Source organism: Physcomitrium patens, chromosome 24 (genome assembly GCF_059467195.1).
Source record: "Physcomitrium patens ecotype Gransden chromosome 24, ASM5946719v1, whole genome shotgun sequence".
Taxonomy (NCBI): Eukaryota; Viridiplantae; Streptophyta; class Bryopsida; order Funariales; family Funariaceae; genus Physcomitrium; species Physcomitrium patens.
Window position 1 is genome coordinate 11,489,146 of NC_143433.1, and position 72,089 is coordinate 11,561,234.

Sequence of the window (72,089 nt, forward strand, 5' to 3'; positions counted from 1 at the left end):
ACTATGCAACTCTTACTTAGATAGTATATATGGAGGCAAAAGTAAAGCTTTCTTCATTCTTGTCAATGTCTTTCTAGTCCTTAGTCTTATTTTAAGACTTTTTAGTCTTCTTGTCTTTAGTAATAGCTATTCTAACTTAATATTATACCATCTTTGAGTGATTTTTTAGTCTTTTTCACTAATAGAAGAAATTATTAATCTTTTAGTTCTTTGAAATTCATATCCTTAACATTTCACGTAAATAATTCCTTGGGAGTTGCTTATTTGTGAAACTTTTCTAATTGATATGATGTGTATGTCTATTTTTTTCTAGACATTTGTGAAATGCTAACTATTAGATTTTGTAATAATAATGTATAAAAATTAACAAAGTTCAAGGAGCCCATGAATTGGTGCCATAATTGCTTAATATTACTAGTTATTTTTTTAATAGATAATTCTTAATTAAATATCTTTATTTTTTATATCTTTATTTTTTATATCTTTTGTAGTATCCTTCTTTAAAAGTATTTTGTTTGTAGAAACTTGAATTTTGAATTTTAAATTATTTTGATTTAAGAATATTAGTAGTCTCTTCTTGGAAAAACATATAGATTAATCTTATCCATTTTTACAAATAAATCTTTAAAATCAAGCCATTAGTACCTATTTGATGTTATTATTGTTTGTGGAATTGACATTATCATTTTCTTCTAGTTGAAGTTGACTTGCTAGACTTGTGATAAAAGATAAGGCGACTTTTGTTGATATAATCTTATGAATGGTACATAAATTAGAAATGGGGCATTAATAATCTACTTTACAATAATATTATTGGAGGATTTTATTTAAGTTTAATAATTTAATTTAATATATCTCATAAGTTTGACTTAAAACTTTCCACACTTTGATCTTTATCCATTTTGAGATCAAAGAATAATTTTCAAAAACTTATATGAGATGTATGGATTTCTACTAAAAATATGTCTTTCAAAATATTCTAGAATTCTTAAGCAATTCAAGCATACAAGATGTAAGGAATGACAAAAAAATTGATAGAATTTTTGAAAATGCATAATACTCTCTTTTCTTTTCTCTTATGTTTTTTAATATTGGAAAGCTCAATTGTTAGAATAGAATTTGAAACAAATACTTCATCATTATTATTGGTCTAAATTAACAACTTTTATTGGAGATTCTAGAATAATCAAGGATTAAACTTTAAGATCTTCTAGAATTGCTTAAACTCAAAAGATCCAAAGATTGCATTTATTCTCTCTTTCCAATTTTTTAGACTTATGCATCTAAGTATCATCAAAAAACATGATGACAAATAGTAAAAACAAGAAGGAAGATTGCATAAGAATGGAGTTTATAATGAAATTGTAGCAATTAATTTACTTCTTAAGATTTAGTCAAGAAACTAGTTAGGAATATTCATTTGCAAGTACATAGATAATTGAATAATAGAAGATACTTTTTTAAGACAAAAAATCAATAAAAATAAAAATTCTATAGTAGATAAAGTCTCCTGTGTAGATAATAAGAATAATAAAACAATAATGTCAAGATTTGAGTGACAAAGCATAGAATGTTTAATGCTCTAATACTATGATATAAGTTGTAATAATGTATTACACACTTTATTGAATATAGAATAAATCTATATATCTTTTGATGTTCAATGTTTATTGAGGTTTGGTAGAACCTACAAGGCTATGAAGTAATACTTGTGGTTTTTTGGCACCACTAATCCCTAATAAGTAGGAACAAATAATCATAGCTATATGGATTTTACTAGGCTACCTAACTTATGACTAATTGCATCATTATGGAATCATTTTTCCAACATTAAACACTACTGATTTTTGTAAACGCATTTTAAGTCTGCATATCAGATGGGACTGCTGCATGAAACATAGTTTTTGCTTATTGATATTATATTTTTTTTTTAAGTCATTACAAAGGATCGTTCAACATGACATTGCAACACAAGTTTTTGTGGGAGGTTCAGATAATACTTTTTGGTATGCGTAGAATGAAACATGCGACCTAGGAAAAAAAACAAGTAAAAATAACTAATATGGCAGCTGCAATTGGAACTCAGCGGCCTGGCTAGTGAGTGCTGCTCGACCTGCAAACGTTTCACCCACCTGAGGATTTTTGAAAAAACCAACTTTCATTTGATCTTCATTTTTGCCCGAAATTCCATCCACAACCAAATACTGTAAAGAACAACAGAATTTTGATTGATCACTCAAACGTCTTGCAAGAGCTTCAGTGGTTGAAATTGCCACAGTAAACAAATGGTCCACATCCTTGGAGCCACTGCATACAACTCAAAACTCTTTCAATGTAGTACAGAAGCATGAAAACACATCTATTACTTGTTTTACTTAGAGCATCATCTTTTACCGAAAATTAATTGAAACCTAAAATCACAAGCCTAACAATGTACAGAAGGTGCGGCTTCGGTGATGTTCAAACAGACGCCATCCATGGATGCCCTCGCACAAATGCTGCTCTCCTAGAGCGACCTCTTCAACAACAACAATCTGGTTGCTATAAATCAACACACAACGTCACGAAACGATTTCATTTCCAACCGTTCTTCGCTAGAGTGACTTTCAGGATTATGCACCAGACAATTAATTCACATCGTCGATAGAAGAACAGAATATTTTAGATCTAGAAACATGATGTAACCTCATTGCCAGCATCACGAGAATTTGGATATAGGTGGTTCCACCTGCTCTATATATCGGCGAAAACATCTTTGCATCGTCACCAAGCAAACAGCTGCGAGTCAATCAAAAACCCTATCTAAGTTATGTTATCATTGATACACAATTCTAAATCCTGCAACGAAGGTACCACAAGCCTATTACGAGAATGTGTGAAATGATGCGAATTCGGGGTTCATGAGAAGTCTTTTGAAGAGGAAAAGAACAATTCAGCGACGGCATCGCTTGAGCCTCTTGCGCTCAAAGCTTCGGAATGCAAGAACATTTTGCATGGATGAGAAGATCTATAGATATTCTTACATAAACACATATATGTGGGTGATGCTGCGGTGGGTACACCGACACACCGATAATGGCGACGGCCAGGAATGCTGGAAATGGCACAAAGCATATGACGCTTTTAGTTTCTGGTTACAATGCAACAAAAGACATTGAAAGCCATTAAATCAAGGACATGAGATTTTATTTTTATTTATTTTTGTTCTGTTATTTACATGTGAAGGATATACCACTGCAATGGTTAATGTTTTGGAGCACATGTAGTATTCTAAATTCTAAAATTTCATGATAAAAAATATCTCCCAATAATATTCATATTTGTAGAATTGCTTGTTAAGCCCTCCACCTTCAAGAATGTATTACAAGTTTGTTCACAAGTACTGTTGCGTAGTTCCATATTAGGCATATTTGTGAACACTTTAACAATATATGTAAATCAATTTAAGCATTGAAGGTAAACACATAACAATTGACAAATTACTTGGATGTACTTTTGTCAATAATTTATTTGCAAAACTATAATGCCACATCTTTTAATTTAATATTGTTTCTTTTTTAGCACATTACATCATCTATATTTTCTACCATTTTAAGATGTAGTTATGATCTAATGTATCTATCTATTTACATAAAATTATGTTATTTTTTTCTAAATTAAAGTAGATTTGATTTTATTAAATACAACATTATTTGATATCCTAAAAATAAATCATATAAATTAGAATTATATTGAAGTCTATTAGTTGGTCTACAAAAGATTTTAAGATTCATTAATGATAATAATTATTATTTTATTTTATTTTATCAATACCAACAAGTAGTATTTCTTATTCTTTTCACAATTCCCACCATTAAAAATTACAAACACTAGATGTTATTTATTCTTAAGAATTGATATGTTGACCATGGTTATTATTGAATTGACCGGATTATAGTGTGATCATAGTGTGATCATAGTGTGATCATAGTATTGTTATTATTGTTATTGTCTTCTTCTTCTTTCCTTTGTTCCTTCCTTCCTTTAAGATAAATAAACAAACAAGCACTATGACAAAGATTTTATATGGAAGAATTATTATCATCTATTTGTTTGTTTGGATGTTAGATGTGTGCAATTTGGTATGAGAAGGGAGGAGGGGGGGGGGGAGATTTGAGGGCATCGACTAATATGGAGTAGATGTAGCAATTACTATTCTTGCACATTTGGCAATAGAAATTACCACATTTGCTCACAATATGCTACTATTGAGATGCAACGGGTTGAGATAGCCGAGCTAAGATAGAACAAGGCTAAAAGCAACAAAGGGAGGCAAAAGAAGATGAATCACTGGCTCACTCTTCTTTAAGTACTTCATCTAGCCTTTCCAACTCTCTTTCCATGTTCAACTTCTTCAATGCTCTCATTCCTTGCATTGCCTTGTCTTATCCAATGCAACTTAATAATAATCAAGTTTGATTTTTTTAAAAAAATTGCTTAATTTATTAGAAAAACCTCAGTCAATATATCAATTTCTTTTAATGTCTAGTTATATATTAAATTTATTTGGTCTTTTTCTTAATTTAAAATTTTGGATTGATAACTTATTTAATAAACATTAATAATATTTGATATTAGTAATATAAGTAATATATATATATATGTATATATATAAACTTAAAAACTAATTATAAATTATAAATATGTTTAATTTCATATATGTATATATATATATATATATATATATATATGTATATATATTGGTGCCCTTTTAAAAATCAATAGATACATAGAATAATTCTTTTATAAATATAAAAATAATCTATTCTTAAAATTTTAATAGCTTATTTTCAAATGATTAAGCAATTATCATTGATTTCTTTTTCAACTAATATAATTTTTTTCAGTAGCAAAAGCTATCATAACTGTGTTAAAAGCCTTTTTATTAATTTACTTAAATTTTGTTACTTTTTCAAATACAAAAACTATATATATATATATATATCTAAAAATTAATATTTCTCCACAAAGAGTTTTTTTTAGACATCTATATTCATTGAAATTTAACATTTTCACTATTTTTTTTTTGTGTCCTTTATATTTTTGATTGTTATTTTGAACATTGGATAAACTTGTAATCTATTGTAAGAGTAAAAAAAATTAGGCTATCATTTATTTTTAGTAAATTTAGGAAATTGCTAGATAGATATTTTTCCATGCTACACTAATAATACACCAGTACTACAAGTTTTTAAACAAATTGGACACAAATGATACTAAAAGGTATAAAACATAAATATATAAATAAACAACAACAAAAACAATAACAACAATCCAAAACATATGAAAATCGGTTATACAAAAGCTTAGCAAAGCAAATAAATAAAGAAGGGTATCCATCTATTTGTTTCGTTAGGTGGACATCTCTCTTTTGATGTTTTTTTTTTTTTTTTTTTTTTTTTTTTGCTTTTATTAACTTCTATGTTACTAATATTCTTGTATTGGAGGTTATTATTATTATTATTATTATTATTATTACTACTACTACTACTACTGCTACTATAGTTGTTGTTGTTATTGTTGTTGTTATATATATATATATATATATATATGTTTTGATTTTTTTTTTTTTTATGGGTTTTAGCCTCATTAGTGTCCAACTTATTGAAGAACTTGTACCAATGTTTGTTGTTGTTGTTGTGACACTAAGAGGGGGATGTCCATGCAATAAAAGAGGGGTATGTACATATTAAAAAGAAGATATCCACCCAATAGTTCCTTAAATTTATAAGGAAATTTTTTTGGCTAAAAATATCTTTGATGCTGGATTCACATGGTTGCAAGGTTTTAATGATCCATTTGGACTTGAGTGCTGCCTTTACTTCTCCAAGGTTAATTGTATATAAACTTCTTTCTAACCTTTTATGTGCATTATGTTTTTTATGCTACTTTTGGTTTAATTAAAAATAATATAATATCACATTAAAAAATTAAAGGTTTTAAACCCAATCATAAAAATGCTTTTAAGAAATTTAATCTATATGAATATAAAAAAAATTAAGTTAATAAAAGAAAATTGTTGACTATTGTAGTATGCCTAGCTGTATTAATAAGAATATGGTAGGGCACATTCTAATGAAATTTTTATATGTCATAAAGATATTATTATTACATTACTCTTTAAAAAAAAAATCAATTTAGGTTAGTTCATAGAAGAATCTTTAAAAAAAATTCAAAACTTAAAAACTCATTAAATTATGTACATAACTCATTAAATTATAAATTATGTACATAGTTTAATGGTCGTGAATGTAATTTAATTTGTGCCAGCTAACTTTGATACGAATTTTTATCTTTGGAAAGTATTAGTTTTATGGATAAGAGTTTTTAAATATATATATATTTATTTATTTGAATACCATTCAATAGTTTTAATTTAATAGAAGGAAACATAAAAAAAAATATATAGTTAAATTTGATGATGGTTTGGGCTTAATTACTGTATGTAATATATATCTGCTTGTTGAATAGCTTTGATGGTTAAAGCAAGTAGCCATATTATATTTGCAAAAAATAACTAAAAGTAATAATTGAAAAAAATAATTGAATTGTTTATAGGAAACATATTCTATTACACAGACATTTTAAAAATGGTCAAATACACATTTAAAGATCCAATGACACCTAAATCATATAACTGAATCATTCAAATATTATTGAAAAATAAATAAACAGTTACATGAGAAGTATTTGAGTTTCTTATTTTAAAAATCCCAATTCATTCAAAAGAAATTCGGTTGCTTGGATGTCAGACACCAATTCGGAAGCGTGAAGTAGAGGAAACCCAAGGCCTGGATTGGTGTTATCACCAATTAAATACCAGCATTAACATCTGTACACAGTTACTTACATTCACGGCCACAAAGTCAACCGAAATCTGTATACCACGCCATGGTGTACAATTATTATGCGATACGCCCGGATATTATTGCCGAGATTGATACTCGTGATTAAAGTTGATACCCTTTAGAAGCCAGTCGTCATGTCCTGCATGTAGCCACCAGTAACTCGAAGGCCGCAGTTCGTGCACGACTCGCAGCAAAAAACCTGCTGAGCTCCAAGGGCGCAACCATAGCCTAGAGACAAGTTTGAATTCGCAGTCACGGGGCTTTCGCAACGTCGCGGGACCACTCTGCGAGCTTCGACAGGTGAACACACTGGCGATGGAGATGGGAGCTCGTTTCGTTTGCTTGGCAACGCCCCCGAGGTGCGGGCTATGTTTCGGTGCTTTAAGCCCCGGCGCTGCCACCACGGGTATTCCATTCACCGCTTCGCCATTTTCTCAGGGAGATTGTTTGAAAATGGACGAGAGTCTCTCGGGTAATCAATCGTGTTCGCATTGTTAAGAGGAGTAGTACTTTATGGAAGGGGTGGACTGATTTGTCAATTAGGGTAAAGAATTGTAAGAGTGTACGTGCATAGTGAATTGGTGGTTAGAATGAGGCTGGCTATGGTCTTGTTGCGATTGTAAATTTAGGGGCAAGTGTGTGTTAGGCAGATGAACGAGCTTGCTGATTTTGGATTGTAATGCTACGAATTGTAGCCAATTTCGAAAGCAAGAGGAATTTGTCCGGGTTTTTCTATTGGAATGTATAGCACTCTGATATTGGATTAATTGGTGTAGTCATGGATTGTGATTTGGATGAATTCGTGACTGAGATAGGGTTGGTTTCTTCGTGAGGCATTGCTGAGGGGAATTTCGAATTTTATTTTGTTTTATTTTATTAATTTTTTTCAAAACAGGCAAGAAGATAGCTTCTAGTTATAGATCGTCGAAGGTGCGTCCATTCTTAGGTACGAGCCTCTGGAAGCTTCTGCCGCAGGTATTCTTCAGCTCGTTATTGACTTCTGAATTTGTTATGGGTATACACTTAATAACCAATTCTGACCTTGCCTTCTGGATGCGATTTTCTCCTGATTTTTGGTGTAATGTCAACATCCTGGGCAGTGCCTTAATTTCGTAGGTGCGTAGGGAGGCTTTTATAGTACACTATGATATACTCGTATTGATATTGTAGTCGTTTGGATTCAGGATTCTTTCGTATCACGGCGTCCACCACTCATAAATGCAGCAAAACAATCTGGGAATCAAGGAAAGAATTCGAAAACACCACCTTCCGCAGGTTGGACCAGGTGCAAAAGGAGATAAAATCTTCTATACTTTTTTATTTCATCTCTCAGAATATTTTCCCTCAATCCCAGAGTTGTATTCAGAGGTATCATATCTTCACCATATAAGTTCGCAACAAGTTGGACGAAACTGTTGAGGTTGAAGGTGAGGTTCATTAGATGAAGGATAACATAAGAATTTACAGAATTTTGTTGCAAATTCAAAGTTACATTTGTTTCTCCTCTTCCATACTTGCATTTCTCTTGCATTTTTTCTAATTGTATATCTGATTGATTTGACTGATGTAGATAAACTGGATGACGAAAAACTCACAGAATCATCACGTCTGGAAGGACAAGCTGTTGAGGAAAAAGTTAACAAAAAAAATTCTGACATCAAAACAGCTCCAGCTGCCAGAGAGGAAGTCTTAAAAGCATGCGTGAACACATCAGCCGCTTTAGCTATAGCCGGAATTGCCATTCGGCAGGTATTCTTTCCATCTCTCAGTTTTTAATATGGATAGATATAATTTGTTATTTTCAGTAATTGTTAAGTGATCAAGTAGCTCTTTTTTCAAGAAGAGATAGCTTAAGTTAACATGGAAAAGTTTTCATGGTGAAAATTTTAGAACGATGTCAACTCATGCGCAGGGTACACACTGGGCAGCAGAAGCGAATTGGTCTGTTCCAGACTGTTATTTAGGAATGACGTGTAAGTGGGAGCCTCTATCTTGTCAATTTCTGTAATCCTAGCGAGTAGGAGTTCAGCTTAGATGTCAGTATCAAGGTATATTATTGGATTATATAAAACTTGTATTGCCTATGGGGACGGTGTATGTACATAGGGTAATATTGTTGGTTACAAGCTGCTAGATTGATGCAATTCATGCTCAATCCCGATTCTTTCCAAGCAGCTTTGGTGCAAGGATAGTATGGGTTTACGGTTGTGACAACTTGGACCTTACGGACGTGGGGAAGTCAGTAGACATCGTCCATTTTTTTGTGTGTGATATCCTCATAGAATTCCCACTTGTAATTTTTTCCTCTACTTTTTTCAATGTATCATTTTTTCATGTTTGGAACGAAGTACTTGTTTATTCCTCAAATTTGTTGATTGATTGACGACGACTTGTTCGTTACAATCATTATCAGCATGAATGTAATATACAGAAGATTCATTATTTGTTTATACGAGGAGTAAATCACAAGTCTCTGAATTCAGTTGATGTGTATTGGTATATTCCAGATAACTTTCAGGCTTGGCACTTGGGAGTAACTCTTGGAACGGTGACGCTCATAGCGTCTTTGCGACAAATTCTTCTCTCAACTTGGCCTGAATTCTCTCAGTCAAGTCGACAATCTAATAAGCAGGTCTTAACTTGTTTTCTCGGTTTCAGCTTCTCAAATTTTTGGAAGTGCAGATTCGGTGTCATCTTAGGAGGTCCTGCACCTTGTAATCGTTATTGAATTCGGGTTTCCCTATAAAGTTATTGTAAGCTTATCTACATGCTGGCGGTAGTTGTAGTTACATGTGCTCACCGAGAACAGTTTGTTGTGTATTTTGCAGGTCCTGAGCTCTTTGGAGTTAAATGATTATCTCTTGGTGTCATTCTTGCCTGGCATTTCCGAGGTACAATTTGCATATTAACTCAATATTTTCTTACCCGCTTCAGTCTTCTTTGGGGTCTATGTTTTGTTATGTTGGTTGTTCTAGCGGCAGTTGGTTTTCTGGTACCCAGAATATTTGCCCAGTAAATCGACGTTTGGCAATATATGAAGGGATCTTGAAGTGTGAAAGGTCTACTTATGATTATATTTTCTGGTTTCCTTTAGGAACTATTGTTTCGAGGCGCTATCTTGCCACTAATCGGTGTGGATTGGCGTGGAGTTGTTTTTTCTGGTCTTGTATTTGGAATCCTTCATATATCAGGTGGACGCAACGCTGCTTTCGCTGCTTGGTAAAATCTCGAGCCCAGTGTCAAAACTGTCAGTCTCATGAGATGTGCTGTTTTTCTGGTTTCAGGCGCATCAGTGCCTTGAGCAGTCCTCATGAGGGTCAAGTTGTTGCGATTATGTGCCTTAATCGATTACCCTATGGGATTTTGCAGGGCTTCTTTTGTGGGATGTGTGTATGGATTGGCAGCTATAATCACGAATGATCTGGCGGTTCCAATGGTGGCTCACTCCGTTGCTAACTTAGTAGCTGCGTACGTTTGGCGAATCGAATCGAACAACGATACGAAGATATAAATCAATCTCTTTTACTGCTACATCTATCATCAGGAGATGGTTCCACGAGCACAAAATTTTGTGCATGCTCACATTGAAAATTTAACTGGTTAAACAAACCAGTTTTGTAATGCCTTGATTATACGGTTTATCTGTATCTTATTTTGTATATTAAAATTGCTCTTTATTCACATAACCGATGCAGGAGATTTTCAGCAACAGTCCATTTGTACGACAAATTTTCACGAAGTTGTGGAAGCTGTTAAAGATCACCTAACATATTGTGACCTACCAATATTAAAACCATGTGTTAAGCCATGTCAACCTCTCGTCATGCCTCGTGAAGTTATCGCTCTATTGAGCAGCTCCACATTTGTTTTTTATGATAATGACTAATCAGCCCAGTTTAGGGCTATCTCCTGCAAAACTGAGTGCTTCCTAAGGTAATCCGTGAAATGCCATGTGCGTGTAGTCTAAACTTGTTGACATCCAAAAAATTTACGTCGTCAGTGTTCCTCAGCTCCGCATGGTATGTAATGAATGCTATCCCAGTTCTGGAAACGAATGAATTTGCAATGTCAAAATACGCAATTTAAACCACTTTTCGCCACTCAAAAGTTTATGACATTTTTGAATTGACATAATTGTTTCGAACCTTCTGGACGTGGTGATAAGACTTTGGATCCATCTTTTTCTGCCCACCTGTGTCAGATGGCATGCACTTAATATCTAGTACAGCAACAGAGCTGAATTTCCTATTTAGGAGGGAGCCCATTTAATTCCAAGTGACTCGGTATGGAGAATCGGCCAAATTTTTGTTGGCAAGAAAATGGCAAATGAATTCCCGTCTTTGTATTGGGCCTTGACAGCGAGGAGGGCACAGGCGCCTGTTTAAAGCCTCCCAGCCTCACCGAATTCAAAAAGCTGAATGGCTCATGGTGGAATATTTCTTTAAGAAAAGAAAAACAGTCTCAATGAGAACGCGGTGCCAACTGTGTTGTAGCCTGGGCCCAAACCTCCTCATAGCTTTCAGCTTTGAAGCTCTGGATTCTGGCCATTTGCAAAGCTTCATCATCAGGATGGTTCTCTCACATGAGGGAGGAGGTGGAGGTGGTGGTGGAGTGGATATGGGGCTTCATTGAAAGTTTCGTACAATCCAGGTATGCACGATGGGTAATGATGTTTTGGAGATTAAGCCTGTGGGCTTACAAAACCATAATGTTGTCTGATTTTTCAGCATCTTGATGCGGAGTTTTGAGGAAATGGAGGTTGGAAAATGACAGGATAGGTAGCGAGTGTTCGATATTGCCGAGTTAGATTGCCGTAGTTTCCAGCAGTGGTCCTAATGCGAGTAATGGATACGAAGTTGTCTGACGAGTTTGAAGGCCTACTTTCCTTGCTATTTTGACCAGCGATCACTCTTTATTCAAGTAGGTTAAGCAGTTTGTCGTTGTGGTTGTGTGGGATAGAGCGGAGAAGGTTTGTGATCCCATAGGGCAAAGGCCAGCAGCTGTGGCGAATGAAATGATTGGTCAGTCGATTGAGGGGCGGAGACTGAAAGGTTGATTGGAAGTTGGTATAGTTTGGGGGCTTGTGTAGTTGAGAGATCTGCTTGAAGGAGAGAGACAAGATCGTTTAGGTCCCAGGTGATCGGCGAGGTAGGTGATCTAGTTGTTAATTACTGCGAGGACAATGTGGTAGGAAGATCTGACTGGGATATACAAACTTTCCGAGGGTCTGCCTCGATCCTTAGAACTCACTCCGGGGGTAATTTGTCCTGTATGTACCGCGCCTGGTTTTTATCTTTTCTTTTCTCCTTTCTTGCACCGAACATAGTTATTTTAGTGTTCAGTAATCAACTAATATCAGTCGTGGCACCAGGTGCGGAAATCTGTTCTGGAGCGGAAGATCTAAATATAGCTGTTTAAACTTTTAGCATATACTGAGGTCTCTGCATGCATGCTCATTAGCAGGCATTCTGTTAGAGCTTAGCAAGTTTACAGTAGTGTTTATAGTAGTGTGTGACTCTCACTACGCCCATACGTCAACATTCAATTGCAGAGTCGCAGCTCACACTTCAAGACACCGTGTAATATTTGGTCGCGCATGTCCTTACGGAATTACTTTCTCATGCATGGTCTGTTTCTGTGTTTGTAGGGAGATTAGATGGGAGATACACAAGAAGCCTACACGGAAAATGAGGCTGCCTCGGAGGCGAGGATTTTTGTTTCCTTGACGCATGATTTAAAGCACAAGGATGCTGTATCCTTGCTTCGAGTGGCGGTTGATGATGATGGAAGTGACACAGCAGATAGCCCTTCTGATCATGAGACAAGAACACCGCTGCGGGTGGTGGTTGACGACGACGACGACTTCGACAACTACAACGGGGAGGATATTTCGGATCAGGAGCGAGCGAATTCGGAAGAGGAGCATAAAGGAGATTACCAGCATGAGGAGGTAGAGGGCAAGGACTGTGGAGAAAATCCTATGGAAGAGCCAGTGGTTGAAGAGCCCGCTACGCTGTCTGGATCACGCGTTGTCGCCCATGTTACAGATAGCATGGCGGATTCTGATGCAGGGGAACAGTTAGCTTTTCCCGAAGAGCGCTATGACGAGGAGAGCGATGAGGAGTATGAGGTAAGTAATGAAGATGACCTCAAGAAGTACGAAGAGAACAATGGCGGAATCTGTGAAGAGGTCTATCGCGTAACCAACGCAGAGATCCATGAAGATTTAGATGATGATCGACAAGTGGATTCATATAAGTCAAACGCGGAGAATCAAGCAACGTTTCATGTGCTGGGTGATGGAGAATCTCATCAAGAGACCTATGAAGATCAACAGCGTAAGAGTAATATGGGTCAGCAGGAAGATAATCTAGAGATAAATCAACACCTCGAAGTGGATGAGCCTCAAAACCCCTTCAATCTTGCCAAGGAAGAACTTGAAGGTGAGAAGACCGAAGACGAAAAAGAGGTAATCAGTATGTATGGGGTATCACAGATGGAAGGGAATGGTGAGCAGCCAGCTTACCATGATGAGGCTCACGTGTCAGGGGAGGTGCGGCACGCAGCACATTCGAATGGTAAAATTGCCAAGAAGAAAGGACATGCTAAACCAATCAACCCGGCACGAGGAATTGTAACCGGAAAGAAGGCTCCTTCAGTTGCGGAACTGGGTAAACCAGCTAAACCATCAACTACCTCTGTTCAACCTGCATTGGATGGATCTTTGAAAACAAAACTTGCTGCGATGGAGGAGGGAGAGACCTCGGATAGTGTTCCCAAATCATCTGTCAGGGGCTCGCGTGCTAAGCTGACAATTCCACAGCCTTTCCGTCTGGCAACGGAGAAGAGAGCGTCCTTGGGAGTACGTCCTGCGGATGCAGAGACGACCAGGCCGCGTGCCACCAGTAACGTGGTCAAGAAGTCCCATCCAGTGCCTACTACAAAGACCGCCGGGGCAACTGGCAGAATCATGGCTTTTCCTACGGAGATCTCGAAAGAGGATCAAGAGGCGCTAGATACGTCGGAAAAAGACAAGGAGGCGAAATTTGAAGAGGAACTCACTGTTCTCAGGATAAAGTCCGGCAATCCATCCGGGTTTAGCTTCAAGAGTGACGAGCGGGCAGAGAAGCGACGAGAGTTTTACTCTAAATTGGAAGAGAAGATGAAAGCTAAGGAAGAAGAGATGAGCCAGTCTCAGGCCAAGAGCCAGGAAGAGCTGGAGAATAAGATGAAGCAACTACGGAAGAGTCTTACTTTCAAGGCTACACCCCTTCCAAGCTTTTATCAAGAGTCAGGACCACCGAAAGTTGAAGTGAAGAAAATCCCCCCAACTCGGCCGAAATCTCCTAAGCTCACAACTGCAAGAAGAGGCAGCCCGAGGGGAGAGCACGATGGCTCAAAATCTCCAGTGGCCAGGCTTAAGAGCGACCTAAAAAATAGCTCTTTAGTTCTACATCAGAATTCTATTGATTTAGCAGACGAGAAGAAGGCATCTAGAGTGAAAAAACCAGCGGCTAAAGCTTCGTCCATGGACAAGAATACAATTTGCTTCAAGTCCAATGGTGATGTCAAGAATGAAAAAAAAGCTAAAGCAGCGAATGTTCTGCTCTCTTCTAAGAAAACACCTACACCAAAGAGTACAGAACTTCGTGCGAACAGAGTCGAGAGGCAGGAGCAGATAGTTGACAAAGGAAGGAGCATAAGTTCTAGACGTCTACGGACTAGGTTACCTTCTACCGATCGTGCTACGAGTACTGCAGAAGATAAAATCAAAAGCCCCAAACCGTCTGGCGGAGTGGAGAAGGCAGCTTCAAAGGGCGGGGCTAGGAAACCAACGCAAGGACGATCAAAACCCAACGACTCGACGACGCCTGTTTCCACACCCAAGCGCAGAAGAGGAGAAACTGAGGATGTTGAGCTTGCAACTACTCTATCAAGCAAAGACGAGCTGCTTCCAGTTTTGCCAGATGTGGCAGTTGCATAGGGGAAGCTTATATATTGGTGTGAAGCTCATGTTGAAGTTGTGATGTATACTTAGAGAGGTAGAAAGGTTGTTTAACTCATTTTTGGTAAGTTTGAACAATATGGCTCAAACAACAGTTGATTGAGTGGTGTTTTTGGTAACATCGACGAAATTAATTTCTTTGTCTGTGCCAGCGATTGCTCCTGTATAGATTTAATTTACGTAGGCATGCCAGGTGTGATTGTGTAAATGGGTATTAAAGCCATGTGATACGTATTACTATTGAAAGATATGTGTTGCTTGTGACATGCACTCTAAGTTGACGAGCAGATTTGAGTTGAGATATCATCACAAGTTGGTGTAACATGAAATGGCAATATTAACGATGGTGCAGTTGTTGTAAACGTGGTGAATGTAATACGAATGAATCTGTGATTTTGATTATGTTGAGTCCTGGTATCTATTCTCTGAAGTACCTCAAGAGTTCCATGTGCTGTAAAGTTTTAGTCGGTAGCGGGTAATGGACCCTATACCGTCGGTCTGACAGTTATTGCCGCATGAAACTGATAACGTTTCAGAACCGGCATGATCTCAAGGGCTATGTTTGATTTCAACATTTGGGTCTCCATTTCTGGTTTTGGTTATTTTTAATTTTTTTATTTATAAAAATAAAATATATGTTGTGACTATTTTTACATGTGTAACAAGTATATTCTTAATTGCATAATATAAATTTGTGTGCATTAATTCCTATCACCAAGGTTTATACCTTGTTTCAAAATTTGCATCAATTTGATTTTATTTGAGGTGTAGAGTTGCTTTTAAAATGGTTTTGTTATTGTTGTCTTCTTTCATTTTAATTTTATCAATAAAAGACATTCTTAAAGTAAAGAATCCTTCTAAATTCTTTATTTTTATTTTTGTTAATTGTAGAAATGCTTGAATTTTGCTCTCTCCTACAAGGTTTAGAAAATAGACTTTAACTCCTAACAAATATTTTTGTACTTCCAAACAAACTATTCTTGAGTGACTACTCTATATTTTCCAAATGAAGGGTAGTTAGTTTTCATGTAGATGTTGATTTTTTTTGGTATAGATACTTATGTTTGTACAATGTGGTTGTAAAGTGGTAGATGAATTTGTGAGAATGAACTTTTGGAAGCTATCTGAAAAATCTGGTCTAGTTGGTGGCTAAAATTCTAGAATCAATAGTAATACAAGTTTTCTTATTGATAATTTTGCAAACTTCATGAGCATCCAAAGCTTTTTTAGAGGTAGGATGTGTGTTACACTTAAAACACTAAGTTAAACAAGAGGGTTTGTAGATACGTTACTCATTTCAAGTATGTGTATATTGATGCTCACTTATACTAAGGTTTTCAAAATGTTTTGAAGATATTCACTAATGTATTATCATATATATTGCAGGATAGGAACTATGTGGAGGGACATATATTTGTGCCATCAAGCTTAGCTTAAAGCAATTAAAGCTATGAATAAGCTCAATAATTCTAATACCTAAAAACCAACTAGAAGCTTTTATTGCTAGTTATAACACAATTCCAATTGACACTTAATATGTAGACCTTGTTTGTTATTGTATAATAATTTTGGTATTTGTTGCATGTAAAATATGGCTTTATTTTTTATTTGAATCCTATGTAGCAACAAGTAGAATGAAAAGAAATATTACATATTATTGTATGGATAGCACTTGATGGCATTGTTGATTTTGGATTGAGAAAGTTCATTGTATGTGGTTTGAGCGAATTTTTTGAATCACAAAGAAAGTACATGAAGAATTAATTTCTTGACTCCATGCAAGTGTTATAAATTTTGGAATTGAAGAGCACAAGAATGAATCAAGATTGCTAAAAAGGTCTTTTTTATGTAATATAGAGGTAAGTAATGCTTATAGGCTCTACCATGGATAACAAGATATATTAAATTAGTAAGCTAATTAAATAGTATTATAAAGTATATGACTATATATAGTATTGATGTAGAAGATGATAAAATTGTAGTAAGAGGATCCGAGGAATAAAAGATGAATTGAGACTTATAACATAGAATTAAGAAAAATATAAGATGCCATAATAAATCCAAGGTATATGTTAGATTCAAGCTCTATACCATCTCTAATGTAACTAATATCTTTTACCATATTTCACAAAGATAGTCTGGTTAATGATATTTTTAATAATCAAATGAGTAAGTTTTTTAATTGCCAATTTGATATTGTACTTGAAGAGTGTCTTTTAGATTAGATTATTAATATTGAGAAGCAAATCAAAATAAAATCTACTAAAAAAACTTGACAATAAGCAATTATACAATGCTTAGAATTTAGAACTTATTCTAATGTTGTAGAAAAAAAGATTGCTTTGAAAAAATAAGAAGCCTCTCATTGCTACTAATTATCCTATTTTCTTATAAAAGCTTTCAAAATATATAAAACACTCAATAAAACACAAATCATTTATAAATTCTCTTCCTCTTCATATTATTAATAAACTCTTTTATTAAATATTTGTTAAATAAATATGTGAGAGTCCAAAACCTTCTTTGAAAGTCCTTATATTTCTTTCCAAAGAAGTCTACTATCTTTTCAAAACCTTAAATTATACCCTATTTCTAAATCTTAAACTTTAAATCCTACTTCTCAATTCTAAATCTTAAATTTTATTTTATTTAAAGTTTGTTTATTTAAAAAAATAAAAAAATTTGGATTGAAGATTTCAGAAAATTGTTATCATTACACTTTAGCCACTACCAACTTGTGGCTTTTTCTTTTTTAGGAGAAGTTATATATTAATCTATTAGGAAGATGAATATATAAAAGATGTGGATATTATATATTATACTACTATTAAAAGAGATTTCTTACTTCTATATATAGACAATAAGTACTTTTGTCATTCAACATAATCTTCTAATACAAGCATTGTAAGGCCAAACTTCAAAATATCCTTAATAAATAAATTAATGATTTTGAAAAGAATATTTATTCCACCTCTCTCATATGCCACCATAAGAATTTGAACTTAAGATTTTTTAGGTGTCATCCAAGTACCTTATCATTCATCCCTCTCCACAAGTTCCAAGTTGCTATTTGATGTCCAAAGCCTCAATTCTTCTCTCTTTAAGCAATATCCATTTTTTTTAAAATTTTAATTTTTTATGAATTATAATTTTTTAATAATTTCTTATACCTATTTATAGCTATATCAAAAAATATTCATTAAATTTTATATTAAATAGATATTTTAATAATAAATTATTCTAAATCTTTATTCTTTTTTACAAACTTAATTTTTTTAACAACTATGATACTTTTTATTAATAAGATTATACATCTATATTTATTTTTATCTTTTATTTTATTTTTATATTCTAAATATATTATCAAAAAATTATTTTAATTTATAATTTATTTAATTAATTATTTTTAGTATCTAATGATTTTTTAAATATATTTTTGATAAAAAAATATAAACTAAAAACTATTATATTTTATAGTTTTTATTTAGTTTTATATATATTGTATACAAATATGATACAACATCTATCTCCTCTAATCTTGCACATCCTTCGACATGTATCATTAATCCTCTTTGCTTTTTTCTTATTTTGTCAATATTACTTCGAATTTTTTATCTTTTTGATTTTTTTCCTCTTGTTGTTGTAAAGAACCAATATGATCATCTGTATTAAACCTTGTATCTCTTTGCTTAAAAACCTTCACTCTCTTTTCTACTATTAGATTTTTGATAAAGGTTATATCTAATTTTATCTTTCTAATGCTTCTATATTAGCTAAAGATATTATTCAATATAAATCAACATACTTCTTTTGTAGACTTGGTCTTTAAAGTTCTTTCTTTAATAAAATTTGATAGTTTATTTTTTGCTAAAATCAAATTTTTTATGCCTCAAAGTTCAAATGGCATAACTACTATATAAATCATCCATTGAAAATATATAAAAGTCAGATAAATAGGTCAAAGTTTATCCTTATATTTAATCTTAGATTATATTTGATAATTTGTACAAGAATCCACAAAGTCTTCAACATCTTTGAATAATCTTTTTTATTAATATTTTTTTTTGATTTTGGTATAATTAATCCAAACTCTTCTATTCCTAATCCAAAATGTATCATAAAACTCTTCTAGAACCTTGTTTTTAGTCATGAAGTATTCTACCACTTATATTGGAAATTTATCACCTCTCTTTAGTTTCTTCCACAAAAATCCATCTTTGGCAAGATAGTCATAGGATTGATGTTAAATATTCTTAAATTTTTTATCCATCCAACCTTCTTACTTCTTTATTGTGCTCAAATAAATTCCAATATCCTTAAGCCTCTTTTCATATAGATCTTCCTAAAAGAATTAAATCTTATCTTTAGGACTTACTTCTTTAATAGAAAATGAATATCTATAGGTCTTTTTATCTTCATCTTTTCTATCTTTATGAGCCATCATCTCTTCTTAACCAATATATTTAACTCTAGATAATATACATGCCATTAAATTATCTTTGTCAATGATGTACTTTAAAAATAGATTTAATATTTGGATGTAAACTATATATGAAGGTAAATTTCATCCTTCAATTTAAATTACAAGATGGCTTCAATTAAGAATTATTTGTAATTTTTAGTATGAAATAATGGAAGCCAATAGCAAAAAAAAAGAAAAAAAAACTATAAAATAAATGTAACAAATGAAATCAAGCAATTCAAAACTTGGTCACAATTTTTTCATTGAATTTTTATTTAATAAAAAATAAAAAATAAAAAATCTATTTTTAAAAAGATATTTTTTTAATCTTTTCAATGATATAAGAAACATTTAAATTTGAATTATTATGAGTTCTTTATGAAAGTTTAAAAATAATAAGTAAATGAATAAAAAATTAAATAAAAATATTTTGCTTTAAAGATAACTTGTTGATAGATTAAGGATTCAAGCTTCACCAAGGCTTACATGTAGTATATATAGGTGTCTAAGAGAGGTCATGAGGCCTTAATCTTATCCTCTTAATTACCTTCATGGTGCTACAATCCATATAGAACTTGTGCACTTCTTTTCTTATAAGGACTACACTAGCTATTGATCCTCCTATTTTCTACTAGTAAATCCAATATTTTTTTTTTGAAAATCCATTACTAAAACCACATTAGCTTTAATAAAATAATTCTTCTTAGTCTTTAAAACCATAAGTATTATCCAAAATTTACACTTAATTTTTGGATATATCCATTATCTATTTGTAAAACTTTTGTTTCCAAATATTATTACAAATCGCTTTTCTTTTTAATCAACTTATCCAATATCCTATCCAATTGCTATTGAATTAGTATCTACAATTACTACTATTAAAATTCTACATTGATAATTTAATTTGAAGTTGGTATACTTTTTATTTGTACCCTTATATCTCTTTTCTATAGAAATACTCTTTAGAAATCAAAAAATCTATCTTGGATTCCAAAGATATATCCTTTAATTGATCTTGATGCCTTTTATAAATAAGCTTAATTATAAGAAATTATACTATCTTCTTTCTATTACAACTATGAATCCTAGCATAGTGAAAACTATCATTCAAAATCTAATTTTAATTTTTGCAACAATGATATAAGATTGATCAAGTATTGTCAAAGATGTAGGTGAATTTTGTACAATTTTTTTTTGTTCTACCTTTCTTTTTCCAATCCTTATCTTTACTATTACGCAAGCTCTAAAAAGATTTCTTTGTATAACTAGAGCTTCTTATGCTTGATGTACTCATGCAAGCATATTATTATTGACAAAATTCTTGTCTTTCTAGTTTGTTTTTTTCTTTATTCTTAACATTACAAATTAAGCAAATACATATCATATCTTTCTTTTTTCATCTTGAATCATCTAAGTATCTAATGTCTCAATCATAATAGCCTTAATTATTATTTATTTATTTATTTATTTTTTATTACATCAATGATCAAGTCATGAAAATCCTTCTTTGCTATACTAAGAGCTTCTTTTATGATAAATTCAATTTTAGCATCCAAAATTTTTTCTTTCAAAATATTCTTTATATTAGTAGATGTTTTGATATCAAATTAAAGTTTATAGACCGGATTTTTATGTTAGGTCTTCTTTGATGCATTCTTCTTATATTATTTTTTCCTTTGAAATGCTCTCTTCTTATTGGGAAGTTCAATAAAAATTTCTTGTTGATTACTATTGAAGAAACACAATAAGCAAGACACAAGTAAGTAGAAATCAACAAGGTTAGACACAAAAGAAGTGTGGATTGAGATACCTCTCACTTCCAACACCCTTTACTTATAGGTAGAAGTTACATCTATTTTGGCTAGCACTCATCTTACTTCCATCTAACTAAACCATAGATTCCTCTTAACCTAGCCGCCACCTATAACACTAGCTTCCACCTTGATAACTTTCCTTCATCATTTTGCTGCCCTTTGACCATTAGCAACTTATCTAAGATAATATCTTTTACCTTCTAACTTATCCTCCATTTACTTTAACACTCCCACTTTGCTATTGGTCAAAGGCAAATAAACCTAATGCCTTTGTCAATTTGTAATGTATATCCTTTATCAATGCTTTTGTAAGCAAATCAGCAAGCATGTCTTTTGTTGTACAATACTTCATGTCAATTACTCCCATCTCAATCTTCTTCCATATGAAGTGATGCTGAATGTCAATGTGCTTTGTCTTTGAATGATGCTTTGGATTCTTGGCAAAAGCAAGGCATCTTTTATTATTACACTTCATTGGAGTTGCTTCCAATTGCATAAGTCCAATGTCTTCTAAAACTTATCTTAGACATATTGCCTCCATTGCACCATGACTTGCTGCCATGTGTTCCGCTTCCATTGTAGATCTTGTAATTGTTGGTTGTCTCTTGTAATTCCATGAAATTGCTCCCACTCCAACAAAGAATACATATCCAATTATTGATCTTCTATCATTTGCATCTCCAACCCAATCTACATCACAATATCAATGCAATATAATACTATCACTTCCAAGGTACAATTTGAAGTTCAAAGTACCTTTTAAGTACCTCAAGATCCTCTTAATGGTTGCTCAATGAATTGGTCCAACCTTTGACATGTTTTGACTCACAACACTCATTGCATATGCAAGATCCACCCTTGTACCAACCATTGCATACATAAATGAGCCTACTACTGCCTTGTATGGAACATCTTTCATTTCTTCTTCAACTTTAGCAAATTCCTCATCCATGAGCTTCATTAATTTCAAATTTGCCTCCAAAGATGTTTCAATAGAATTGCACTCCTCCATGTTGAACCATTTCAACACCTCTTCAATGTACTTCTTTTGGTTCAATGTAATGATCTTTTTAGCTCGACCTTTCACAAACTCCACTCCTAAGTAATAGTGGAGCTCTTTCAAATCACTCATTTCAAATTCTTTTACTAGCTTTGTCTTCAACTAATCCATCTTTTTCAAAGTATTGGTCAAGATGATCAAATCATCAACATAAAGAATAACAATCAGCAAGAAGGCTTTTGATTGCATCACATATATAGAATGATCAGCCTCACTCTTCACAAATCCCTCATTTACAAAGAAGGTGTCGATACGTTGGTACTATGCTCTTAATGATTGCTTGAGTCCATACAAGGATTTCTTCAACTTACACACAAGGTGTTGTTTGCCTTCTTTAATAAATCTTTGAGGTTGATCCATGTAGATATCTTCTTCCAATTCTCCATTCAAAAAAGCTATCTTTACATCCATTTGGTGCATCTCCAAGTCCATTGCTGTTCTAATTGCCACAATGGTTCTAATGGTGGTGAATTTGGCCACGGGAGCAAATGTCTCATTAAAATCAACACCAACAACTTGTAAGTAGCCTATGGCAACCAATCTTGTTTTATACCTCACAACATTTACCATTGCATCCCTCTTTATTTTAAATACCCACTTACAACCAATTGAAGCTCGATTTGGTGGAAGTTGAGTCAATTTCCATATTCCATTGTCGTTGAATGATTTGTACTCTTTTTTTATAGCATTCTCTCACTTCATAGCATCTGTGGACTTCATTGCATCACCTAAATTCAACAGATTAGCAAGAAGTGCAACATTGACATGTTCTTTACATACTTGAGGAAAAATATGGTTCTTCTACCATTCACCACGTTGTTTTCTATCTCTCAAAGGATATCTTCTTTCATTTGAAGAAGACTCAACTTGTTACACTCTATAGTCACCTCCAACCTTTTCTTTTGAAGATAGTCTTTTCTCACTCAAAGGTTCATAATTCTCATCTCCATCATCATCAACATCTTCATGCTCTTCATTGCTGGTCTTAGCAATTGTAGAGGTCTTCTTGTCCACCTTCTTTACCTCTTCATCTTCATTTCCACCTTTACAACCATCATTGTCTTTGTCTTCTTTCTTCTTTGCTGAATTTGAAGATGTATCCACAAACACACCATTACTCCCACTTGGACACATCTCCAAGTGTTCACAAGCACTTTTGTGCTCCAAAAACTCAACATCACAACTTTTAATGATCTTTTTAGACTCCAAATACATGAGCCTATAAGCCTTTGTACCTTCACAATATCCAACAAATATATATTTTGTACCTTTTGCATCAAATTTTGATCTCTTACAATCTGGTATCTTTGGATATGCTATGCATTCAAAGGTCCTTATGTAAGAAATACAAGGTTTTTTTCCTACTCCAAACTTCTTCTGCTGTCATTATTGTAAGTGCACTTGTGGGACACCTATTTCATATGTACATTGCATTCACCACTGCTTACGTCCAAAATTCATAGCTAAGGTGTTGTTTATGAAGTATACTCCTTGCCATCTCCACAATGGTCCAATTTGCTCTTTCAGCAACTCCATTTTGTTGTGGAGTGTAGAGAGTGGAGGTTTGTCTTGCAATACTATGCATCTTCAAGAAAACATTGAATTGCTTTGACATATACTCACTTCCATTGTCTGTACGTAATACCTTGATTTTGTATTCACATTGCTTCTCCACAAGTACCTTAAATTTCTTAAACCTTGTAAAACACTCACTCTTTGCTTTGAGGATGAAAATCCACACCTTCTTTGAAAAGTCATCAATGAATGTGACAAAATACCTTGCACCTCTTATTGATGGCATCTTCATAGGTCTACAAACATTAGAATGGACAATTTCTAATAATTTGGTTGCACGTGTTGCAACTCCACTTGGAAATGAGGCCCTTTGTTGTTTGCCTTGAATACAACCTTCACAAGCAAGTGCAATAGCATTGTGGCTTATATGACCAAGATCTAAGCCACTTATCATGGATTGGAGCTCCTTCATACTCTTGGAATTCAAATAATTAAAGCATCGATGCCAAATGCCAAACTTGTCTTGATCTTGAAGAAATTGAGTAAATATTGCCATTTCAATTCCATTCACCTTCTTACACTTGATGAAGTAGAGGTTGCCATCTCTAAAGCTCTTTGCAATATGATCTCTTTCCAATGTCTTCACAAAACACCCATTCTTATTAAATTTCACTTTACAACCATGTGAAACAAGTTTACTCACCGAGAGCAGGTTTTTCTTCATCTTTGGTACATGTAAGACGTCCTTCAATCTGATCCTCTTGGTTTGGCCTTTCACAACAATCTTTATAACAATAGAGCCCATTCCAATAGCTTGTACTATGCTATTATCTCCCATGAAGATATTTGATGTTGAAATCTCTTCATAAGTGTCAAATGAACACTTGTATGGAGTCATGTGCTTGGTGGCACCAGAATCAATGATCCACTTGGATATGGTAGCCATGGAAGTGCTTTCACTTGCCATGAATCCATAATCATCACCTCCATATTCATCACAAGCATTGTTTGCACTTTCTCTATCTCCTTTCTTAGCCTTGTAGCAATTTCGAACAAAGTGACCTGATTTTTTACAAATGAAGCAGGTTCTCACATTGCCATGTTGATTGGGATGATTCCCCTTGCCTTGCCTTGAAAAGAGAGCCGAATCCTCACTTTGGAATTCTTTTTCTTTTTTCTTGGTCACTTCATGGTCAAGTCTTGCCGTCACATAATCCATTGTGAGTTCTTTTACTTTGATGGATTCCAATGCCATAATGAGGTAGTTGTAGGACTCGGGAAGGCTCATAAGCAAGTTCATGACAATATCAATCTCTTCTAAAGGCTTGTGAACAATAACAAGTTGATTAGTAAGGGCCTTTACCTTGTTAACATGAGCCATGAGGTCTTCACCTTCTTCTATCTTGCAAGTGAAGAATTTCCTCCTTGTGAAGATGATATTGGACAAGTTCTTGCTTTCATATATGTTGCAAAGAGTCTTCTATGCTTTTGCTGGTCCTTTGTAAGAGATGATGTGAGAAAAGTTGGCTTCATCCAAGTTCGTGGCAATCATGCCAAAAGCCTTCTTTTCATGTCTTGTGAAGTCCTTCTTCTCTTTAGCATCAGCATGCATGCTTGGAGACTCTTCACTTTCATCTACAATGTTCCAAAGGTCCAAAGATACCAACAAAAGCTCCATTTTGACCTTCCAATGGTAGAAATTATCACCTCTAAACTTCTCAATCACTCTCAAACCTTCACCTTCACTTGAAGCCATGTCTTACAAGAGGTCTATCAAAAAATATCAAAAAAAGGAATCTCTATGTGCTTAAAATCACTAAAATAATTTTGTACTAACAAAATCTCAGTGTCACGGACACAGAAATACAGATTTGAGATCTAACAAGAAGTTCAAGAAGAACTAGCAAGAATTAGATTAATCAGATGAATATAAGAACAACACCAGAGAGGTGAGCTAGAGCTCCAAGAGATGTATTGTCGAGACTAAAGAACTCTTCAGCCTCGATTCCAATATATACTCCTATTTAGGAAGCTTCTCAAGCAACTTCTACCAACTAGGAAGCTTCTAGAAGGTTCTAGAGACTTGCTTCTAGAAGGTTCTAGAAACTTGTCTCTGGAAGGTTCTAAGGACTATGTCCTTAATATCTTCTACTAACTCAGAAGCTTCTAGAAGGTTCCAAAGACTTGTTTCTAGAAGGTTCTAGAAACTTATCTCTAGAAGGCTCTAAAAACTTGTCTCTAGAAGGTTCTAAGGACTATGTCCCTAACATCACCCCCTCTTTTAGCTTCGAGGTCTCTGAGAAGCAATGTTGTTGTTAATCAGTACCAACGCAAGAAAATGAAGATCTGTCACATAACGTCTGCTATGAACTCCAACTGTTGTTCACAAGGCAAGTGGATAATCAGCCCTTGAAGCCAACGGTAGTGGCCTACTCCTTCAACTTCTGATCAAGCATGAACTTTCGTTGTTGTATTATAATTACTTACAGTATGTAAAAATTAGTGAAAACATGTAATATGTTTATAAGTCTTAATGTGAGTTAGAATAGTTAGTATGTTAATTTAAAATGAATTGAAATAAGAAAAATTATTTGGAAGTTAATCTAGTTTGATCATAGAGTTTATATTATATAGGATTTAGATAGTTAGTATAAAGATTAAGGGAAGGGAGGAGTTAAAAGATGAAAATATAACTAGAAGGAGGCTTATTGGGAAGGATGAAAGTAAGGCATGGTTGGATGAAGGCAAGGGGTGAAGAACTTCATCCCTATTGGTCGAATACCATGCCCAATGGGCTTTGAGGAGGCTGCTCGAGGCCATATTAGGAATTAGGGTTCCTCTTTCGAGGCCATTCGAGCTTTTGAGGCCAGGGTCAGAAGGTTTAGGGTTTTGGGTATAATTTGGGTGAAGATTTTGTGTGATTTCGAGTTTTTATGGAAAAGATATGAATGTTCAAAGATAAGGTGTCAATTTCATACCTATTGTCACTTCTTTTGGGCATCACATACGAATACGGAGAGCAACGGAAGATCGGCGACTGGATTTGGAGGGAGCATTTTCTCGGCTACACATTCTACTTACTGTATAGTGAATTCTAAGATTGAATGAAGGAGTTATGAGGCGTTGAAGACAGCACTTGTAATTTGAAGGCAGTAAGTATATCGTTTTGTTGCTAGTTATGGGTGAAGCCATATCTTGAGTTTCTGGACGAATTTTTGGCTCAAAATTTCCACAAGTGTGTGTTATTAGGTTAAAAAGCTTTAGATCAAAGTTTCATAGTATTTGAATAATTACTTTGTGAGATATGAAGGAAGTTGTACACGGGTGTAAAAAAGCTAGGGTTTGAAGCTACAGTTAGGGTTTTCAAGATATCACAAGATCCAAGACGAATTTACGGTTGAATTTTGGTGTGGTAGTTGCTAAAGATATATTAGTACTCCATGTAAAATTTGGAGTTGTTTAGACGGTTAGATCGTAAGTTATGAGCTGTTGAACTTCGGGAAAAATTCCTCATAAGGATATATAAGTTTTTTATAATACCTTATCAAGTATTTTGGTGTTCTTTGGATTTTAAGGCTTGTATATTGATGTAATTGCTCCAAAGGAGAGGAGTTTATATATATAAAATTTTTACCCTTATATTTCAAACTTGATTGAGTATTTAGTGACAGCGAGAAGCCCAGCGCTTTCTTGAGGCAAACTCTCTCTACCCCGACATATTTGGTGCTTCTACTGAGAGCGCCTTAAGGCACTAAAATTCTCAATAAGTTAGAATAGAGGATCAAGTTCCAGGGTTTGGATTACCAAGTGGAGTAGGTGCTCATGATTTATTCAGGGCATTTGCTCAATTTATGGAAGAAAGGCAACATGTGCATGGGGAGGATAAGAATACCACCAAAGCTTTACAAGTAGTGGTGGATAAGGTTGGGAGGTTTGATGGGAGGAACATCACTAAGTTCCCCAGGGTTTATACATGTGAAATGGAAGTGCATCAGGTTTCAGAAGTAAAGATGATTTCTACCTTTGATTTGGCAGTGGTACCAGAAATCAGAGAGAGGGTGCAAGAGTTGCATACTGAGACTATATCATGGAAGAAATTTGAAGAACTCTTGAAAGATGAGTTTTTTGAGGAGGATTCAGAAAGAATGACAAAACAAACTTTTTTGGATTGGATTGAGCAAAGGCCAGGAAATCAAATGGCTCCCAATGAATTAATCAGGGAATTTGAGGCTAAGTTTGGACAGTTACCACGACAAGAGAGGCAGCTTTTGGAAACAAGGAAGACTGGATTGTTTTTACAAACAGCTGATGAACATTTGGAGGATAAGCTACTCTTTTATCTAGCAGACAAGACATCTGAGAGTGGTTTTACTAATGATTGGAAGCTAGTAAAAGAGACAGTGGGGCTTTTGGCTAGGCAACAAAAGATTAAGACTCGTGGATTATTACCAAGGTTGGAGCCAATGCCTGCATCTCAAAATCTAATGCCACCTCAAAACGGAATCAAGACTGTTAAGGATGGTACTCTTGAAGAACTAATTAAGGGCATACAGGACTTGAAGGTGGAAATGACTGAATTGAAGAAATCCCAGATGGCAAGCTCATCAAAGATAATTGAAGGCTCAAATGGATTTATAGAAAGATGTATGTGGTGTGACAATCCAAACCATAAGCGTGGTGAGTGTGATAGCTATAAGGCTGCAATCAAGGATGGTATTGTGTATTTCAAAGAGGGCAGGATAAGACTCACAGGGTCAGATGAGCCTCTAAAGACTAATTTTGGGAAGGGTGGCATGAAAAAATTAGTAGAGGAGCAAACATGAAAGAATAGTGCCATAAAAGGGGAAGGAGTTGAGTCTTATTCTATTACAGTTGAACAAAAGGGAGTTAAGGCTGTTTCTTTGCCAACTAAAGGAGTCATGATGAGGGGAGCTGAAGCTATCAGAAAAAAAACTGGGTGGAATGATCCAGTTGATGCTATTAGCATTAAAGCATATTTGTGTGGAGACAAGCACGATGATGATATGCATGATGCTATGGTTGAGGAAAAAAGAGGTAGAACTATTCATGAAGAGGATGTTATTGAGCCTGAAAATAAGAGGAGGTCTCCAAAAAATAAAGAAGCTTCTAAGGAGCAAAAAACTTAGAAGGTATCTTCTTCTACTCATCTTGGTAGTGTACCATTACCAAAAGAGTGGTGGGAGAAGGACAAAGAAAAGGAGAAAGAAGATACAAACAAACCTAAAGGTAAAACTCCTGCTTATAAACTTCAATCTGAGATTGAATCATCTACAGATATGAAGAGTATTTTAGAGGAGAAGATCTCAGATGCAAAGATTGAATTCACTCTAAGAAAGGCTCTAGGCATAGCCAAGAAGGATTTTCATGAATTAATCATCAATGTGATAAAGAGGAAGAGGCAAATGACAGCAGAAGCTATTATGGTAGAGGCATTGGATACTTGGGTAACTGTGGATGAAGAAGAAGAGATAGGACAGGTATTTGCACAATTTGTAATGCCTGAAACTAGAAATAAGGTTGATATGGAAAACAAGGTTTCATTTAAACATGTTGAAGGTAAAAGAGAGCATCAAGTGGAATGCACACCTTTGGGATTTACAGGGATAAGGAAGGATGCATAAGAAGCAAGTGTTAATACTTGCTCCAAATGTAAAAATGAGGGAATAGAGAGTAGTAGTTATTCAGTTCCTTATTAGGCTAGAGCTACTACAGAAACATATGTGAGATTGGGGGACTTTAAAGATCCAATTTTGGCCCTGGTTGATCATGGATCTGAAATCAACATCATGTCAAGGAAGATATATGAGAAGAATAAGTGGCCAATTGATATCAACCATGGTTGGATAATTAGAGCTGCAAATAATCAACAAGGTGATTTACATGGAGCTTGTCTAGCTGTAAAGACTAGAATTGGAGATGTAGAAGTGGAGCAAAATTTCTTTGTGCAAAACTCTGCTACATATCCGGTAATACTTGGTCAACCTTATATTACAGCTGCTAGAATGGAGACTAGAGTCTTGAATGATGGTTCACATTATCCCAGAATTCGGAGTTGGGATGGAGGAAAAGCTGTGCAATTTATTACTGTGAAACCTATCCATGAGAGACATAGAGAACAATTAAGAGGGATGCCCTTGGAGCCAGGAAATAACTTTGTGGATTTCTAAAAAGCACCCTTGTAAGATGGGGGCACATGGGTACAAATGATTCATCTACAAACCCTAGTGTAGATAGTATGAGTTTTGGATTTTTGAACTTATCTAGTAATAGATTTGTGAGTGTTCAAAAGGTTAAAGATTTATATTCTATAAATAGAAAAGGATAAAGAAACAAGAGAAGAACTTAAAAAGAGTGGGTTTAGTTTCAAGTGATGAAGCCATAGTTGGAGTAATAGAAGAAATAAGTTTGGAAGATGATTTGGTAAAGGTTTTGGAGAATCTGGCTATAAACATAGATGGAGATGCTATAGTAGAAATATATTCAAGAAGGACTTATGAAGGATTAGAAAGGATGGTAGCAAATGATGGACTTGCTACAAACTATGGATTGAAGCATGAGGCTAGAGTACAAACTAAATATAAAACTGTGGCAAGAAAGGTAAAGCCTGTAGCTACACAATTACCAGTTGATAATATGGAGCATATTAAATAAGCAGTTATGGAGCCAAGTCTAAGAGAGAGGTGTCGAATTGGACATCAATTTACACAAGAATCATTAGCTAAGTTGAAGATTGGAGGGGGTGACTTCTTAACATCAACGGAAGAAGATATGTTTCAAGAAATACTTATTAGACATGGTAAGGCATTTGCCTTAACTCTTGATGAAATCAGATGTGTGGATCCTAGTATTATAGTACCTATGGTAATCTTTACAGTGCCACATGTTCTATGGGATTTAAAGCCTATACCTGTGCCTAGAGCTTTACTTCCAAAATTGATAGAATTATTAAAAGAGAAGGTGAAGATGGATATTTTGGAACCTTCAATTGCTCCCTATTCTAATAGATGGTTCACAGTACCCATAAATCAGGGGCATTAAGGTTTATTCAGGATATGCAACCTGCAAACAGGGTGACTATTCGAAATATGAGATTAGGTCCCATAGTAGATGAAGTGGCTGAACAATTTGCAGGTCATGCCATTTATTCTATTGGAGACTTATATCCTGGATATGACCAATTTCAATTAGCTAAAGAGAGTAGAGATTTAACTACCATGAAGACTCCTTTGGGTTTAATGAGGATGTGTACGCTACCTCAAGGTGCAACCAACTCAGTGGCTCATATGCAAAATGCTATGAACCAAATATTAAAAGAATTTGTGCTTGAGAAAACCATTCCATTTCTAGATGATATACCTATAAAAGGAGATAAAGAAGAAGACAAGGATGAGACTATGGAGGTTGAAGGTTGTAGAAAGTTTGTGAAGAAACATATTGAAGATGTGGCTCAGATATTGGAGAGATTGGAGTCAGTTAATCTCACGTTATCTTTGGAGAAATCAAGCTTTGGAGTTGATGAGATTCTAGTGGTGGGGCACATGTGTGGCAGGTATGGTAGGAAACCAAACCCTGATAAGATTGATGCTATATCTAGAATTAAGGCTTGTAAAAATGTTACAAAAGCCAGAAGGTTTTTAAGAGCATGTGTATTCTATCACATTTGGGTGCCACACTTTGCCCATATCTCAGAGCCACTATATAAGTTATTAAGGAAGGGTAAGAAATTTGTATGGGAAGAAGAACAAGAAATAGCTATGGAAAATCTAAAAAAAATGTTGAGTTCACCACCTGTGCTTAAACAAGTAGATTATCAATGTGAAAGACCAGTAGTTGTAACAGTGGATACAAGCCCTATAGCAATTGGATGGGCTATTGGACAAAATGATGTAGAAGGAAGAAGATTTGCTATAAGATTTGAAGCTAGGATTCTTATAAAGAGACAAAGGACTTATCCACAAGTTAAAAGAGAGCTTTGGGGAGCGCTTACAGCATTAAAGGATGAGAAGAATTATTTGATTGGAGCAAGTATGGTTTTGGAAACAGATTGTTTGCCATTACTTAGAATGATAATTAAATGTACTACTCCAGATATTGCCATGCTAAGATGGATAGCCTATATAAGGACATTAAATCCTGTTTTGGTACATATTACTGGTAAAGAGAACTTGGTGGCAGATATGTTGTCCAGAGCTAGATATACATTTGAAGAAGAGATGATGGCATATGAAAGAGGTGAAGATGAAGAAGAAAAGAATTATGGAAGTTCATTTGTTACTGGTGGAATGGATTTTGGTGACAAGGTTCAAAATTTCTATGAAGGATTATGGGGTATGAAATATTTGGTTTTAGTAAGAGAAGAGTTATCAAACTATTTTGAAGGAAGGGCTTTGAGAACCAAGAGCACGGAAGTAATATGCAGGTTTATATTAGAAGACATCTTCAGCAGATATGGCTATATTGGGAGGATGAGAGCTGATAGAGGAGAATTGGATGCCATAGAAGCAAGAGATTTTTTCAAAAGGTATGGAGTTCAATTGAAGTTGACTACTTCTTATAATCCTGAAGCCAATGGAAAGAGTGAAAGAGGTCATCCTCCAATCATTTATGCATTGGTTAAGGCATGTAAGGGTAAATCAATTCAATGGCCTAAACTGCTTCCATTTGCTTTATGGGCTGATAGAACTACTCATAGTACTGTCACTGGTTATATGCCTATGGAAATAATGCTAGGACAAAAACCTATAATGCCTGCTGAAGCAACCTATCCTACATGGATGTTTTTGTCTTGGAAAGATAACATTAATAGAGAAAGGTTATTAGAGCTTCGAATCCAACAGTTAAGAAGATTACCTGAGGACCTACAAATTGCAGCTGAGAAGTTAAAGGAAGCAAGATTGAAAAATAAAGAGAGGTTTGAAAAGACTCATAGATTGAGGCCTAAACCTATAGAGATTGGAGATTGGGTTCTAGTTTATGATAGCAGCCTTGAGCATCAACATAGTACTGTAAAGAAATTTGCAAAAAAATGGTTTGGACCATATGTGGTGGTTATAGTCCATGATAATGCCACATATACCTTACGTGAGTTAGATGGAGCTATCATTAGAATTCCAATAGCAGGGAAGAGGGTGAAGGCTTTCAAAAGAAGAGATGGGCGGTTTCAAATAGAAGATCTTCAAGAATTCTTACCTCAATATTTGGACCAAGAACATTAAGAAGAAGACTCTATGAGTGATTCCAAGAAGTCTCAAGAGGATGAAGAAGAGTAGTATGTGGCACATACCGGAGGATGTGCAGGTTTAGAGGGGGTGGATGTTGTATTGTAATTACTTACAGTATGTAAAAATTAGTGAAAACATGTAATATGTTTATAAGTCTTAATGTGAGTTAGAATAGTTAGTATGTTAATTTAAAATGAATTGAAATAAGAAAAATTATTTGGAAGTTAATCTAGTTTGATCATAGAGTTTATATTATATAGGATTTAGATAGTTAGTATAAAGATTAAGGGAAGGGAGGAGTTAAAAGATGAAAATATAACTAGAAGGAGGCTTATTGGGAAGGATGAAAGTAAGGCATGGTTGGATGAAGGCAAGGGGTGAAGAACTTCATCCCTATTGGTCGAATACCATGCCCAATGGGCTTTGAGGAGGCTGCTCGAGGCCATATTAGGAATTAGGGTTCCTCTTTCGAGGCCATTCGAGCTTTTGAGGCCAGGGTCAGAAGGTTTAGGGTTTTGGGTATAATTTGGGTGAAGATTTTGTGTGATTTCGAGTTTTTATGGAAAAGATATGAATGTTCAAAGATAAGGTGTCAATTTCATACCTATTGTCACTTCTTTTGGGCATCACATACGAATACGGAGAGCAACGGAAGATCGGCGACTGGATTTGGAGGGAGCATTTTCTCGGCTACACATTCTACTTACTGTATAGTGAATTCTAAGATTGAATGAAGGAGTTATGAGGCGTTGAAGACAGCACTTGTAATTTGAAGGCAGTAAGTATATCGTTTTGTTGCTAGTTATGGGTGAAGCCATATCTTGAGTTTCTGGACGAATTTTTGGCTCAAAATTTCCACAAGTGTGTGTTATTAGGTTAAAAAGCTTTAGATCAAAGTTTCATAGTATTTGAATAATTACTTTGTGAGATATGAAGGAAGTTGTACACGGGTGTAAAAAAGCTAGGGTTTGAAGCTACAGTTAGGGTTTTCAAGATATCACAAGATCCAAGACGAATTTACGGTTGAATTTTGGTGTGGTAGTTGCTAAAGATATATTAGTACTCCATGTAAAATTTGGAGTTGTTTAGACGGTTAGATCGTAAGTTATGAGCTGTTGAACTTCGGGAAAAATTCCTCATAAGGATATATAAGTTTTTTATAACACCTTATCAAGTATTTTGGTGTTCTTTGGATTTTAAGGCTTGTATATTGATGTAATTGCTCCAAAGGAGAGGAGTTTATATATATAAAATTTTTACCCTTATATTTCAAACTTGATTGAGTATTTAGTGACAGCCAGAAGCCCAACGCTTTCTTGAGGCAAACTCTCTCTACCCCGACGCCGTATCCTCATTGTGAAATTGTCCTGCAAATACGCCTTCTGGCTGACCATCGTAAGTAGGCTCAAACTCGAATACAATCACCAGTGATCGGTTACTCGGTATCCTCCGTCGTCGTCGTGGTGTAGGCAGTTTTTCATCTCGGGGTTGCCTTCGTGAGTTAGTCAGTTGAGATAATCTGATTGGCATAGTATCTATTTCTTGGCTATCCATATCAGAAGACCAAACTATAGCTACTGAAAAAATTCTACTTTGTCTGGAAGAAAATAACTACATCAACTGCAAATTTTGGTAGTGCTCTCCCCTTTTCTTATATTCTTGGGTGAGCAAGCTTTAGAAGGAAGCTATCGTCGAACCGGCTTAGGTTTATGAGGATGTTGTTGATGAAACTCCTGTACCTTTTGCGACACATTGGAAAGATTTTCAGCTGGCTCCCACGTTCACTCATTAATGTCGTAGGTGCACCAATGAACAAGATACTCCAACTTGCCCCACCTTCGCCATGAATCCAGCACCTTTTCAACCTCGTATTCCTCATGGTTCTCGATCTCAATACTAGGTGGCGGACATTGCACTCTTCTAGGAAAAGATGACCCTCGATAAGGCTCCAACAAAGAAACATGAAAGACTGGATGTACCTTCATAGAAGCCGGTAATTCCAGATGGTACGCCACTAGATTGATTTGGTTCTGGATGATAAATGGTCCCAATCTTCGATAGTCCAACTTATCACATGGTCGCTTGGTCTTGATATTCCATCGAAGAAGCCATGCTTTATCTCCAATTTTGAAAGTAGGTGCTTTATTTCGAAATCTATCTACAGACGCCTTGTACGATTCTTGAGCGGATTGTAATTGAAGCTTTAACATATTTTGAAGCTTTGATAGTTGTTTTGCATATCCTTCAGCTGCTGGATTGTTATTTGTTGACGCACTCAATAAATCAAGCTTCGGATGATACCCATAGTAGAAAAAAAATGGTGTGTATTGAGTCGACGCATGGAGGGTGTAATTATATACAAACTCGGCTAGCGGGAGATATGTGATCCAATCGTCTTGCTGATAGTTGATGCTACATTGTAAGTATTGTTCCAAGACTTAGTTGACTCGTTTCGTTTGGTCGTCAGTTTGAGGATGAAAAGCCGAAGAAAGCTTGATATCCACCTTCAGTATCTCAAAGAGAGATCTCCAAAACTTTGATACGAACTGGGTTCCTCGATCTGATACGATATCATCTAGTAGTCCATGATATCGATACACATTATCGAGAAAGAGCCTTGATGTGACTTCACAACACGATGTCTTCTTGCAAGGGACAAAGTGTACCATCATTGTAAGCCGATCTATAATGACAAAGATGCTGTCAAATGAGTTCGATGATGGCTGGTCCGTGATGAAAACCATGGAAACTGAAGACCATAGTTGATGTGGAATCGGCAATGGCTGTAGGAGTCCATAAAGGTGATGTCGAGGATTCTTGGATCTTGAACAGATGTCGCAGGAGAGGACAAAATCTTTGACATCCTTCCACATTTGCGGCCACCAAAAATCTTGAGAAATAAGCTCCAAGGTCTTGTTGAATCCAAAATATCCTGCAGTTGGAAAATCGTGGCGAGATTGAAGAACTCGAAGTCGTGCTGGTCCTTTTGGGATATACAACCGCTCTTCAAAGTATAAAAGATCTCCCTCCACCTTGAACTTGTCGTCATTGGCACGCTGCTTAATATCAATGGCTACTGAATCTTCAATGGTCACGGCATGTACCTGATTCAGGAAGTCAGCATCAATTGGCACAATAGTAGCACAAAGCTGAAATTGCTCTGGCTTCAACAATGTCGTACATTGTTGATCAAATGTTGCTTCTCCAGCCTTTGATACAAGATACGATCTCCTCAATAAGGCATCAGATAGTCCTTGCTGCTTTCCAAGTCGATAAGTGATAACAAAATCAAACCTAGATAGCAACATACTCCACCAAGCTTGACGTCAATTTAGAACTCAAGCTGACATGAAATACTCCAAATTCTTATGATCTGTGTATGCGGTGTCGTATTATGTGCTTTCTTGCTCGAGAACGCGTCGGGCGTCTGGCTATAGAAGGTAGTATGGAGATTCGTCGATAGTCAAGCAGTCTATCAGTTTTTGACTGCTAGAATATATACGACTGCAACAATGTACCGTAAATCTATACGGATGCTCTTCGACTGCTTGTCGAAGTTTTTTTTTTGCCCCAGCCGATAGGTCTCTAGACGTTACAGAGAACCCCGAACAATCCAAACTGTTAATCTTCAATACCCCTTTGTACTTACGATCTTGTATCCACTGACTGTCTTGTTAGATTAACCCAATAAATTTCATTCACTCCGCATACTCAATCCTATAGACACCCCTTTAATCCTTCAATCACAGACGTAACTCGAATTTACAAAACAGTCAAGAGTATTCAAATCCACTTCATTTAAAAATCCCGATTCACCATTACAACACTGACTTCAGCAGCGATTGCCTCAGTCTTTCCAAAACTCTACGAAGAAGAAAAATCCAAATTCTATGTCTTTCCTTCCCCGACCCGAAGCATGAAGCTCCTCTCTCTAATTTCCTTGATCTTCAAAAACCTCCAATGAAAACCGAACTGGTAACCTTGCAAAAGCTTGAAAACTAGCTCCCCCCCCGATCCCCGAAAGAAAAAAACCTCTCCCCTCAAAATTATATCCCCCCTAACCTTATCCTCTGAATTTCTTCAATCTTCCGTCTTAGATCCGGAATTAGCTCCCACCTCAAGCTCGGATCCGAAATTGGCTCTCGCCGTCAAGCTTTCTCCTCAGTTTTTACCTTTAAGAAATCCATTTACCGAAAACAACGTTCCCTGAAACGGCACAGAGAACAGGACAGCCTGAAACAGAATCGAACCCCGTAATCGGGACCACATTGAGTCGCCCAACCAATTCAAGTCCTATATTGGGAAAGATGCCTGATGTCCAGTTCGTCTTCGTCACCTTCATTATCCATATCACTTTCATCTTCTTGCTGCGGAATCTTTGTACCTTCATTAAGGTCTTCCATATTCATCTCTGTGTGTCTTCGTTTAAATATTTTTACTCGCTTCTCTGCAATTGGTATTTTCAATTTTGTACCATCTAACTCCCGTAATGAGTAAGTCGCATTATCATGAACAGTTGTTATAACATATGGTCCAAACCAACGTTTTGAAAATTTCCGCAAAGTACTATGTTGATTATCCAGACTATTGTCATAAACAAGTACCCAGTCACCTTCCTCGATTGCTTTTGGTCTCAATCGATGTTGCTTATCGAATCGCGCCTTGTTTTGTAACCTTGCTCTTTTTAACCTTTCCAATGCTATCTGGACATCTTCCGTTCTTTGCTCCAATTGTCGAATCCTAATAGCCAGAAGTTCTTCTCTTGTCAATCCATCTTCCCATGGTAGCATACTCCAAGTAAGTACCTTTTCTTCAATCGGCATAATTGGTTTTTGACCTGTCATAAGTTCTACTGGCATATATCCTGTCACCAAACTATGTGTTGTTCGATCAGCCCATAATGCAAATGACAAAAGCCGTGGCCACTCTTTAACCTTCCCATTACAAGCTTTAACCAATGCTTTCACAATCGGCGGGTGACCGCGTTCGCTTTTCGCATTCCCTTCTGGATTATAAGCAGTAGTCAGTGATAGTTTAACTCCACATTTTTCAAAGAACTTACGAGCTTCTTGTGCATTTAATTCTCCACGATCTGCAGTGATTTTTCCTACGCATCCGTAACGGCAAATGACATCTTCAAGCAAAAACCTACAAATCCCCTCTGTAGATTTTGTCCTCAATGCTCTTCCTTCTACTAGATTTGATAAATCTTCACGAGCTAAAACCAAATATCTCATCTGCCATAACCCAACCGGCATAATAATCAAATCAAAAACCCATTTAAAATGAATAGCCAGAGGATACGTAGGATGAAGACCATCTCGATGTCGGATATTAGAATACGATTGACAGATTTCACATGACTCTACAAATGAGAGCACATCTCGATACATATTTTTCCACCAATATCGTTCCTTGAGTTTAGCAAAAGTAGCCCAGATTCCTCTATGCCTTGCCCATAAACTATCATGAAACTCCTTTAATAATTTTAGTTTTTCTTCCCTTTTGCCTATCACTCGTTGTGGCATCCCAATTCCTTTCTTCGGTCTCTTCCATAAGAATCCATCTCGAAGTAAAAATCCATATGCTTTTTTTCTTATTTGTTTGAATTTTTCTGTAGACCAATTCCCCTGCTTAGACAAGGTATTCAAATAATGACCAATATCCAATAATTCTCCTTCATAAGATTCTTCAAGAAATAGCTTGTCTTCTCTGTTGAGATTCGATATTGAATAGAATTTCAATCCGACATCATCAATGTCTTCAACCATTTCGTCCTCCCTCTCGTATCTTGCTCGAGATAGCATGTCTGCTACTAAATTGTCCTTTCCAGTGATATGCTTAAATTTTGGATTTAGTCACTTAATATAAGCAATCCATCTCAACATTACAATATCTGGCGTTGAACAGTTAATAATCATTCCAATCAATGGCAAGCAATCTGTTTCAATTACTACTACTGCCCCAATCAAATAGTCCTTTTCAGCTTTCATAGCCGAAACGACTCCCCAAAGTTCTCTTTTGACTTGCGAATATGCACGCTGACGAATACTTAAAACTTTAGCCCCAAATCGAACTGCAAATCTACTCCCATTCGAATCATCTTGACCCACCGCCCATCCAACGGCAATTGGACTAGCGTCTACAGTAAGAATCACTGGTCTATTGCACTTATAATCAACCTTCCTCAATATTGGAGGTGACATCAATAATTTCTTCAATCTTTGCATTGCCTGAATATGCCTTTCTTTCCATTCAAATCGGTAACCCTTGCGTAACAGTTCATATAATGGATCCGCTATGTGAGCAAAATGAGGGATCCAGATTCGATAAAATACACATGCACCCAAAAACCTGCGAACCTCTGTTAAAGAACCACAATCCTCTTTCATCCTTCCAATTGCATCAACTTTAGTCGGATCTAGTTTTCTTCCGTAAGATCCACATAAATGTCCAACAATTACAACCTCTCGCACTCCAAATACGGACTTCATACCCGATAATGTAAGATGAACTTCTCCAAGCCGAGTTAAAATCTTTTCACAATCTTGTATATGATCAACAACATATCTGCGACACCCCCTCGTATCTAAAGTTTCATCCTTGTCTCCTTCTCTGCACCCTTTTATAGGAACATCATCCAGAAAAGGCATAGTCTTTTCCGGAATAAAATCTCTCAATACCTTATTCATCCCATTCATCATATGCGCAACTGAGTTGGTTGCGCCTTGAGGAAGAGTGCACATTCTAACCAATCCAAGCGGTGTCCTCATCGTTGTCATATCTCTACTTCCTTCGGCAAGTTGAAATTGATCATAACCTGAATACAAATCACCCATTGAATAGATCGCCCTTCCAGCAAACGCCTCAGCAAATTAGTCCACAATAGGTCCAATTCCTGCATTCCTGACAGTTACAGCATTCACCGGTGTCGTGTTGTAACACGAGTATACAGTGAAAATAAAAAGAAAGGGGAATTTTATTAATATTCAGTTACCTCGAATATTGGGAGCATCAACCAACTCCAGTACAAATACTGAGTGGTCAGGTTCAGTCACTCCGTTACAGTCAGCCGGGGCATACTGAAATGCTCCATTCGATTCCAATAATGGGAGTCAGCAGGAAGAGAAGGACCAATTCACACGACGGGTTCGAGGAGCCAATTGGATCCAATTTCGATAATCCAATCCGGGTCCTCTTATCCAATATGAGACCTGAATTGGCCGGTCAACCCAATGCAGTCTAATTACGGGAAATCCAGGTCTTACTACGGGTCTTAGCCAATCTGACGCGAGGACCAATTTGACCCAATTACGGGTTACTACGGGCATCTTTCCCAATATAGGACCTGAATTGGTCGGGCGACTCAATGTGGTCCCGATTACGGGGTTCGATTCTGTTTCAGGCTGTCCTGTTCTCTGTGCCATTTCAGGGAACGTTGTTTTCGGTAAATGGATTTCTTAAAGGTAAAAACGGAGGAGAAAGCTTGACGGCGAGAGCCAATTTCGGATCCAAGCTTGAGGTGGGAGCCAATTCCGGATCTAAGACGGAAGATTGAAGAAATTCAGAGGATAAGATTAGGGAGGGATATAGTTTTGAGGGGGGAAGGTTTTTTTTCGGGGGGAATCGGGGGGGGAGCGAGTTTTCAAGCTTTTGTAAGGTTACCAGTTCGGTTTTTCATTGGAGGTTTTTGGAAGATCAAGGGAATTAGAGAGAGGAGCTTCATGCTTCGGGTCGGGGAAGGAAAGACATAGAATTTGGATTTTTCTTCTTCGTACAGTTTCGGGACGATTGAAGCAATCGCTGCTGAAGTCAGTATTGTAATGGTGAATCGGGATTTTTAAATGAAGTGAGTTTGAATACTCTTGACTGTTTTGTAAAATCGAGTTACGTCTGTGATTGAAGGATTAAAGGGGTGTCTATAAGATTGAGTATGCGGAGTGAATGAAATTTATTGGGTTAATCTAACAAAACAGTCAGTGGATACAAGATCATAAGTACAAAGGGGTATTGAAGATTAACAGTTTGGGTTGTTCGGGGTTCTCTATAACGTCTAGAGACCTATCGGCTGGGGCGAAAAAAAAACTTCGACAAGCAGTCGAAGAGCATCCGTATAGATTTACGGTACATTGTTGTAGTCGTTTATATTCCAACAGTCAAAAACTGATAGACTGCTTGACTATTGGCGAATCTCCATACTACCTTCTACAGCGAGACGCCCGACGCGTTCTCGAGCAGGAAAGCACGTAATACGACATAAGTGGTGAACCCGACGTGAAAGCTTGAAGTAGAAGGTATTGGATTTCGGTTGATTTTATCTTTATTTTTATGGAAAACGAAAATAAAATTTTTTGAAGGATTTTTGGGAGAAGTTTCTGGTGGGGAGTCTTCTAAAGGACAAGGTATGCACATGGATCCATCTATTGCTAGTTTGTTTCAAGCCTTCTCATTGTCAATGCAGCAACAGCAAAGCAATGATCGAAAGGAAGCTTTGGCAACCAAAGCATTGCAAGCAGTGGTCAATAAAATTGATCAATTTGATGGGAGGAATATTTCAAGGTATTTAAGATGTTATGTTCGTGAAATGGAATTAAATCGGGTTTCTGAGAAGAAAATGGTTGCACTATTTGGACTTGCCACGATATCGGAGATAAAGGACCACATTACATCGATTACGGATCGTTGTGGGAATTCATGGGAGGATTTTTCACATGCATTGAAAGACAAAAATTTCTTGGAAGATGCTGATCGCGTTACTAAGAAGCTGTTTCTGGGATGGATTGAACGGCCCAATAAGAATTTGCAAGCAATAGAGCTACTAAGGGAATTTGAGAGGCAGTACTCTCAATTATCGAAGGTAGAAAAATTGACATTGGAGCCGAACAAAGTTGATCTATTTCTTCAAGCTGCTGATGGAGAATTGCAAGAGAAATTAGAACCCCTTCTTGAAGACAAAGAAGAAGATGAAGGATTGACAACGAAGTGGAAGAACGTTGAAGATGCGGTGGGGTTGCTTACAAAAAAAGAAAAGAGGAGGATAGGAGCAATATTCCGAAAACAGTACAAGCACCCAGAGCTCCAGTACGTACAACACCACCGACAATGCCTACAGTTCAACCTTCGACATCCTTGTCAAAGAAAGCAGATATGGGTATGGAAGAAATTATACGAGGAATGCGAGATCTTCAAATCAAATTGGCAAGACTTGAAGAGAATACTTCTATAAACAATTCGAAGAATGTTTCAAAACAAGGATATGTACAAAGATGCATTTGGTGTGATGATGCTTCACACACTAGAAAAGATTGCAATGAATTTAATAATATGATACGACAGGGAATTATTTGCTGGAAAGATGGGAAGATAGCATTGAAAGATAGGGAGGATCTTCTTCAAACTAATTTTGGCAAGGGAGGAATGAGAGCATTAGTTCAAGATTACTTAAAAGAGCATGAAACAGTAGCACGAGAAAGTGCAAGTTATGGTGCTAGAGTAGATGATGAAATTGGTGGAAGTACGGAAACTAGTGAGTTTTGGGCTTCTGCCGTTTCTACAATGCAAGAAGGGAAATTACCTCGAGAAGCGTTATTGAGAACTGCAGCTACAATACGAGGAAGAACAGGTTGGGAGGATCCTGTTGAGTCTCTTTCAGTTCATGCATATATTGCTAAGAGCCAACATGAAGCTTTGATGGAAGAAAAAAGACGAGGAAATTTTGATGATACTAGAGAAGGAAATTCTTTTAAGAGGCAAACTCGAGGAGACAAGGCTCGGGAGGCAGCTTCACAAGAATTGCCTGTAAAGGATACCTCAGCATCATTGGGAGAAAAAACAACGGAGACAAAAGATAAGGGCAAATCAATTGCTTATAAGCTACTTTCTGATATTGAAGCGGCAACAAATTTGAAAGGGGTGTTGGAAGAACGTATATTAAACGCTAAGGTGGAATTCACATTGAAAGAAGTCTTGGGAATTGCAAAGAAGGAGTTTCATGATGTTATCATTGACAGCATTAAGCGAAAGAGGCAATTAATGAGCGAAACTGGAATGAGTCATGCTATTGATGCAAGAATATGTAGAGATGAAGAAGAGGTTGATATTGGTTACAAGCAACCAACAAATGAAAAGAATGGGTATAATCAGCGAGTACGTTTTGAAGATTCTAGTGACAAGGAAATGGAAACTTTGAGCCATTATACTCGAAAGCATTGGGCAAGGGCAACTATTGAGGTATTGGTGAAGGTAGGAGATATAGAAGAACCAATAGTTGCCTTGGTGGACCATGGTTCTGAAATAAATCTCATGTCTAAAGATCTTTATAAGAAGCAAAAATGGCCAATTGATATGGAACATGGATGGGCAATACGAGCAGCTAATAACACATGAGGCGAATTATATGGAGCTTGTCCAGATGTCAAAATTCGGATTGGGGATGTTGCGACGGAGCAACATTTCTTCGTTCAAGATACAACGTCTTATCCGTTGATTTTAGGACAACCTTATATCACGGCAACACGGATAGAAACAAAGGTACTTGACGATGGTTATGCTTATGCAAGGGTACGGAGCGAAGATGGGAGGAAAGCTGTACAATTTCTAACAGTACCTCCTAACCATGAACGGAATCGAGATAGGTTGAGGGAGAAACCATTGCCAAAGATTGTTGAAGGATTTAAGGATTTTGGGGAGGTACCACTGTAAAGCGAGATTATGGAGGTACAAAAGAGGAGGTACTCTTGCGAGATGAAGGTGTCTTTGATGCGAGTTTTATTGGTATATTGGAGAATGGAAATATTATGTATAAGAAAGTTGATGATTTTAAAAGAAAAGAAAGAAAAAGATTATATGATATTGAAGGACAGTTACGCAAGATAGGTGCATTGCAAGATGATGAGAGGATTTTGGGTGTTTATGAAAAAAATGGGCTGGAAGATTCATTGGAATTGATTACATCTATTGGGTTAGGGGATAATGATAAGATTGTTGAGATTCATTCGAGAGAGGTTTATACCATGCTTGAATCTTTTCAAGCACCAGAAGTCACAGTAGAGACGAGATATAAAACGACAGATAAGAAGGTAAAGCCTGTTGCCGGACCATTACCAGAGGATTCTAAAGAACAAATGGGAGAAGCATAAAAAGAAGCAAGTTTAAAAGATCCAATGAGTATTGGACATCAGTTTACTGAAGAGACTTTTGAAGAATTGAAGATTGGTTCTGATGGTTCTTTATTGCCGGAGGAAATTACTTGCTTCAAAAAGATGTTGGCTAAACAAGGTAGATTGTTTGCCTTCGAATCTCATGAAATTGGGTGTGTGGATCCAAATATTGTAACACCTATGGTTATCTTCACTGTACCACAAGTACCTTGGAATCTAATACCGATTCCAGTACCGAGGGTACATTTACCTAAATTGGTTGAGCTATTAAAAGAAAAGATAAAGATGAAAATATTGGAACCTTCATTTGCGCGGTATTCTAGTTGATGGTTTACGGTACCTAAGAAGAATGGGTCACTGCGGTTTACTCAAGATATGTAGCCGGTGAATGCTGTAACTGTCAGGATTGCAGGAATTGGACCTATTGTGGATGAATTTGCTGAGGCGTTTGCTGGAAGGGCGATCTATTCAATGGGTGATTTGTATTCAGGTTATGATCAATTTCAACTTGCCGAAGGAAGTAGAGATATGACAACGATGAGGACACCGCTTGGATTGGTTAGAATGTGTACTCTTCCTCAAGGCGCGACCAACTCAGTTGCGCATATGATGAATGGGATGAATAAGGTATTGAGAGATTTTATTCCGGAAAAGACTATGCCTTTTCTGGATGATGTTCCTATAAAAGGGTGCAGAGAAGGAGATAAGGATGAAACTTTAGATACGAGGGGGTGTCGCAGATATGTTGTTGATCATATACAAGATTGTGAAAAGATTTTAACTCGGCTTGGAGAAGTTCATCTTACATTATCGGGTATGAAGTCCGTATTTGGAGTGCGAGAGGTTGTAATTGTTGGACATTTATGTGGATCTTACGGAAGAAAACTAGATCCGACTAAAGTTGATGCAATTGGAAGGATGAAAGAGGATTGTGGTTCTTTAACAGAGGTTCGCAGGTTTTTGGGTGCATGTGTATTTTATCGAATCTGGATCCCTCATTTTGTTCACATAGCGGATCCATTATATGAACTGTTACGCAAGGGTTACCGATTTGAATGGAAAGAAAGGCATATTCAGGCAATGCAAAGATTGAAGAAATTATTGATGTCACCTCCAATATTGAGGAAGGTTGATTATAAGTGCAATAGACCAGTGATTCTTACTGTAGACGCTAGTCCAATTGCCGTTGGATGGGCGGTGGGTCAAGATGATTCGAATGGGAGTAGATTTGCAGTTCGATTTGGGGCTAAAGTTTTAAGTATTCGTCAGCGTGCATATTCGCAAGTCAAAAGAGAACTTTGGGGAGTCGTTTCGGCTATGAAAGCTGAAAAGGACTATTTGATTGGGGCAGTAGTAGTAATTGAAACAGATTGCTTGCCATTGATTGGAATGATTATTAACTGTTCAACGCCAGATATTGTAATGTTGAGATGGATTGCTTATATTAAGTGACTAAATCCAAAATTTAAGCATATCACTGGAAAGGACAATTTAGTAGCAGACATGCTATCTCGAGCAAGATACGAGAGGGAGGACGAAATGGTTGAAGACATTGATGATGTCGGATTGAAATTCTATTCAATATCGAATCTCAACAGAGAAGACAAGCTATTTCTTGAAGAATCTTATGAAGGAGAATTATTGGATATTGGTCATTATTTGAATACCTTGTCTAAGCAGGGGAATTGGTCTACAGAAAAATTCAAACAAATAAGAAAAAAAGCATATGGATTTTTACTTCGAGATGGATTCTTATGGAAGAGACCGAAGAAAGGAATTGGGATGCCACAACGAGTGATAGGCAAAAGGGAAGAAAAACTAAAATTATTAAAGGAGTTTCATGATAGTTTATGGGCAAGGCATAGAGGAATCTGGGCTACTTTTGCTAAACTCAAGGAACGATATTGGTGGAAAAATATGTATCGAGATGTGCTCTCATTTGTAGAGTCATGTGAAATCTGTCAATCGTATTCTAATATCCGACATCGAGATGGTCTTCATCCTACGTATCCTCTGGCTATTCATTTTAAATGGGTTTTTGATTTGATTATTATGCCGGTTGGGTTATGGCAGATGAGATATTTGGTTTTAGCTCGTGAAGATTTATCAAATCTAGTAGAAGGAAGAGCATTGAGGACAAAATCTACAGAGGGGATTTGTAGGTTTTTGCTTGAAGATGTCATTTGCCGTTACGGATGCGTAGGAAAAATCACTGCAGATCGTGGAGAATTAAATGCACAAGAAGCTCGTAAGTTCTTTGAAAAATGTGGAGTTAAACTATCACTGACTACTGCTTATAATCCGGAAGGGAATGCGAAAAGCGAACGCGGTCACCCGCCGATTGTGAAAGCATTGGTTAAAGCTTGTAATGGGAAGGTTAAAGAGTGGCCACGGCTTTTGTCATTTGCATTATGGGCTGATCGAACAACACATAGTTTGGTGACAGGATATATGCCAGTAGAACTTATGACAGGTCAAAAACCAATTATGCCGATTGAAGAAAAGGTACTTACTTGGAGTATGCTACCATGGGAAGATGGATTGACAAGAGAAGAACTTCTGGCTATTAGGATTCGACAATTGGAGCAAAGAACGGAAGATGTCCAGATAGCATTGGAAAGGTTAAAAAGAGCAAGGTTACAAAACAAGGCGCGATTCGATAAGCAACATCGATTGAGACCAAAAGCAATCGAGGAAGGTGACTGGGTACTTGTTTATGACAATAGTCTGGATAATCAACATAGTACTTTGCGGAAATTTTCAAAACGTTGGTTTGGACCATATGTTATAACAACTGTTCATGATAATGCGACTTACTCATTACGGGAGTTAGATGGTACAAAATTGAAAATACCAATTGCAGAGAAGCGAGTAAAAATATTTAAACGAAGACACACAGAGATGAATATGGAAGACCTTAATGAAGGTACAAAGATTCCGCAGCAAGAAGATGAAAGTGATATGGATAATGAAGGTGACGAAGACGAACTGGACAAAGACGTAGGGGATATATTCTGAATCAAACAGCAATTGGGTAAATTGGTGCATACCGGAGGATGCACAAGTTCAGAGGGGGTGGATGTCGTGTTGTAACACGAGTATATAGTGAAAATAAAAAGAAAGGGGAATTTTATTAATATTCAGTTATCTCGAATATTGGGAGCATCGACCAACTCCAGTACAAATACTGAGTGGTCAGGTTCAGTCACTCCGTTACAGTCAGCCGAGGCATACTGAAATGCTCCATTCGATTCCAATAGCGGGAGTCAGCAGGAAGAGAAGGACCAATTCACACGACGGGTTCGAGGAGCCAATTGGATCCAATTTCGATAATCCAATCCGGGTCCTCTTATCTAATATGAGACCTGAATTGGCCGGTCAACCCAATGCAGTCTAATTACGGGAAATCCAGGTCTTACTACGGGTCTTAGCCAATCTGACGCGAGGACCAATTTGACCCAATTACGGGTTACTACGGGCATCTTTCCCAATATAGGACCTGAATTGGTCGGGCGACTCAATGTGGTCCCGATTACGGGGTTCGATTCTGTTTCAGGCTGTCCTGTTCTCTGTGCCATTTCAGGGAACGTTGTTTTCAGTAAATGGATTTCTTAAAGGTAAAAACGGAGGAGAAAGCTTGACGGCGAGAGCCAATTTCGGATCCAAGCTTGAGGTGGGAGCCAATTCCGGATCTAAGACGGAAGATTGAAGAAATTCAGAGGATAAGATTAGGGAGGGATATAGTTTTGAGGGGGGAAGGTTTTTTTTCGGGGGGAATCGGGGGGGGAGCGAGTTTTCAAGCTTTTGCAAGGTTACCAGTTCGGTTTTTCATTGGAGGTTTTTGGAAGATCAAGGGAATTAGAGAGAGGAGCTTCATGCTTCGGGTCGGGGAAGGAAAGACATAGAATTTGGATTTTTCTTCTTCGTACAGTTTCGGGACGATTGAAGCAATCGCTGCTGAAGTCAGTATTGTAATGGTGAATCGGGATTTTTAAATGAAGTGAGTTTGAATACTCTTGACTGTTTTGTAAAATCGAGTTACGTCTGTGATTGAAGGATTAAAGGGGTGTCTATAAGATTGAGTATGCGGAGTGAATGAAATTTATTGGGTTAATCTAACAGGACAGTCACTGGATACAAGATCGTAAGTACAAAGGGGTATTGAAGATTAACAGTTTGGATTTTTCGGGGTTCTCTGTAATGTCTAGAGACCTACCGGCTGGGGCAAAAAAAGGACTTCGACAAGCAGTCGAAGGGTATCAGTAAAGATTTGTGGTGTATTCTTGCAGTCGTTTATATTCCAGCAGTAAAAACTGATAGACTGCTTGACTATCGGCGGATCTCCATACTACCTTCTACAGCCAGACGCCCGGCGCGTTCTCGAGCTGGAAAGCACGTAATACGACACCGGCTGCATATCTTGAATAAACCGCAGTGACCCATTCTTCTTAGGTACCGTAAACCATCGACTAGAATACGGCGCAAATGAAGGTTCTTATATTTTCATCTTTATCTTTTCTTTCAATAGTTCCCCAATTTAGGTAAATGTGCCCTCGGTACTGGAATCGGTCTTAGATTCCAAGGTACATGCGGTACAGTGAAGATAACCATAGGTGTTATAATATTTGGATCCACACACCCAATTTCATGAGATTCGAAGGCAAACAATCTACCTTGTTTAGCCAACATCTTTTTGAAGCAAGTAATTTCCTCCGGCAATAAAGAACCATCAGAACCAATCTTCAATTCTTCAAAAGTCTCTTCAGTAAACTGATGTCCAATACTCATTGGATCTTTTAAACTTGCTTCTTTTTATGCTTCTCCCATTTGTTCTTTAGAATCCTCTGGTAATGGTCCGGCAACAGGCTTTACCTTCTTATCTGTCGTTTTATATCTCGTCTCTACTGTGACTTCTGGTGCTTGAAAAGATTCAAGCATGGTATAAACCTCTCTCGAATGAATCTCAACAATCTTATCATTATCTCCTAACCCAATAGATGTAATCAATTCCAATGAATCTTCCAGCCCATTTTTTTCATAAACACCCAAAATCCTCTCATCATCTTGCAATGCACCTATCTTGCGTAACTGTCCTTCAATATCATATAATCTTTTTCTTTCTTTTCTTTTAAAATCATCAACTTTCTTATACATAATATTTCCATTCTCCAATATACCAATAAAACTCGCATCAAAGACACCTTCATCTCGCAAGAGTACCTCCTCTTTTGTACCTCCATAATCTCGCTTTACAGTGGTACCTCCCCAAAATCCTTAAATCCTTCAACAATCTTTGGCAATGGTTTCTCCCTCAACCTATCTCGATTCCGTTCATGGTTAGGAGGTACTGTTAGAAATTGTACAGCTTTCCTCCCATCTTCGCTCCGTACCCTTGCATAAGCATAACCATCGTCAAGTACCTTTGTTTCTATCCGTGTTGCCGTGATATAAGGTTGTCCTAAAATCAACGGATAAGACGTTGTATCTTGAACGAAGAAATGTTGCTCCGTCGCAACATCCCCAATCCGAATTTTGACATCTGGACAAGCTCCATATAATTCGCCTCATGTGTTATTAGCTGCTCGTATTGCCCATCCATGTTCCATATCAATTGGCCATTTTTGCTTCTTATAAAGATCTTTAGACATGAGATTTATTTCAGAACCATGGTCCACCAAGGCAACTATTGGTTCTTCTATATCTCCTACCTTCACCAATACCTCAATAGTTGCCCTTGCCCAATGCTTTCGAGTATAATGGCTCAAAGTTTCCATTTCCTTGTCACTAGAATCTTCAAAACGTACTCGCTGATTATACCCATTCTTTTCATTTGTTGGTTGCTTGTAACCAATATCAACCTCTTCTTCATCTCTACATATTCTTGCATCAATAGCATGACTCATTCCAGTTTCGCTCATTAATTGCCTCTTTCGCTTAATGCTGTCAATGATAACATCATGAAACTCCTTCTTTGCAATTCCCAAGACTTCTTTCAATGTGAATTCCACCTTAGCGTTTAATATACGTTCTTCCAATACCCCTTTCAAATTTGTTGCCGCTTCAATATCAGAAAGTAGCTTATAAGCAATTGATTTGCCCTTATCTTTTGTCTCCGTTGTTTTTTCTCCCAATGATGCTGAGGTATCCTTTACAGGCAATTCTTGTGAAGCTGCCTCCCGAGCCTTGTCTCCTCGAGTTTGCCTCTTAAAAGAATTTCCTTCTCTAGTATCATCAAAATTTCCTCGTCTTTTTTCTTCCATCAAAGCTTCATGTTGGCTCTTAGCAATATATGCATGAACTGAAAGAGACTCAACAGGATCCTCCCAACCTGTTCTTCCTCGTATTGTAGCTGCAGTTCTCAATAACGCTTCTCGAGGTAATTTCCCTTCTTGCATTGTAGAAACGGCAGAAGCCCAAAACTCACTAGTTTCCGTACTTCCACCAATTTCATCATCTACTCTAGCACCATAACTTGCACTTTCTCGTGCTACTGTTTCATGCTCTTTTAAGTAATCTTGAACTAATGCTCTCATTCCTCCCTTGCCAAAATTAGTTTGAAGAAGATCCTCCCTATCTTTCAATGCTATCTTCCCATCTTTCCAGCAAATAATTCCCTGTCGTATCATATTATTAAATTCATTGCAATCTTTTCTAGTGTGTGAAGCATCATCACACCAAATGCATCTTTGTACATATCCTTGTTTTGAAACATTCTTCGAATTGTTTATAGAAGTATTCTCTTCAAGTCTTGCCAATTTGATTTGAAGATCTCGCATTCCTCGTATAATTTCTTCCATACCCATATCTGCTTTCTTTGACAAGGATGTCGAAGGTTGAACTGTAGGCATTGTCGGTGGTGTTGTACGTACTGGAGCTCTGGGTGCTTGTACTGTTTTCGGAATATTGCTCCTATCCTTCCTCTTTTCTTTTTTTGTAAGTAACCCCACCTCATCTTCAACGTTCTTCCACTTCGTTGTCAATCCTTCATCTTCTTCTTTGTCTTCAAGAAGGGGTTCTAATTTCTCTTGCAATTCTCCATCAGCAGCTTGAAGAAATAGATCAACTTTGTTCGGCTCCAATGTCAATTTTTCTACCTTGGAATATAAACGACTGCAACAATGTACCATAAATCTATACGGGTGCTCTTCGACTGCTTGTCGAAGTCCTTTTTGCCCTAGCCGGTAGGTCTCTAGACGTTACAGAGAACCCCGTACAACCCAAACTGTTAATCTTCAATACTGCTTTGTACTTACGATCTTGTATCCACTGACTGTCTTGTTAGATTAACCCAATAAATTTCATTCACTCCGCATACTCAATCCTATAGACACCCCTTTAATCCTTCAATCACAGACGTAACTCGAATTTACAAAACAGTCAAGAGTATTCAAATCCACTTCATTTAAAAATCCCGATTCACCATTACAACACTGACTTCAGCAGCGATTGCCTCAGTCGTCCCAAAACTGTAGGAAGAAGAAATATCCAAATTCTATGTCTTTCCTTCCCCGACCCGAAGCATGAAGCTCCTCTCTCTAATTCCCTTGATCTTCCAAAAACCTCCAATGAAAAACCGAACTAGTAACCTTGCAAAAGCTTGAAAACTCGCTCCCCCCCCGATTCCCCCCGAAAAAAAACCTTCCCCCCTTAAAACTATATCCCCCCCTAACCTTATCCTCTGAATTTCTTCAATCTTCCGTCTTAGATCCGGAATTGGCTCCCACCTCAAGCTTGGATCCAAAATTGGCTCTCGCCGTCAAGCTTTCTCCTCCGTTTTTACCTTTAAGAAATCCATTTACCGAAAACAACGTTCCCTGAAATGGCACAGAGAACAGGACAGCCTGAAACAGAATCGAACCCCGTAATCGGGACCACATTGAGTCGCCCGACCAATTCAGGTCCTATATTGGGAAAGATGCCCGTAGTAACCCGTAATTGGGTCAAATTGGTCCTCGCGTCAGATTGGCTAAGACCCGTAGTAAGACCTGGATTTCCCGTAATTAGACTGCATTGGGTTGACCGGCCAATTCAGGTCTCATATTGGATAAGAGGACCCGGATTGGATTATCGAAATTGGATCCAATTGGCTCCTCGAACCCGTCGTGTGAATTGGTCCTTCTCTTCCTGCTAACTCCCGTTATTGGAATCGAACGGAGCATTTCAGTATGCCCTGGCTGACTGTAACGGAGTGACTGAACCTGACCACTCAGTATTTGTACTGGAGTTGGTTGATGCTCCCAATATTCGAGGTAACTGAATATTAATAAAATTCCCCTTTCTTTTTATTTTCACTGTATACTCGTGTTACAACACGACAGCGGTCACTGGGTGTGTAGCTCCTTCAAGAAAGTAATGCCATTCTTGGAAAGAATCCACTATAGTAAGAAGTTCCTTATTGTAGATCTCATAATTGATTTCAGCAGTAGAGAACTTTCGAGAATAGAATGCAACTGGATGGAGCTTCTTGTCTTCTCCCATTTGTGAAAGTACAGCTTTCAAAGCAAAATCTGAAGCATCAGTTTCTAAATAAAAGACCTTTGTAAAGTCTGAATGTACTAAGATTGGAGCCGTAGTAAATGTGGTCTTTAGGGCTTGAACTGCCTTCTCCGCTAGAGGTCTCTATTCCAGCTTATTCTTGCATGTCAACCAAGTGAGAGGAGCAACAACTTGAGAGTAATTCTTGATGAAGATTCGATAGAAGTTGGCAAAACCAAAAAAGCATTGTACGTCTCTAACCGTCTTCGGAACCTCCCAGGACACGATTGCTTCCACCTTCTTGGGGTCCATCTTCAAGCCTTCCGTAGTCGCAATGAACCCCAGAAACTCCATCTCTATTTGGTGAAATAAATACTTTTCTAACTTGGCATATAGTCCTTGATCGCGTAGTTTCTCCAAGACCAAACGAACGTGCTTTTCATGCTCTTCCTCGTTTTTAGAGAATATCAAAATATCATCCAAATATATGACAACAAAATCGTCAAGGTGCTCTCGGAAAATATCATTCATCATATGTTAAAAGACCGTTGGAGCATTGGTAAGACCAGAGTGCATGACATTATACTCAAAATGGCCATACCTTGTACGAAACGCTGTTTTCCACTCATCTCCTTCCTTGATTCGTATGAGGTTGTAAGCTCCTTTTAGATCAATTTTTGTAAAGATCCTTGCACGTTCAAGTTATTCTAAGAGACTAGAAATCAAAGGTAACGGATAACAATTCTTCTTTGTTACCTTGTTGAGGCCTCGATAGTCTATGCACATCCGCAACGAGCCATCTTTCTTCTTCACAAATAAGATGGGTGCTCCAGTTGACGATTTAGAATGACGGATGAAGTTCTTGGCTAGATTCTTGTCCATGTACTTCCGCAACTCTGCCAACTCCGTCTGCGATAGATTGTAGATTGGGCAAAAGGCGGTTGTGCTACTTCTTACAAGTCTATGGCACAATCATATGGTCGGTGTTCCGGTAGCATGTCGGCATTCTTCTTTTGAAACACATCTTTAAAATCCTTATATTGCTTCGGTATACTTGTTGTCGAGATCTTCTCCCCAGTAATTGGAGTCGCACAAATGATAAATGGTGTGCCTTCCTTGGACAATCTTATAAATGCTCTTGCTCCAATGAATAAAGATTTCTCTATTCGAGGTTTTCTACTAGGCTTGCTCTTGGGTGGTTTTGTGGGAAAGGTCATCTTCCGCAACCTCCAATCTATGGATGGGTTATGCTTTTCCAACCAAGAAAGACTAAGAATAACAGGATTTGATGGGGTTCTAATAATATTAAAAATAATATGACTACTATGGCCCTTAATCATCACTTCTATAGGTTCTGATTCATGGATGACACTACTAGACAATAAAGGTCGTCCATCTATGACCTCAACGTGAACAGGTTTGGATTTTTGTACTAAAGGGATCTTATGACGCTTTGCAAATTCTTCATCTAAAAAACAAGCAGATACTCCTGAATCTAATAATGCTAAGGTTCTCAGTTTCTAAGGGCTAATAAGCAAAGGGATTGTAAAGCGAAGGGTAGGTTGAGCGGAAAGAAAGGAACCTGATTGTTGTTGCGATATTTCACTGTCCAGCCACACGATTCCTATTGTGGCTGGGCATCCTCGTTTCTTGAATAAACGTAACTCTAGTCCTGATAATACATCGATTTTGCTTCTTGGGGCAATTTCTAACTTTGTGGCCTTCTTCACCACAATACAAGCATAGACCTTCCTCCATGCGCCGCTTTTTTTCTTCTAGAGTAAGGGATTTGACACGTACCACATTAATTTGCATGTCTTCTACCTCTGAATGTGAATTCACGCTGCTTGCCGACATAGTTGGGGCGTGGCGAATCATATGTTGTCTTGAACGTTGGTCTTGGTGACGTTGGAATAGGCGGTTATCGCACTTCACAGCTTGGCTAATAGCTTCATTGAGCATTTGCGGATCAAGAAGAGTTAACAGCAAATCCTTCACATCGTCTCTTAAACTCGAATAGAATTGACTCATCAATGCTTCTTCGTCCCAATTGATGTCGCATGCTAATTGCCTGAAGTCTGATGCATAGACTAATGTAGAGCGCATCCCTTGTCGTAGTGACCGAATCTTTGTTGTAGCCCATCGAACCTTGTCATGTTCACCAAATGCTTCCGTAAACGCCTCCAAAAAGATTTCAAAGTTGTTTAGTATGGACGATCGTTTCTCAAACAAAGGAGCAAACCATGATAGAGCTTGCCTTGTAAGTAAGGTTCCAACAAGCCCAACACGTGACTCCTCCGTTGGATAGCATTCGGGCTGTAAAATTGTTATCAATATGATTTGGTTGACGAATCCTCAAAACTTGGAACGCGTACCATCGAACTTGTCTGGAAGGCTAATTCGGAGCTCCTTATGTTGTAGAACCAACGGTGCTTGTCGAACTTGAGGCAAAGTTGCTTCTTCAAGTGCAGAAGTTTGAGGCTGGTGCAACATAGATTGTGCCATCCCAGATGCTCCATCATTATGAAGCCTTGCCACGACTCCTTCAATCTCTGCAGTTTTTTGCGATAATGTAGCGAGGGCATTCATGATAGCATCCAACTTGGACTTCGAACTTTCGTCATACTAATGTCTTGGCCTCCGGCCATTCTAAGAGAAGGACAGAAATGACTGTACAAAAAGACAATATTGGTTTAGAGGAGGGTACTCCGCAACCTCTAAAATACCTTAAGAGCTTCAAGAAAAGGGGTAATCCACTCTCTCCAAGAAGAATAAGACTCTAATATTGTAACAAAAGAAGTATCAGTTTAGAGGAGGGTAATCCGCAACCTCTAAAATGCTAGTACACTTCCAAGTAGAGGGGTAATCCACACTCTAACGAGGAAGTAACTAGCTCTGATATCTGAGGTGAGTAAAGTCTCGACAAACTGTCATGGACATAGAAATACAGACTCAAGATCTAACAAGAAGTTCAAGAAGAATTGGCAAGAAATAGATTAATCAGATGAATATAAGAACAACACCAGAGAGGTGAGCTAGAGCTCCAAGACATGTGTTGTTGAGACTGAAGAACTCTTCAGCCTCGATTCCAATATATACTCCTATTTAGGAAGCTTCTCAAGCAACTTCTACCAACTAGGAAGCTTCTAGAAGGGTCTCAAGACTTGCTTCTAGAAGTTTCTAGAAACTTGTCTCTAGAAGGTTCTAAGGACTATGTCCTAAACATCTTCTACTAACTAAGAAGCTTCTAGAAGGTTCCAGAGACTTGCTTCTAGAAGGTTCTAAAAACTTGTCTCTAGAAGGTTCTAAGGACTATGTCCCTAACACTCACAATACCTTCTTGTGAATAAATGAATGTTTTTTCACTCCAAACACTCTGAACTCAACTTTTGAAGCTTCTAACAAGTATGTGAACTCCAATCAATCTCACCATCAAGTTCTTCCACTCATAAAACTCACTTTCTCATGACAACACCAAAGACACTATCAAGGTCTTTGTATAAGGTCTTAATCACTTAATCTTAGGAGTTAAGAACCTTCAAATTGATATTAGAAATCTATAAGGCCCAAATCAGAACCTCCACAAGTCAAAACACAAGATTATATCATACAATCTCTAACATCAGCAAACACCATAAGATCTATTCCACACAAGAACAACAACCAGCAAGTGACTTCAACTTACTTGAATAGCACAAGAAAGTATCTATGGATCCATAACCTATTGAAAAAATACAATAAGCAAGACACAAGTAAGTAGAAATCAGCAAGATTAGACATAATAGAAGTGTAGAATGAAATACCTCTCACTTCCAACACCCTTTACTTATAGGTAGAGATTACATCCATTTTCTTACTTTCATCCAACTAAATCCTAAATTCCTCTTAACCTAGCCGCCATCTATAATCCTAGCCGCTATCTTGGTAATTTTTTTTTATTCTTTTACTACCTTTTGACCATTGGTAACTTATCTAAGATAATATCTTTTACCTTCTAACTTATCTTTCATTTACTTTAACAATTATCTCTATCTCTTTTTTTTTTTCAGCCTTAATACCATATAGACCAACAACTTATTGATTTTGACCTAAGAAAGCTCTAATATTCATAGCATCAACTAGATCTTTTCACCTAATTATTCTTCTAATAGCCTCAACTCTTTTCTTTATGGCATCAATTGTTGATGAATCAACAATCTTTACTTCTCTTTATTCCATCTTAATGACATAAGACTATGTTTATCTTTTGAATATAGTATTATTCTTATTAGATTGTTCTCCTATCAATTTTTTTTTACTTCTTTTTTCAAAGTTGATCCTTAAAGGGTTATTAAAGCTTAAAAGTCTTATCCTTCTTTCTTTGAAATGAATAATAATTTTTTTGATTGCTGTTGTATAGTTATCACATTCATTGTGCTTGTAGCTTAGACTATCACACCACATACAACTTTTCACATATCTCCTAGGTCCTTCTGAAACATTTGATGTAGTAGGCTTTTGAAATCTTTTTAATTTTTTCATTTCCATCCTCAAATCTTTGATTAATTCTTTTAGTGCTTCATCATTAGTAATCTTATTCATCTTTTAAATTAATGATGAAGTTTAAACAATAGATGCTAAATCGAATTGTATCAAGTCTTGAGCTTTTGTTGATTAACTAAAAGCTTAATTATTTCTTTTATCTTTTTTTAATCATTAATAAAGCCATTCTTAGATGTTCTAATTATTAAATATACATATACATATATATATTTTCTAAATCATCATTTGTTACTTATAAAAATAACTTAGTTTTTTTTGTGTAAAAAACTATCTTTTAAATCTTAGTAATTGGCCAAATTTCTTCTCAAAATCCAATATTAATTTTCTTGGGCTTATTTGACATCCAATCTTTTACTTAATTTATTCTAAAAATGACCTTTTAGTTATTTTTTTTGAATTTTCTTCAAGAAATTTATCCTTGAATTGCTCTATGAATTTTCTTTAAGATATGGAATCTTCATACAATTCTTTCACTCTTTCTTTAATCTCAAGAATAACAACAAGATTAAAAATAAAGATCATTCTTATCTTTAGAACTTAATGTATTTCTATCTTATATATAAAGATCTTAAGAAATTTGGTGATATTTCTTTTTTTGAATCTTCTAATCTTATCAAATACAACTTACAAAGTTTTAGTGATATCCTTGCCATTCTCTTAAACTTGTTTCTCTTGCTCCATAAATTACATAAATGCTTGAAAGAAGTTGTCTAAAGCTATTTTTCTTGAAATTTAAAATTTAAAATCATTATCTTTTATTATTTCTAATAAAAGTATATCAAGATTTTTTTAATAGAAGCATCAATATATTATAAAGAGAGAGAGAGAGAGAGAGAGAGAGAGAGATGTTGAAGATCAGCAAGTACTTGCTTAGTTACAACTACATAGAGATTAAGCATAGTATGTTGCTAATAGTAAAATGGCAGCAAAGAGTTAAAGTAAGTTATTGTGGTTGCACCAAGGGTTTAGTTGGATGAGGTAGAAATGGATGTAATATCAAAAGGATGGAAGTTGCCTCATTGGTGAGCAAACCACCACTTATAAGTAAAGAGTGTTGGAAGTAAGAATAATCTTTCTCTACACTTCTCTTAGACTACAATCCTTGCTGGTGTTAAGTATTTATAGTTTTTAGACTTCTTTTCTTCAATAGGTTATGGGCCTACTCACATTTGCTTGAGTATTTTTTTGAAGTTCTTTGAAGTGGTTTTATAAGTGTGGAGTAGATCAAGTTGTTGTTGATGATGTTACGCTTTGGAAGAACCTAACTTTCAGATTCAGATATATATCTAGATCATGGTTTGTTCTTACTTGTGGTTAAGAGTATTTTGGTGTTAGTGTCTTGTTTTTCACCTATAGACAAAGTTTGTATTGTGCTTTTGCTGAGATAGATCCTTAGTAGTCTAACTTTACGATTTCATGTCCTTAAGTTACTGATTGTACTTAAAAGGCCTCTTATGGTGTATAGAGGTGATTTGTGAGCATAAGAGAGATATTAGAATGGCAAATCAGATTTGAGATAATTAGATAAGTCATCATACTTGTGACAAGTCTTAGAAGTGAAGTTGAGAGTATTTTTGAGAGTTAAAATATTAGTTTGTTCATAAATAAGGATTCTAGGATTCTAAGACAACAAAACCTTCTTCTTGTTTTTTGAGAGCATTAAGACTACTTCTTACAATCTTTTTTGATACAACTCTTCTTTAGATATGGCTTCAAGTGAGAGCGAAGGATTGAGACTTATTGAGAAGTTTAGAGGTGACAATTTCTACCATTGGAAGGTAAAAATAGAGCTTTTGTTGGCATCTTTGGATCTTTGGGATATTGTAGATGAAAATGAAGAGGCTCCAAATAAAGATGCTGATATGAAGGAGAAGAAAGAGTTCAAACATCGTGAAAAGAAGGCTTTTGGATTGATTGCAACTAATGTAGATGAAGCCAACTTCTCCCACATTATCTCTTGCAAAGGACCAGCGGAAGCATGGAAGACTCTTTACAACATCTATGAGAGAAAAAACTTATCTAACATCATCTATATAAGGAAGAAGTTCTTTACTTGTAAGATAGAAGAAGGTGAAGACGTCATGGCTCATGACAATAAGGTAAAGGCTCTTGCAAACCAACTAACAATTGTTGACAAGCCTTTAGAAGAAAGTAATATTATTATAACCTTGCTAATGAGCCTTCCTCAATCCTACAATTACCTTATTATAACATTGTAGTCCATTAAGATAAAAGAACTTACAATGGATTATGTGATGGCAAGACTTGTCCATGAAGTAAAAAAGAAGAAAGAAAATGAGCTTCAAAGTGAAGATTCAGTACTCTACTCAGGTCAAGGCAAAGGCAACTATTTAAATCAATGAAGTAATGTCAAATCTTGCTTCATTTGTGGCAAAATAGGCCATTTTGCTCGAAATTGCTACAAACATAAAAAGATGAAGAAAGAGAATACAAATAGTATACAAGATGAGTTTAGAGGACAAGATTATGCATTCACGGCAACAAATGGGACCTCTATGGCTGCCACGTCAAGATGGATTGTGGATTCAGGTTATTCCAAGCATATGACACTTGATAAGTGTTCATTTGATACTTATGAGGCTATTCTAATATCAAACGTGGTGTTGGCAAATAGTGGTATATGTGAAGCCATTGGAATTGGCTTTATTATGGTGGAGGTGATTGTGAATGGATAAACCAATAGGATCAGATTCAAAAACGTCCTTCATGTGCCTAAGTTGAAGCAAAACCTACTTTCGATGAGTAAACTTGTAATGGAAGGTTTTAAAGTTCGATTTGATATGAAAGGATGTTTTGTAAGAATATTGAGTGGATGCAAGGTCTTCTTTAAAAGAAGGAAATTTGTAATACCTCATTTGTAAGAAGTTGAATAGAGTGGAGGTAGCCGCATTTGCTGACTTTACATCAAATCAAGAAAAGTTGAATATACAGCATCATCGCCTTAGCGATTTGAATGTGAAGAGCATGAGAGAGCTCAAGACCATGGTAAGTGGCTTAGATCTTGGTAATACAAGCCAAAATATAAAAAAACTTGTATGTGAAGGATGCATATAAGGCAAACAACAAAGAGTTTTATTTCCAAAGAGTGTAGCAACACGTGCTACCAAGTTACTGGAGATTGTCCATTTGGATGTATGTGAACCTATGAAGAACACAAGTATTAGAAGATCAAGATATTTTCTCACTTTCATTGATGATTATTCAAGAAAGATTTGGATCTACATTCTTAAAACCAAGAACAAATGCTTTTGGAGGTTTAAGGAGTTTAAAGCACTTGTTGAAAAATAAAGTAAATACAAGATCAAGGTGCTACGTACGGACAATTGAAGTCAGTACATGTCTATGTTATTTGATGTTCATTTGAAGAATGAAGGAATTGCTAGACAAAGCACAACTCTATACACTCCACAACAAAATAGTATTGCTGAAAGGGCAAATCGAACCATTGTAGAGATGGCAAGGAGCATGCTTCATGCTCAAAACCTTAGCTATGAGGTTTGGGCAGAAGTAGTGGTGAATACAGTGTATACTAGAAATAGGTGTCGAACAAGTGTTCTTACATCAATGACACCACAAGAAGCTTGGAGTGGGAGACAATCTTGCATTTTCCATGTGAGGACCTTTGGTTGCATTGCATATGTAAAAACACCAGATTATATGAGGTCCAAACTTATTGCAAAAGGTAAAAAGTATGTGTTTCTTAGTTATTGTGAAGATACTAAGGCATATAGGTTAATATGCTTGAAAACTAAGAAGATCATCAAAAGTCGCGATGTTGAGTTTTTCGAGCATAAGAGTGCTTGTGAGCACTTGGAGATGTATCCAAGTGAGAGTAATGGTGTGTTTGTGGATACATCTTTGAATTCAACAAAGAAACAAGAAGATGAAGACAATGAAGATGATGAAGATAAAAAGCCAAAGAAGGTTGAAAAGATGAAAGCTCCTATAATTGATAGGACCAGCAATGAAAGAAATGAAGATATTGAAGATTGGGATGATGATAATGATGAAGAGTACCAACCATTGAATGAAAAATAACAAGATTTAAGAGAGAAGAAGGTTGAAAAAGAACAAAGAGTAGAACAAGGTGAATGTTCTTCTATAAGTGAAAAGATATATCTTTTGAGAGAAAGAAGGCAACTTGGTAAATTATTGAATGATTACATCTTCCCTCAAGTAAGAGAAGAACATGCAAATGTTGCTCTTTTTACTGATCCATTGTCTTTGTGTGATGCTATGAAGTGTTATAAGCCAACACATATCTAAGGCTGGACCAATGCATTGGAAAACGATAAAGAGGATATTGAGGTACTTAAAAGATACAAAAGACTTCAAATTGTGCCTTGGTGGTAAGAACATTGACTTGCAAGGTTATTTTGATGTGGATTGGACTGTAAATGCAAATGATAGAAGATCCATAATAGGATATGTGTTCTTCATTGGAATGAGAGCCATTTCATGGAATTGCAAGAGACAACCTACCATTGCAAGATCAACGATGGAGACAGAGTACATGGCACAAAGTCATTGTACAATGGAGGCATGTTGGATAAGGCAACTCTTAGAAGACATTGGTCTAGTGAAATGAGAAGAAACTCTAATTATGTGTGACAATCAAGGATGTCTTGCATTTGTCAAGAATCCAAAACACCACTCAAGGACCAAGCACATTGATGTTCAACATCATTTCATACCAAAGAAAATTGAAGATGAAATAATGGGTATGAAGTATTGTGCTATAAATGTCATGCTTGCTGATGTGCTTATAAAGGCATAAGTAAAGGATAGACATCATGACTTGATTCAAAGATTAGGATTAAAAGCCTTTTGAATATTAGCAAAGTGGAAGTGTTGAAGATCAGCAAGTACTTGCTTAGTTACAACCACATAGAGATTAAGCATAGTATGTTGCTAATAGTAAAAATGTAGCAAAGAGTTAAAGTAAGTTATTGTTATAGCACCAAGGATTTAGTTGGATGAGGTAGAAATGGATGTAATATCAAAAGGATGGAAGTTGCCTCGTTGGTGAGCAAACCACCACCTATAAGTAAAGAGTATTGGAAGTAAGAATAATCTTTCTCTACACTTCTTTTAGACTACAATCCTTACTGATGTTAAGTATTTATAGCTTTTAGACTTCTTTTCTTCAATAAGAGAGAGAGAAAGAGAGAGAGAGAGAGAGAGAGAGAGAGAGAGAGAGAGAGAGAGATTGCCTTAAAAAAATATAAGACCTTTGGTTTCTATTTATTATTAAGCTTTCTTATAAAAACTTTCAAAACATATACAAAAATCAATAATACAAAAATCTTTCATAAATTTCGTTGCTCCTAATATTGTCAATAAATCCTTTATTAAATATTTATAAAACAAACATAAATCCTAAATCTTAAATTTTATTTCATTTAAAGTTTGTTCATTTAAAAGAAAAAAATTGAATTGAGGATTTTAGAGGATTGATCTTATCACACTTTAGCCACTACCAACTTGTAGCTCTTTCTTTTTTAAAAAACGCTATATATCAATTTATTGAGAAGATGAATATATAGAAGGTGTAGGCATCATATATCATGCTAATATTAAGGGAGATTCTTTATTTTTGTCCATAGATAATAAGTGCTTTTTTCATCTAACATAATTTTCTAATATAAATATTATAAAATCAACCTTCTAAATATCATCAATAAATAAATTAAAGATTTTTTAAAAAATATCTCATATTTTTTTTATATGCCATCATGGAAGTTCAAACCTAAGATTTCCTAGGTGCTATCCAAGCACCTTGTTATCCATCCCTCTCCACAAGCCTCAAGCTACCACTTGATGTCAAAAGCCTCAATTTAATTAATTAATTAATTTTTAAATCTCAATTTTTTACAAACTATAAATTTTTTTAATAATTTTTTTCACACTTATCTATAGCCCTATTAAAATTTTATTCCATTTTTTCATAATGGCTTCCAAGGTGATAAAACTCAATTTTACTAAGGTCTTAAAATCTTCTTTAAAAATTCCTAAATAATTTAAAATAAATTCTAAATATATTCTAAAAATCTTATAATATTTTTATAATAATAAAATCTATTTAAAACTATAATTTTCTACCTTAGAAAAATTTTATAGTTATAAAATCAGTTTAAATCTACTAAAAATTATATTTTCTATATAATTATTTAAAAAGACATGAAGTTCTCTTTCATACTTCTTTTAAGTACGAATTAATCATTGATAGGATTTTTATAAGTAATACATATAAATAAGAGACCAATAGAGATATTGGTCTCAATAATTAATTTTTAATATTGAAAAATAAGTAAAAATATTAAATTAACTAAGTTAATTACTTCCAAAATTTATTAAGATTCTAATTTTATAATTTTTCTTCAAATAAGACTTAATTAATTTATAAATACTTCTAAATGCTAATAAATATTTAAATAGTCGAAAAAAAAATTTTACCTTAATAATTATGTATTTAAATGACTTAAAAATATATTTTTAATCAATCCACTAATTAAAATGCATAAATGGAAGTTACAAGTATTAAAGTTTGAATTGATCTAATTACACATTTTACACTAAGAAATATATGTGGCCACTTATTGATACATATTACTCTATCAATATTAATTATACAATATAGAATATGTTCAATATACTTCAAAATATCTAAGCTTCTCATATATTTGCCATACCAAAGAATTTCTTTCATCCGTCCTTAGAATTATTTATCTAATCTTATCAAGCCACATACAAAAAAATGAATTATTCTCTCATCAAAGTCTTGTTATTTGATGACTAATCCTATTTCTTTCTATAATAGAAATAATTAAAAAAAATATCTCTTGTTGAAGCTTATGTAAGACTATAAGATTTATTTATATATTAATAATTACTTGAGTTCTATCAAATTCTTTATTTGAGCTTTAATTAGATTCTATTATTGTAGAGCTTGACATTAAAGTTAAGTATGTGATTACATGTATCAAGGACATAAACTAAAAGATAGTACCCAAATCAATAAAATTTGTATCAAAGAAAGAGTAAAAAAATAGAAATAAAGAAGTATGTATATTAAAAAGAAATTGGAATGACTTATTACCAAAAGACAAGAAAACTTAAGACTCTTGAAACTAGACTAGAAGTAAGAAAGGAATTGACAAGAGTGAAGAAGGCTTTACTCTTGTTTCTATATATACTATCTAACTAGGGGCTACGTGGCGATGTTCTATAGGATCTCTAATATATGTTAACTTTGTAGGAGACATGCCTTGACTTACAAGGCAAATTTTTCTATGTATGGGCCACATAGTTAGCTTGGTCTTCAAGCTAACAATATGTGTGGTACATGGCCAATTTTTTGACCACTTTTCTAATTCAAAAAGTCAATTATAGACACCTATAAAGTCAAAGTAATATCTATGAAGCTTTTAAGAAGCTTCTATAGAAGATATTATAGAATTAACTTACTTTTATTTACTTCTATTTATTTATACACGTAATTATTAGCTTATATGTGTATGTTTGTGACATTACCTCTCCCCTTCCTCTCTCCCCTTTCTAGAGACAAGTTCCACAAGGAGTGGTCATCATATGTTGAAGAAATCTATGATGCAATAAATTATATTTGCCACATATTCAGATCTTTATTCTCTTTGAAGATGGTTGATAGGGCCTTTCAACTATTGATAGTATTCCATACCAAGGAGGGAAGACCACCTTGTTATTTGATTGTTGTTGAAGCCTTCATAATTTCCTTCAAATAAAATATTTGGAACACTGTCAGGAGTTGTTCATACCTCTAATAAAATTACCAAACATTGAGAGTCTCTTCCAAGGTTGTGATACCAAATACATTGTATCTTACTATCTATTCAAAGAAAAACTTCTTGTCATAATTGATAGATTACTAAAGTTTAATTAAAAGTAAAATGTTGCCTAGATCTTATTTCTTTTATACAGAAGATTTTCATCTTGATTTTGATAGATGTTGTTGATAAAAAGCCTCTACCACCTTTGCTACATTTGCAAGATTCTTTATCAGCTCTCATGTACGTTACTAATATCATATCTGTGCCAATGGACAAGATATTTCAATTTATTTTGGCAATGCTTTAAATCTAGGATTTCTTCTACTTCAAACTCTTCATTATTATCCACTTATGTAAGAAGAGGTGGAGCTTGTTTTCTTCTTGATATGTCTACTATCTAGTATGGTTCAAGAAAAAATACGTGGAATATTGGCTGGATTTTCATTGACTTCGATAGGTATAAAAAATATACAACTAGATTGATTTGTGCAAAAATAGGAAATGGTCTAAGCCTACAATAGTCCAACTTGTCACAAGGACGAGTGGTCTTAATATTGTGACAAAGTAACTATACCTTGTCACTCATATGGAATGGTGGTTGTTCCTTTCGAGAGACATCCGCATTGAACTTTTGTTATTCTTGAGTTTCTTTTAATTACGCTTTCATTATTATATGTAGATGTGACAAATGATTTACCAAATCTTTCGCCATAAGATTATCAGCTTTTGAAAAGTCAAAAATATCAAGTCATGGATGATAACCATAATTGACAAAAAAAGATGTTTATTTTATAGAAGAATGTATTGTATTATTATAAGCAAACTCTACCAATGACAAAAGAGTTGTCCAATCATCTTATTGGTAGTTGATAGTACATCTTGGATACTATTCTAAAACTTAATTAATATGCTCCATTTGTCAATAAATTTGAAGATGGAATATCGAAGATAGTTTTATATCCACTTTTAGAGTCTTGAAAAGAGTCTGCCAAAATCTTGATACAAACTGAGTTTCCCTATCAAATATAATATCCTTGAATAATTCATGATAGCAATAGATATTGTCAAGAAATAGTTTAGCTATTTCTTTGCCTATGATAGATTTTATACATGATACAAAATGTTAATCTTGGCTACTGAAAATTTTCTTGAATGAAAAGCTATTAGGTGAAGCTTATCATTTGTTTCTATTTATGATAATATGCTATCTAAAGCAAAGTCTAATGCATTTATTTCTATAAAAAATGCCTTAGAAAAGTTAACATGATACAAGATTGGTGTAGAAATAAAGGCTTACTTCAAAATTTCAAAAGATGCTTCAGCTTCTTTGCTCCACTTGAGTTTGTTTTTGCAAGTCAAACATGTAAGTGGAGTTGCAACTTGAGAGAAGTCTTTGATGAAGATTCGATAATAGTTGGCAAAGCTCAAAAAACATTGGACATCTCTTACCGTTTTTGAAATCTTCTAATCCATAATTATTTGAACTTTCTTAGGATCCATCATAAGTGCATCATTTGAAATGATGTATCCTAAAAAATTGACTTGAGCAGTATGGAGTATACTCTTTTCTATCTTGGCATAGAATCTTGCATCTCTTAATCTTTGTAACACATGACGAACATGAAATTCATGTTCATCTGTGTTCTTAGAATAGATCAAGATATTGTCTAGATAATAGAGAACAAAATCATCTAAAAATTCTCAAAAAATATCATTCATTAGATGTTAAAAAGTTGCCGGTGCATTTGTAAGTCCAAAAGATATGACATTGTATTCAAAATATCCATACTTAGTTCAAAACATAGTCTTCTATTCATCTCCTTCTTTAATACGTATTAGATTGTATGCTCCCCGTTGTTATATTACGTGTTATTTTTCTCAGAAATGCACCGGACACTTAGCTGTGGAAGGTGAGATTATGTTTCACAAGTAGCCAAGAAATCCTAATAGGTTTCATCCATGCGAGAAGAATATAATCTGAATTTCAATTCAAAAGTGCTTAAACACTCTTTTTAGTAGTCTTAACCATACATAAATCTCAATTACCTTGTTACTTTCATATTTAAGCAATTTAGATTTTTCTTATAAATCCCAATCCTAATCAGTGAGCTTTAACAAGCTGTAACATCCAATCCGACTGTCCACTTGATGTGGAATTTTTCATGCAATTGTCAATGCAAATCTTCTAAATACTTTAGAATTTTTAGTCCAATCCAACTTATAGATTGTGTGAAAATCTCCAAAAATTGCACCAATGTCACTCGGCTGCCAATTTAAAAAGTGAAGTAGAAATCCCAGCAATGATTTTTCCTTCTCCAACCATTCACTTTGTCTCAAAATTTTTTGTAGCTTGATCTTTAAGTCCTCCAACACCATGCCAATTTTCACCTTAATCCAACTAATAGATCTTCAGATATCATAGAAATCCTACCCAACCTCAAACTCCACCTTCTAAAATCCTCTTGTGCTAAAAACTAAATATCTCTAAACCACGCTATTAAATTATCACAAAATTTTGTATATGCTTAGCACACCTAATAATCCAAACAATATCAAAATTTTAACTGTAGATGTCACGCCAATTTTACAAACTAGCAAAAATTACTAGCCCTAATTATATTATATAAAATCCAAATCACAGATACAAACCCTGACTTTGAACAACAATTGCTCAGTCTTTCAAATTTCTTTCAAAAAAATTCTTACGTCTTTGAAAAGAACTTCAAGCTAGCTCTCAAAATCTAACCTCTAATCTTTGAATGAAACCCTATTTTGTCCTAAGCTGTCATTTTAGTGGCTAGAGGTCTGATTTTGACCCTATCTCACAAATGGTCGACCCTCGGATATTAATCTATCCTATCCTAAGGATTTTTTAGCCCAATCCTACTCTCAACTTAATCTTAGTATCAACTATACTAATTATTTACCTCTTCTAACCTGATTTCATTAATTTATGGTCTTTCTAAGGTAGTAGAAGAGTCTCTATAACCTAGAAGGTAAAATTACTAACTAAGCTCCAACCTACTAATTATTAAGATAAGAAAATAACCTAAGAGGCTTTTATAAAAGCCATGTTTAGATACTTCAAATTATAATTAAACTAAGATAATTAGATATTAATTAGAAATTTAATTTTGATTATAATTTTACTTTATAGTCGTATTACATCATGACATCCACCCCCTCTTAACCTACGCATCCTCTGGCATGCGCCAAATAAACCATATGTCATAATTAGCATCACACCATTTTTTCATTTTCTTCATCAAATCCTTCATTTCTATTTCACCATCCTCTTCAAAACAATTGTCATCTTCAAAAATGCCAATATCTTCAATATGATCTTCCATATTGATTTCTCTATCTCGTCTTTTAGAAATCTTCACTCACTTTCTAATAATAGGTATTTTCAACCTCATACCATCTAACTTCTTTAATGAATATGTGGCATTATTATGAACCGTTACTACCACATATGATAATGCCACATGTTATAAGCACAAAGTCTGGCCCTGTGTGTGATAGTCATGAGACATCTACGGTGTTGTGTTGTTATATGACTACAAATTCGTGCATAAGCTAAACCATCATCAAGTATCTTTGTTTCTATCCGAGTTGTAATAATATATGGTTGTTCTCAAATAAGACGATAAGATGTTGCATCTTGAACAAAAAAATTCTACTCTATTGCAACATCACCAATCTGAATTTTTATATCCGGACAAGCACCATATAACTCCCCACGTGTATTATTGGCTACCCGTATTGCCCACCCATGCTCCATGTCAATTAGACACCTTTGCTTCATATAAATATCTTTAGACATAAGATTTATCTTTGAACCATGGTCAATCAAAATAACAACCAGTTCATCTATATCTCTAATCTTCACTAATGCCTCTGTAGTTGTTCTAGTCAAATGCTTTCGAGTATAATGACTTGAAACCTCTCTATCTTTATTATCTTAATCAACAAAACGTATCTTTTGATTATGACTCCTTCCTTCACTTGTTGTTTGTTTGTAACAATTATTGAATACATCTTCTTCACCTTCATATATGTGTGTATCAATAACATGATTTAATCTAGCTTCTTCCATTAATTGCCTCTTTCATTTAATATTGTTAATAATGGCATCATAGAATTCTTTCTTGGTAATTTCTAAAATTTCTTTCAATATAAACTCAACCTTAGCATTAAGCACACGTTCTTCAAGCACCCCTTTTAAATTTGTTGTTGCTTCAATATCAGAGAATAGTTTATAAGTTGTCAATTTATCTTTATTTTTTATTTCTTTTGCTTTTTCTTCCAATATTGTTGAAGTATCCTTTGTGGGCAATTCTTGTGAAGCTGATGCACGAGCCTTATCTCCTCGAATTTGCCTTTTAGAAGAATTTCCTTCTCTTTAATCATCAAAATTTTCTCTCCTCTTTTCTTCCATTAAAGCTTCATGTTGGCTTTTAGCAATATATGAATGTACTAACAAAGCTTCTATAGGATCCTCCCAACCCATAGCACCACAAATTGTTGCAGAAATTTTCAATAAAGCTTCCTGTGGCATCTTCTCTTTTTACATTGTAGAAATAGCAGAAAATCAAAGTCCACTTGGTTGAACATTTCCAACAAAATTTTCTTTGCTATCATTATCCATCCTAGTTCTATAACTTGCAGCTTCTATTGTTGCAATTCCATGTGTTGCCAAATAATCTTTAACTAATGCTTTCATGTCTCCTTTACCAAAGTTGGTTTAGAAAAGATCACTAGTATCTTTCAATGTAACATTCCCATCTTTCCAATAAATAATGCCTTGTTGAATCATCTCATCAAATTCACCACAATCTTTTTGAGAATGAGAATCATCATCACATCAAATACATCTTTGTACATATCCTTATTTAAAAGTAGCCTTTGAACTTACTATAGAAGTCTTTTCTTCAAGCCTTGTAAGTTTGATTTGAAGGTCTCGCATCCCTCGTACAATCTCTTCAAGTCCCATATCTTCTTTCTTTGGTGTAGCTAATAGAGGTTGGACAATAGGCATAGTCAATCTTGTAGTAGGCATTGGGGTCTTTGGTACTTGTACCACTTTTTGAGTATTAAACCTATCATTTTTTTTTTTTTTTTTTTACAAGTAATTCAATAGCATCTTCAACAACTCTCCACTTTGTTGTCAATCCTTCCTCTTCTTTCTTATCTTCAAGAAGAACCTCTAACTTCTCTGGTAATTTTTCATTAGTAGCTTGAAGAAATAATTTAACTTTGTTTGATCCCAATATTAATTTTTCCATTTTTGATAATCGAGAAAATTACCTTTCAAATTCTCTTAATAATTCTATAGCTTGCAAATTTTTGTTAGGTCGCTCAATCCATTCCAAGAATGATTTCTTAGTAACTCGATCAGTATCCTTCAAAAAATACTCATCTTTCAATGCATGTGAAAATACCTCCCATGAACTTCTAAATTGCTCCATAATAGACCTTATATGCTTTCTTATCTCTGATATTGAAGCAAGCTCAAATAATTGAAGCATCTCCTTCTCAAAAATGTGATTCAATTCCATTTTCCGCACATAACATCTTAAATATTTGGAAATATCCCTCCCATCAAATTGGTCGACCTTGTTAACCACTGCTTGCAATGCTTTGGTTGCCAAAGCCTCTTTACGATCATTGCATTATTACTGTTGCATAAATAATGTAAATGCTTGAAATATTTTTGCATTATTTGGGTCAAGGTACATACGTTGTTCACCTGTAGAAATTCCACTTGAAGTTGTACTTGAAGATCCACTTGAAGCTCCTTCCAAAGCTCCATCAAAAAGTCCAAATTCAACCTTCTTGCCTTCTTGTGCCATAAATTCCAAATAACCACAAATATAATCAAATAACTTCCACCCCAAACTTTCATGTTGAGTTCACCACTTATGTCGTATTACGTGTTGTTTTGCTCAGGAATGTATCGGACACTTAGCTATGGAAGGTGAGATTATGTTTCACAAGTAGCCAAGAAATCTTAATAGGTTTCATCCATGTGAAAAGAATATAATCTGAATTTCAATTCAAAAGTGCTTAAACACTCTTTTTAGTAGTCTTAACCATACATAAATCTCAATTACCTTGTTACTTTCATATTTAAGCAATTTAGATTTTTCTTATAAATCCCAATCCTAATCAGTGAGCTTTAACAAGCTGTAACATCCAATACGACTGTCCACTTGATGTGGAATTTTTCATGCAATTGTCAATGCAAATCTTCTAAATACTTTAGAATTTTTAGTCCAATCCAACTTATAGATTGTGTGAAAATCTCCAAAAATTGCACCAATGTCACTCGGCTGCCAATTTAAAAAGTGAAGTAGAAATCCCAGCAATGATTTTTCCTTCTCCAACCATTCACTTTGTCTCAAAATTTTTTGTAGCTTGATCTTTAAGTCCTCCAACACCATGCCAATTTTCACCTTAATCCAACTAATAGATCTTCAGATATCATAGAAATCCTACCCAACCTCAAACTCCACCTTCTAAAATCCTCTTGTGCTAAAAACTAAATATCTCTAAACCACGCTATTAAATTATCACAAAATTTTGTATATGCTTAGCACACCTAATAATCCAAACAATATCAAAATTTTAACTGTAGATGTCACGCCAATTTTACAAACTAGCAAAAATTACTAGCCCTAATTATATTATATAAAACCCAAATCACAAATACAAACCCTGACTTTGAACAACAATTGCTCAGTCTTTCAAATTTCTTTCAAAAAAATTCTTACGTCTTTGAAAAGAACTTCAAGCTAGCTCTCAAAATCTAACCTCTAATCTTTGAATGAAACCCTATTTTGTCCTAAGCTGTCATTTTAGTGGCTAGAGGTCTGATTTTGACCCTATCTCACAAATGGTCGACCCTCGGATATTAATCTATCCTATCCTAAGGATTTTTTAGCCCAATCCTACTCTCAACTTAATCTTAGTATCAACTATACTAATTATTTACCTCTTCTAACCTGATTTCATTAATTTATGGTCTTTCTAAGGTAGTAGAAGAGTCTCTATAACCTAGAAGGTAAAATTACTAACTAAGCTCCAACCTACTAAT

General features: G+C 35.5%; 2 protein-coding genes across 5 annotated transcripts; both read left to right on the forward strand.

Moving 5' to 3' along the window:
* The first annotated feature begins 7,123 nt into the window (after nucleotides 1-7,123).
* LOC112276808 (uncharacterized) lies at nucleotides 7,124-10,598 on the forward strand. The gene is made up of 9 exons (XM_024508518.3): nucleotides 7,124-7,359; nucleotides 7,783-7,862; nucleotides 8,072-8,162; nucleotides 8,458-8,636; nucleotides 8,800-8,860; nucleotides 9,395-9,519; nucleotides 9,716-9,778; nucleotides 9,982-10,106; nucleotides 10,257-10,598. Exons 1-9 carry the CDS (start codon nucleotides 7,203-7,205, stop codon nucleotides 10,396-10,398), a joined length of 1,023 nt encoding a protein of 340 aa, XP_024364286.1. The 5' UTR covers nucleotides 7,124-7,202; the 3' UTR covers nucleotides 10,399-10,598.
* A 94-nt stretch (nucleotides 10,599-10,692) lies between these two features.
* On the forward strand, nucleotides 10,693-15,193 carry LOC112276806 (uncharacterized). 4 transcript variants are annotated; one of them, XM_024508514.3, is made up of 3 exons: nucleotides 10,693-10,820; nucleotides 11,089-11,537; nucleotides 12,535-15,193. In XM_024508514.3, the coding sequence occupies exon 3, from the start codon at nucleotides 12,544-12,546 to the stop codon at nucleotides 14,869-14,871; it is 2,328 nt and encodes a 775-aa protein (XP_024364282.1). In that variant the 5' UTR covers nucleotides 10,693-10,820; nucleotides 11,089-11,537; nucleotides 12,535-12,543; the 3' UTR covers nucleotides 14,872-15,193. The 4 variants fall into 4 exon arrangements, with proteins under 4 accessions (XP_024364282.1, XP_073387173.1, XP_024364285.1 ...); XM_073531072.2 differs by lacking the exons at nucleotides 10,693-10,820; nucleotides 11,089-11,537 and adding an exon at nucleotides 11,596-12,258; XM_024508517.2 differs by lacking the exons at nucleotides 10,693-10,820; nucleotides 11,089-11,537 and adding an exon at nucleotides 11,596-11,807.
* Nucleotides 15,194-72,089: the final 56,896 nt, after the last annotated feature.

Coding starts and splice junctions, on each gene's coding strand:
- LOC112276806 (XM_024508514.3), top strand. CDS start 12,544: ATGGGAGATACACAAGAAGCCTACACGGAAAATGAGGCTGCCTCGGAG.
- LOC112276808 (XM_024508518.3), top strand. CDS start 7,203: ATGGAGATGGGAGCTCGTTTCGTTTGCTTGGCAACGCCCCCGAGGTGC. Junction 7,863..8,071: donor TCTGGAAGCTTCTGCCGCAG/GTATTCTTCAGC, acceptor GTTTGGATTCAG/GATTCTTTCGTATCACGGCG. Junction 8,637..8,799: donor CCGGAATTGCCATTCGGCAG/GTATTCTTTCCA, acceptor ACTCATGCGCAG/GGTACACACTGGGCAGCAGA.